The 72,089-nt window shown below is 43.5% G+C and overlaps 4 protein-coding genes and 1 non-coding gene across 5 annotated transcripts; 4 read left to right on the top strand and 1 right to left on the bottom strand.

Annotated features, from left to right (window-relative positions):
- The first annotated feature begins 23,949 nt into the window (after window positions 1–23,949).
- LOC124689526 (altered inheritance rate of mitochondria protein 25-like) lies at window positions 23,950–31,854 on the top strand. The gene is made up of 13 exons (XM_047223045.1): window positions 23,950–24,093; window positions 27,321–27,686; window positions 27,932–27,940; window positions 28,081–28,167; window positions 28,322–28,363; window positions 28,484–28,528; window positions 29,608–29,673; window positions 29,782–29,838; window positions 29,940–30,001; window positions 30,251–30,371; window positions 30,769–30,846; window positions 30,946–31,052; window positions 31,182–31,854. Exons 1-13 carry the CDS (start codon window positions 23,965–23,967, stop codon window positions 31,210–31,212), a joined length of 1,200 nt encoding a protein of 399 aa, XP_047079001.1. The 5' UTR covers window positions 23,950–23,964; the 3' UTR covers window positions 31,213–31,854.
- A 514-nt stretch (window positions 31,855–32,368) lies between these two features.
- On the bottom strand, window positions 32,369–32,440 carry TRNAT-CGU. Its single transcript has one exon. It is a non-coding gene; the product is annotated as a tRNA-Thr (tRNA).
- A 1,232-nt stretch (window positions 32,441–33,672) lies between these two features.
- Window positions 33,673–35,854, top strand: LOC124691586 (heterogeneous nuclear ribonucleoprotein F-like). Its single transcript, XM_047224876.1, has 2 exons — window positions 33,673–33,765; window positions 34,652–35,854. Exons 1-2 carry the CDS (start codon window positions 33,749–33,751, stop codon window positions 35,538–35,540), a joined length of 906 nt encoding a protein of 301 aa, XP_047080832.1. The 5' UTR covers window positions 33,673–33,748; the 3' UTR covers window positions 35,541–35,854.
- A 20,658-nt stretch (window positions 35,855–56,512) lies between these two features.
- On the top strand, window positions 56,513–57,490 carry LOC124689525. Its single transcript, XM_047223044.1, has 2 exons — window positions 56,513–56,799; window positions 57,321–57,490. Exons 1-2 carry the CDS (start codon window positions 56,513–56,515, stop codon window positions 57,433–57,435), a joined length of 402 nt encoding a protein of 133 aa, XP_047079000.1. The 3' UTR covers window positions 57,436–57,490.
- A 168-nt stretch (window positions 57,491–57,658) lies between these two features.
- Window positions 57,659–58,855, top strand: LOC124689524. The gene has a single exon (XM_047223043.1). It carries the CDS (start codon window positions 57,659–57,661, stop codon window positions 58,853–58,855), a length of 1,197 nt encoding a protein of 398 aa, XP_047078999.1.
- Window positions 58,856–72,089: the final 13,234 nt, after the last annotated feature.

The raw sequence follows: 72,089 nt of genomic DNA, 5'->3' as shown, positions 1-72,089 counted from the left end.
AGCAAATGGTTCTTGAAAAACTCAAAGTAAACAAGCACAAGCCATATAAAATCCAAATAAGGCAACTCCCATGGCTTGTGGCACTCAAAGAACCCCGTGGTCCTAGACTCTACTCTCTTCTCCCCTTTGGCATCGGAACACCAAAAAGGCGAAGAAAAGGAGAGATGCTATCGCACCCATCAGTAGTGACCAAACCCAAGCGAGGAGGAGCTCTCGCGTGCATCATCATCAGCCGCATCATCATCATCACCCGCATCATCATCAGCATCCTCAGCAGCATCATCAGCAGTAGGAGTGGGAGCACGAGCAGACCTAGTAGGAAGAGCACCATGAGCGTACACGGAGTAGTCGAAGTTCTGAAGCATCTCATCGGTAAGAAGAGGCATCTCCCACTGAGGAGCTACCACAGGCTCCATCTCAGGTCCAGGAGGAGGAACAGGGTGGTTCCTTGAGGCCATGAATTCATTCCGGCGCCTCCGTGTCTCCTGAGTCATAGAAAGAGTCCGATGTGCAACATCATTGCTGTTCTTGCACATTTGGAACATGCATGTGAAGAAACGAGCAGCCCCATGCTCGGGAGCGCCGAGAGTGACTCGGAGCTAGCATCATGATCATGGTGTGCCTTGGAGCGGCGCTCAGAGGTGGGCATCATGGAGGGAATGTCTGGACGAGTGGCCTCCTGAATGGGAAACCTGAAAAGGTCCATGATGACCCTTTCACCACGAGCGTTCCGAGGAGCAGGAACAATGTAGTTGATGAGCCGCTGAACATACTGGGCGTAGTTAGGAGTCATGCGGTCCATAATGGCTCTCTTCAGTTCACAGTAGATTAGATCACAGCCATCAATCTTCCTTACCCTGTCAGGATGACAATAGTACATCAAGTTGAGGTGATAGTTCCGGACTTCACTGTGGTCGCCAGACTTGCTGATGAGGTTCTCACGAAACAGCTTGGCAAGTACCAGATAGGAGTAGTACATCCCAGAGATAGTGGGAGGTCCAGGTGTAGGGTTCGCAGGATAGCGAAAAGAGATGTCACCCTTTGTAAGCCCGGACCGTGAATGAATCTCGTATCCGGGATTACTCGTCATCACCACAACCCATGGCTGCACGGAACCGAGAGTAGGAGCATGAGTACTTCGTCTTGCCGGTCATCCAGGTGAGGGTGCGGTCCTCATCATCATGAAAGAAGACGGTGCAGTGAAACTGGCGGACAAGGAGGGGACAAAAGGTGGGATCATCTTGGGTATCATCCGGCTTGAGGCACACGAGGTCATACAATCCCAGACTCTTCAAGGTTTGAACCACAAAACGGTACTTTGTGGCTTCATGCAGGGCAAGCTCGTCAGGATTGATGGCCTTGGGTGAGACAATATTACCATGCTTCATAAACTCATGAGAATCATAGAAACCCTCTGATGTCTACGTTCCCCCTCCTTTCCTGTAGACAGTGTTGGGCCTCCAAGAGCAGAGGTTTGTAGAACAGCAGCAAGTTTTCCCTTAAGTGGATCACCCAAGGTTTATCGAACTCAGGGAGGAAGAGGTCAAAGATATCCCTCTCATGCAACCCCGCAACCACAAAGCAAGAAGTCTCTTGTGTCCCCAACACACCTAATAGGTGCACTAGTTCGGCGAAGAGATAGTGAAATACGGGTGGTATGAATAAGTAGTGGCAACGGCACCGGAAAAGTGCTTTGCCCGGAACAGTAAACAAGCGGTAGTAACGCAGACAGTAGTAACGCAATGAAACGAGTAAACAAGCAGCGATAGCGATATTTAGGAACAAGGCCTAGGGATTAGACTTTCACTAGTGGACACTCTCAACATTGATCACATAACAGAATAGATAAATGCATACTCTACACTTTTGTTGGATGATGAACACATTGCGTAGGATTACACGAACCCTCAATGCCGGAGTTAACAAGCTCCACAATAATGCTCATATTTTAGTAACCTTTAGTGTAAGATAGATCAAAAGACTAAACCAAGTACTAGCATAGCATGCACACTCGTCACCTTCATGCATATGTAGGAGGAATAGATCACATCAATATTATCATAGCAATAGTTAACTTCGCAATCTACAAGAGATCATGATCATAGCATAAACCAAGTACTAACACGGTGCACACACTCGTCACCTTTACACACGTGCGGGAGGTATAGAACTACTTTAATAACTTTGCTAGAGTAGCACATAGATAAATTGTGATACAAACACATTGCAATCATAAAGAGATATAAATAAGCACCTCACTATGCCATTCATCGGTGAATAAGTATTCTGTGAAATATAGCCTAAGAGACCCACACGGTGCACACACTCGTCACCTTTACACACGTGGGACAAGGAGTCTCCGGAGATCACATAGGTAAAACTCACTTGACTAGCATAATGACATCTAGATTACAAGCATCATCATATGAATCTCAATCATGTAAGACAGCTCATGAGATTATTGTATTGAAGTACATAGGAGAGAGATGAACCACATAGCTACCGGTACAGCCCCGAGCCTCGATGGAGAACTACTCCCTCCTCATGGGAGCAGCAGCGGTGATGAAGATGGCGGTGGAGATGGCAGCGGTGTCGATGGAGAAGCCTTCCGGGGCACTTCCCCGCTCCGGCGAGGTGCCGGAACAGAGACTCCTGTCCCCGGATCTTAGCTTCGCGATGGCGGCGGCTCCGGAAGGTTTTCCGTATCGTGGTTTTTCGCATCGGGGTTTTCGCGACGGAGGCTTTATATAGGCGAAGAGGCGGCGCAGGAGGGTCGAAGGGGTGGCCACACCATAGGCCGGCGCGGCCGGGGCCCGAGCCGCGCCACCCTATCATCGCGGGCCCACGGGGCCCCCTCCGGCGGCTCTCGGGTGTTCCGGATGCTTCCGGTGAAAATAGGAACCCGGGTCTTGATTTCGTCCGATTCCGAGAATATTTCGTTACTAGGATTTCTGAAACCAAAAACAGCAGAAAACGACGAACCGGCACTTCGGCATCTTGTTAATAGGTTAGTTCCGGAAAATGCACGAATATGACATAAAGTGTGCATAAAACATGTAGGTATCATCAATAATATGGCATAGAACATAAGAAATTATCGATACGTCGGAGACGTATCAAGCATCCCCAAGCTTAGTTCTGCTCGTCCCGAGCAGGTAAAACGATAACAAAGATAATTTCTGAAGTGATATACCATCATAACCTTGATCATACTATTTGTAAACATATGTAGTGAATGCAGCGATCAAAACAATGGTAATGACATGAGTAAACAAGTGAATCATAAAGCAAAGACTTTTCATGAATAGTACTTCAAGACAAGCATCAATAAGTCTTGCATAAGAGTTAACTCATAAAGCAATAAATCAAAGTAAAGGCATTGAAGCAACACAAAGGAAGATTAAGTTTCAGCGGTTGCTTTCAACTTGTAACATGTATATCTCATGGATAATTGTCAACATAGAGTAATATAACAAGTACAATATGCAAGTATGTAGGAATCAATGCACAGTTCACACAAGTGTTTGCTTCTTGAGGTGGAGAGAGATAGGTGAACTGACTCAACATAAAAGTAAAGAGAATGGTCCTTCAAAGAGGAAAGCATCGATTGCTATATTTGTGCTAGAGCTTTTATTTTGAAAACATGAAACAATTTTGTCAACGGTAGTAATAAAGCATATGAGTTATGTACATTATATCTTACAAGTTGCAAGTCTCATGCATAGTATACTAATAGTGCCCGCACCTTGTCCTAATTAGCTTGGACTACCGGATCATCACAATACACATGTTTTAACCAAGTGTCACAATGGGGTACCTCCATGCCGCTTGTACAAAGGTCTAAGGTGAAAGCTCGCATTTCGGATTTCTCGCTTTTGATTATTCTCAACTTAGACATCCATACCGGGACAACATGGACAACAGATAATGGAATCCTCTTTAATGCATAAGCATGTGGCAACAATTATTATTCTCATATGAGATTGAGGATATATGTCCAAACTGAAACTTCCACCATGAATCATGGCTTTAGTTAGCGGCCCAAAGTTCTTCTCTAACAATATGCATGCTCCAACCATGAAGGTGGTAGATCTCTCTTGCTTCGGACAAGACGGACATGCATAGCAACTCACATGATATTCAACAAAGAATAGTTGATGGCGTCCCCGAAACATGGTTATCGCACAACAAGCAACTTAATAAGAGATAAAGTGCATAAGTACATATTCAATACCACAATAGTTTTTAAGCTATTTGTCCCATGAGCTATATATTGCAAAGGTGAATGATGGAATTTTAAAGGTAGCACTCAAGCAATTTACTTTGGAATGGCGGATAAATACCATGTAGTAGGTAGGTATGGTGGACACAAATGGCATAGTGGTTGGCTCAAGTATTTTGGATGCATGAGAAGTATTCCCTCTCGATACAAGGTTTAGGCTAGCAAGGTTATTTGAAACAAACACAAGGATGAACGGTGCAGCAAAACTCACATAAAACACATATGGTAAACATTATAAGACTCCATACCGTCTTCCTTGTTGTTCAAAACTCAATACTAGATGTTATCTAGACTCTAGAGAAACCAAATATGCAAACCAAATTAGCAAGCTCTAAGTATTTCTTCATTAATGGGTGCAAAGTATATGATGCAAGAGCTTAAACATGAGCACAACAATTGCCAAGTATCAAATTATCCAAGACATTATAGCAATTTACTACATGTATCATTTTCCAATTCCAACCATATAACAAATTAACGAAGAAGAAACTTCGCCATGAAAATTAAAAGCTAAGAACACATGTGTTCATATGAACCAGCGGAGCGTGTCTCTCTCCCACACAAGCATTTATTCAAACAAAAACAAAAACAAAAGCACACAGACGCTCCAAGTAAAGTACATAAGATGTGGCCGAATAAAAATATAGTTTCAAGAGAAGGAACTTGATAATTTGTCGATGAAGAAGGGGATGCCTTGGGCATCCCCAAGCTTAGACGCTTGAGTCTTCTTAGAATATGCAGGGGTGAACCACCGGGGCATCCCCAAGCTTAGAGTTTTCACTCTCCTTGATCATAGTATATCATCCTCCTCTCTTGACCCTTGAAAACTTCCTCCACACCAAACTCGAAACAAACTCATTAGAGGGTTAGTGCATAATCAAAAACTCACATGTTCAGAGGTGACACAATCATTCTTAACACTTCTGGACATTGCTCAAAGCTACTGGAAGGTAATGGAACAAAGAAATCCACCCAACACAGCGAAAGAAGCAATGCGAAATAAAAGGCAGAATCTGTCAAAACAGAACAGTCCGTAAAGACGAATTTTAAAAGGGCACCAGACTTGCTCAAATGAAAATGCCCAAATTGAATGAAAGTTGCGTACATATCTGAGGATCACTCACGTAAATTGGCATAATTTTCTGAGTTACCTACAGAGAATTAGACCCAGATTCGTGACAGCAAAGAAATCTGGAACTGCGCAGTAATCCAAATCTAATACTTACTTTTCTATCAAAGACTTTACTTGGCACAACAAAACATAAAACTAAGATAAGAAGAGGTTGCTACAGTAGTAAACAACTTCCAAGACACAAATATAAAATAAAGTACTGTAGCAAAATAACACATGGGTTATCTCCCAAGAAGTTCTTTCTTTTTAGCCATTAAGGTGGGCTCAGCAGTTTTAATGTTGCGCTCGCAGGAAATAGTATCTGGAGCAAAAAGAGAGCATCAAGAAGCAAATCCAAAACACATTTAAGTCGAACATGCTTCCTATGCAGAGGCAGCTTGTACACAAATGAATTCATGAAGAACAAAGTGACAAGCATAAGAGGATAAAACAAAAGTAACTTCAAGATTCTCGACATAAAGAGGGGAAACTTAATATTATTGAAGTGCATATAACCATATTTCCCTCTCTCATAATAACTTTCAGTAGCATCATTGATGAAATCCACAATATACCCATCACTTAAAACATTCTTATCATGGTTCATATGCATAGAAGTATCATTAAATTTGGCATAAGAAAAGTTATTCTCATTAATAGTAATTGGAGCAAGATTATTATCAAGAATTTGAACATGGTAAACAAATTGCATATTAAGGGAATTGTTTTTGGTAATCCAATCATGACTATGACAAGTTTCATAAGGATAGTTAGAACCTATATCATAGCATTCTTTATAATAATCATCGAGAGATCGGGGGCACGAGTGTCATTATAGGAAATAGAATAGTTATCTTTCACAGATCGGTTTATCCGTGTCCACACCATCATTGTTATTAGAAGGAGATGTATCAAGAACATCATGACCAGTAGCTAAAGGATTTTCAAACTCCTCTTCCCCAAGCTTAGAGCTTTCTATATCATTATGGGAGGAAGCATGGATAGTATCGACACTATGGCAATTATTATCATCACTTTCAGAATTAGTTTCCCAGAGATTTGTAATATCAAAAGTAGTGTGCTCATTCAAATCATGATCGCTAATGTATGTAAAGGGCATAGGAAGATCATCGTATTCGGATTCATTGTCACAATAATCATTAGGAGCAACATACTTACGGTTACCTAGCGTTATCTCATTCACGCGGGGATACGCCGTTACCTCTTTCTTTTTATTCTCCTTCTTCTTCTTCTTATCTTCTTTCTCCTCGTTCCCTTTTTTAGGAGGAAGAGGCTTGAAGGGTGGCTTGTCCGCATAACCTGATTTACTTTCAGAAACAATAGAAGAAACTTGGGAGGATCCCTCCTTTTCATTAATTAGTTGAAAACACACAGTGGTCCTATCATATTTGGGCAAGGTGTCATCTTCTAAAATATTTTGTATGTAATTATTTGTATGGCTATTATCAATGCAATAAGAAAAACACCCATGCGAGGACATCATCAATATCAAGATCACTCATATGTAACAAAGAGATTTTTCTCGACAAGTTCTTTACACCCCAAAAATAAAGTAAGTTCATCATGCTGATTAGGAGTAATTTCATCATCACAATACAAATTTGCAGCACTTATTGGGTTCAAATTATCATTGGAGGAGCATTGAAAATTAAAATGACCCACTTCATGGCAAACTTCACAAATAAAAGGATAGAGGGCACAAACTTTTTTAGCAAGATCATCTAGAGCCCTAAACCACTTTCTAGTTTTTTCATTAGCATGATGGATACAATATTCATCTTTGATTTGATTAATTCCACAAGGTCTATGTATTCCACAAAAATTAACATGCTTATAGGAAATAACATTCTTAGGAGTTTGAGCATGCTCATTACAATAATTAACAACAATTTCATTCTTCATGCAAGCCTCTTTAAAAGGTTCATGATACTTATCAAAATTCTTTTTAGGCAATTCTAAATGAGATGCAAAGGCTTTATAAAGATTTGCAGCAACTTGAGAGTCAAGACCATAAGTAGCACTCATATTTCGAAATTTATCGGTATCCATAAAAGTTTCAATGCATTCATAATCATAATTTATACCGACTCTTTACCTTTGTCGTTCTCCCAATCTTCGAGCGTTCTCCTTAATCCGATCAAGAAGATCCCTTTTAAACTCTTCTTTGTTGCGCGTGAATGATCCGAGAACAAGTAGCATCCAGCAAGGTCTTATCTTGAAAAGAAAGTCTTGCATAGAAATTATCAATAATGATATTACCCGGAAGCTCATGATTGGGGCATTTGAGCATTAAAGACTTCAATCTCTCCCATGCTTGGGCAATACTCTCTCCATCATGAGGCCAGAAATTATATATTCGGTTTCGGTCTTTGTGAATTTCACTTGGAGGATAGAATTTAGAATAAAATAGAGACACAATATCCTTCCAATCAAGAGAATGCTCATCTTTTAGCAGTTTATGCCAATGCGCCGCTTTACCGGTACAACGACATAGAGAATAATTTCTTCTTCACTTCATCCATAGAGATACCGCACACTTGAATAACCCGCATAATTCATGCAAAAACAGTAAATGATCTCCAGGATGCACAGTTCCATCCCCTTCATAGCGGTTATCCATAACACGTTCAATAATTTGCATAGGTATTTTATATGGGATACTTTTAGTAGGTGCGTTTAAAATATCACAAGCATCGTTAGAGTTATCGCATATGGGAGATAAAGTGTTATCAGAGCAAATTTTCTCACCTGAAGATGGGAAGCTAAAAAGATCACAAAAACTAGCTTCCCCAAGCTTAGACTTCTCCATAGTATTAGCAGTAATTGCATTCATACTAATAACATCGCTACTAGCATGCAAATGAGGTTCCATTGGTTTTTTAATGTTTGCACCAAACAATTCATGTCTAAATCAGGAAAAAGATTAAAAAGCTCACTAAATTTTTTGTTGTTTTCCATTATGCCTAACTAGTGTAAACAAGAAACAAAAAGATGCAATTGCAGGATCTAAAGGAAATAGCTTCGAGCACAAACACAATGGCGCCAGAAAAGTACTTTACCTGGAACCGGAGTATGAGTGCCTTTTTACCTTTCCTCCCCGGCAACGGCGCCGGAAAAGTAGCTTGATGTCTACGTTCCCCTCCTTTCTTGTAGACGGTGTTGGGCCTCCAAGAGCGAGATGTTTGTAGAACGGCAGCAAGTTTTCCCTTAAGTGGATCACCCAAGGTTTATCGAACTCGGGGAGGAAGAGGTCAAAGATATCCCTCTCATGCAACCCTGCAACCACAAAGCAAGAAGTCTCTTGTGTCCCCAACACACCTAATAGGTGCACTAGTTCGGCGAAGAGATAGTGAAATACAGGTGGTATGAATAAGTAGTGGCAACGGCACCAGAAAAGTGCTTTGCCCAGAACAGTAAACAAGCGAGTAGTAACGCAGCGGTAGTAACGCAGCAGTAGTAACGCGATAAAACGAGTAAACAAGCAGCGATAGCGATATTTAGGAACAAGGCCTAGGGATTAGACTTTCACTAGTGGACACTCTCAACATTGATCACATAACAGAATAGATAAATGCATACTCTACACTTTTGTTGGATGATGAACACATTGCGTAGGATTACACGAACCCTCAATGCCGGAGTTAACAAGCTCCACAATAATGCTCAGATTTTAGTAACCTTTAGTGTAAGATAGATCAAAAGACTAAACCAAGTACTAGCATAGCATGCACACTGTCACCTTCATGCATATGTAGGAGGAATAGATCACATCAATATTATCATAGCAATAGTTAACTTCGCAATCTACAAGAGATCATGATCATAGCATAAACCAAGTACTAACACGGTGCACACACTCGTCACCTTTACACACGTGCGGGAGGAATAGAACTACTTTAATAACTTTGCTAGAGTAGCACATAGATAAATTGTGATACAAACACTTTGCAATCATATAGAGATATAAATAAGCACCTCACTATGCCATTCATCGGTGAATAAGTATTCGTGAAATATAGCCTAAGAGACCCACACGGTGCACACACTTGTCACCTTTACACACGTGGGACAAGGAGTCTCCGGAGATCACATAGGTAAAACTCACTTGACTAGCATAATGACATCTAGATTACAAGCATCATCATATGAATCTCAATCATGTAAGGCAGCTCATGAGATTATTGTATTGAAGTACATAGGAGAGAGATGAACCACATAGCTACCGGTACAGCCCCGAGCCTCGATGGAGAACTACTCCCTCCTCATGGGAGCAGCAGCGGTGATGAAGATGGCGGTGGAGATGGCAGCGGTGTCGATGGAGAAGCCTTCCGGGGGCACTTCCCCGCTCCGGCAGGGTGCCGGAACAGAGACTCCTGTCCCCTAGATCTTGGCTTCGCGATGGCGGCGGCTCTGGAAGGTTTTCCGTATCGTGGTTTTTCGCATCAGGGTTTTCGCGACGGAGGCTTTATATAGGCGAAGAGGCGGCGCAGGAGGGTCGAAGGGGTGGCCACACCATAGGCGGCGCGGCCGGGGCCCGGGCCGCGCCACCCTATCATGCTGGGGCCCACGTGGCCCCCCTCCGCGGCTCTTCGGGTGTTCGGATGCTTCCGGTGAAAATAGGAACCCGGGTCTTGATTTCGTCCGATTCCGAGAATATTTCGTTACTAGGATTTCGAAACCAAAAACAGCGAGAAAACGAAGCGGCACTTCGGCATCTTGTTAATAGGTTAGTTCCAGAAAATGCACGAATATGACATAAAGTGTGCATAAAACATGTAGGTATCATCAATAATATGGCATAGAACATAAGAAATTATCGATACGTCGGAGACGTATCACCCTCCCAGAGGGCTGCTTGTGTGTTGGTCCAGAAGGCCATGTCCGAACGAGTGTAAGTTGGCTCCTTGAAGCGATACGGATTCACTGTCCTCCATTCCTGCCACTCAAGACGGTTTGCAAGCCCAACATTCATGGTTGGCACTACCTCATCATCCTCGTGGGCAACTTGCTTATCCTTGTGCTTGGTAGCAACAGACTTGGTTCGACCCCGAGCTGAGCTGCCAATGTCAGTATCCTGCTGAGCTTGAGGAGGAACGCGGCTACTAGAACGACGAGGAGGATCAGTCCTTCCTCTCTTGGAAGCACTGCCACGTGGTGGCTCACCACTCCAACTATCTGTGAATGAGAAAAATAGAGCAAGGATAGCAGTGGGGTAAGTGTACATGTCATCAATAAGAGAGAAACCAAGAGAGCATAGCATATATTCAAGTGTAGTGATGAAATTGTGCGAAAACTGGGCAGCTCGGCGCAGAGGCCGGTCAAACCGGACAGCAGACCGGACTGGCCGGTTTCCGACCGGTTGGCCGGGCCAAGCACCGGGCCGGCCGGTTGAGCGGCCGGTCGACCGAGCGAGTGACCGGGTATGTCGAGTTGTGATGATGTGCCCAGATTTTCTACCACAAAACCATGCAAAAGCTCATAAACTTGAATATAGACTATAGCAATGTAGTGGAGAAGTGCATTGTGGTGTGAGACACTCTAAAGGCATGAGGACTTTACAAACCCTAACCCTAACTTTTCTCAACTTTCCTCAACATGTGACAATGGGAGAGGGAAATCAAGAAGGAGAGGGAATGGAAGGGAAATTTACCCGATGACATTGTCCTTGTTGCCCAAGAGAGCAAGAAGAACACGTGGAGAGGGCTTGAGGACCAAATCCCCAAGATCTTCCAAGCAAACTCGAGAAAGACCAAATCCCTTGGTGAAGAAGCTTGAGAGACCCCGATCTACGGTTGGGTGAAGTTTGGGGAGGAACTAGTGGTGGGAAGGACCTAGGTTGTGGTGGAGATGGTCAGGGCGCCGGCCATGGAGGTTGGAGATTGGGGAACAATGGGGAAGAAGACCCCAAGGGGTATCCCTTCCCCAATATATAGGTGGCGGCGCGACCGGTCGAGAGTCCGGTCAGACCGGGCTGGTGACCGGCTGACCCGGCCCGGACTCCGGTTTCCGACCGGTCAACCGGACCATCCGGTCGGGGACCCGGTCCAACCGGACCGGGGACCGGCCAGCCCAGAATTTCCTAATTTTGCCTCGTTTTTGCCCCTATGCTTTGTGTAATGTGTGTGAGTGCTCAAATGATGACATGTACATATAGATAGATAGATGATGATGAGATGAGCATAGACATGGGGTTGGAAACACAAAGTTCTCTAGGCATACCCATTGGAGAGAAAATCCAAACAAGATGTGAATAGCAACAATGGGCATGATTCGAAGTGTATATCAAGAATCATAAGTCATTTTGGAATGATTTTTGCAATAAGATCATTTGGCCTTATATAGTCAAATCAATTTGTAATGAAGGCTCAATGAGGGGCGGGGGATTACTCCCCCTATGTGAAAGCGCAAATGTCATGTGACCGCGAAGAGACATGCTTGGGTCCATATAATGACATTGGGTCTATTTATGTTGCACACATAGGTATGCATCATACCAAGACATGGTAAGATGACTATCCCCATATGTGCTATGCCTCTAAGCTAGATAGCAAGATAAATGCAAGAATATAGTGCAAGAAGTTAATCAATCCAAGTTTTTAGGATCAAGAATACCAAGTTCTCCTCTCAAGTTAACAAAGCGGGCTTCATCCAAAGGCTTAGTGAAAATATCCGCCAATTGGTAGGTTGTTCCCACATGAGTGAGATCAATATCCTTATTGGCAACATGATCACGTAGGAAGTGATGGCGAATGTCAATATGTTTGGTGCGACAATGTTGAACCGGGTTGTTGGCGATCTTTATTGCACTTTCATTGTCACAAAGAAGAGGCACCGTACCAAGAGACACACCATAGTCTTTCAAGGTTTGCTTCATCCATAACAATTGAGTGCAACAAGATGCCGCGGATATGTATTCGGCTTCGGCGGTGGATAGGGCGGTGGAGTTTTGTTTCTTGGATGACCAACTCACCAATGACCGGCCAATAAATTGGCAAGCCCCGGAGGTAGACTTCCGATCAACCTTATCACCGGCCCAATCGGAATCCGAATAGCCAATGAGTTCAAAGGTTGACCCCTTTGGATACCATAGCCGAGAGTAGGAGTGAGAACAAGGTATCTTAGTATCCGTTTGACCGCCACTAAATGGCTCTCCTTGGGAGCGGATTGAAAACGAGCACACATCCCTACACTTAGCATGATATCCGGCCTAGAGGCACAAAGGTAGAGCAAGGATCCTATCATGGAGCGGTATACCTTTATGTCCACATCCTTCTCACCGTCACATGAACCAAGTTGCCCCTTTACGGGCATGGGTGTCTTCATTGGACTCGCATTGGTCATGTTGAATTTCTTGAGCATGTCCTTCACATATTTTTCTTGAGAGATGAAGGTGCCTTTTGCAAGTTGCCTCACTTGGAAGCCTAGAAAGAACTTCAACTCTCCCATCATGGACATCTCAAATTTCCTAGTCATCAATAGCTCAAAAGCTTTGTTATGATTGGGGTTAGTTCCACCAAAGATAATATCATCAACATATATTTGACATATAAAGAGGCCACCCCCTTTAACCCGCTTGGTGAAAAGGGTGGAATCGACCGTACCCATGCAAAACCCATCATGTAGTAAGAAATCCCTAAGGAACTCATACCAAGCACGTGGAGCTTGCTTGAGACCGTAGAGTGCCTTATGGAGTAAATACACGTGGTTGGGTCGGCATGGGTCTTGAGCTCCGGGGTTGAGCCACATATGCGGTTTCTTTTAGGGGACCATTCAAAAATGCACTTTTCACATCCATTTGATATAATTTGAAATTGTGGAAAGATGCAAATGCAAGCAAAAGACGAATAGCTTCAAGACGGGCTACCGGCGCAAAGGTATCCTCAAAATCCATACCTTCTATTTGGGCAAACCCTTGCGCCACTAACCTTGCTTTGTTTCGTATAACAATGCCATTCTCATCTTGCTTGTTCTTGAATACCCATTTGGTCCCAATGACATTGATGCGATGATCCTTGGGTCTCTCAACTAGAGACCATACTTCATTGCGAGTGAAACACTCCAATTCTTCTTGCATGGCAATTACCCAATCCGGATCGACCAAGGCTTCATGTACCTTGAGTGGTTCAAAACTAGACACAAAAGCATGATGTTGACAATAAGTGATAAGTAATGCATGGTGTCTACGAGTTACCACTCCTCTTGAGATGCTACCAAGGACTTGATCCACTTTCATGTCGCTTGCCCTTGTAGCGGCCTTGATCTTCCGAACGGTTCCTTCATGATCAATGAATTCATCTCTTGCTAGTACTTGATCATGAGGGACCATTTGAGCTTGATCATGAGTTGAGGATGTTTCTTGATCGTCATCATGATCTTGCTCCATGGAATGAGGATCTTCTTCTTGTTCTTCGGATTGTGACTCATCTTGAGTAGAGGATGGTTCTTGAGTTGCACTTGATGGTTCGGCTTGAGTTGAGCTAGGCTCCACTTGTGGCGTGCTTGAAACATCTACTCCATCATCTTGATCATCATTATGAACCTCCATGGGCCGGATGTGTCCAATGCCCATATGCTTGATGGCACTAGATGGATCATCATCATTACCGCAACACATGGAACAACTTGCTCCACTTGGGAGCCATTATCCTCCAAGAACACCACATCACAAGATACTTCAATGGTCCCGGAGGATCGGTTGTAGTATCTATAGGCGTGAGAGTTCTCCGCATATCCAACAAATATACCCTCTATGGTTCTAGTTTCAAATTTACCGAGCTTTCCTTTGTTGTTCTTAACAAGGCATTTGCATCCAAAGACACGAATATATGTGACATTAGGCTTGTTACCGGTAAGGAGCTCGTATGGGGTTTTGTTGTGGAGGGGACGGAGGAAGAGCCGGTTGGAGTAGTGGACGGCCGTAGAGATGGCTTCTCCCCAAAAGTTGTGGGGTGAGTTGAATTCACTCAACATGGTTCTTGCCATCTCAATGATAGTCCGGTTCTTCCTTTCAACAACACCGTTTTGTTGAGGGGTGTATGGCGCCGAAAACTCATGCTTGATGCCCTCATCATCAACAAACTCTTGCATAGTGTAGTTCTTGAACTCGGTGCCATTGTCGGTCCTAATTGCCTTGATCTCGGATTCATACATACGTTGAGCTTTCTTGGCGAAGGTGATGAACTCTCTATGGGTCTCGTCCTTAGTCTTGAGGAGAAAGACCCAAGAGTATCTTGAGTAATCATCAACAATGACAAGTCCATACTTGCTCCCACCAAGAGTATCATAATGTGATGGCCCAAAGAGATCCAAATGAAGGAGCTCCAAAGGCCTAGATGTGGAAACAATACTCTTGATGGGATGCTTCTTCTTGAGTTGCTTTCCGGCTACACATGCACTACAAACACGATCTTTCTCAAAAGAAACGCCGGTTAGTCCCACAATATGCTCACCCTTTAGGAGTTGTTTAAGATTCCTCATGTTAACATGACCAAGGCGGCGATGCCACAACCAACCTTCGTCATGCTTGGCCGCCATTAGACATGTGGAGAAGGAGGGGCTCTCTTTCGAGAGGTCAACCACGTAAAGGTTGTTCTCCACATATCCAACAAGGACCAATTTGAGATTGTCGCTCCTAAAGACTTGCACATAATATTTAGTGAAATATGAATTGTAACCGGCATCGGCAAGATGATATATAGAAAGTAAGTTATAGCCAAGGTGTTCAACAAGCATAACCGTCTCAAGACACAAGTCCTTAGAGATTGCTACCTTGCCATACCCAAGTACCTTTCCCTTTGAGTTGTCACCAAAGGTAATGCTTGACTTCTTGTTGATATCTTCAATGAATTGATCAAGCACACCTTTTCCTCCGGTCATATGATTGGTGCATCCACTATCAAACACCCATTTTGGACCACCGGAGGAATACCCCTACAAAATCAAGTAGAGGATTTAGGAACCCATCGATTAATGGGTTCCTTTGCAATGGCAACAATATCTTTTGGTACCCAAATTGAGTACCCTCTATAAGCATAGCCATTAGGAGGGCCAACATAGTTAGCATAGACATCACCATAATAATCAACAAATAATGCATAGTGATCGTTTGGCCCCGTGCGGTCACCACTAGTGGCTTTGCCCTTTGAGGCTTTGCCATTGTTAGTGACCTTCTTGTTCTTATCTTGAGCGGGTTTCTCCTTCTTGTAGTTGTTCTTCTTGTGAGACTTGGGAACATATCCAAGTCCATACTTTTGATTGTTTGACCTTTGCTTACTCAAGAGGTCATCCAATCCCATCTTGTTCTTGGCGGTGGTGAACTTTGCAAGTTCCTTTGTTAACCTAACATTTTCCTCAAGAATAGATGCATGCTCACAAGAGGATTCATTAGGATGATAGTCGAGACCATATTTAGTCACCAAGGATTCAAGATATGCATTGGTCTCAACATGCAAAGAGAGTTCCTCTTGTAAACGAACATGTTCCTCAACAAGCTTAGCATGCTCACTAGTAAAAGATGTAGGGGGACTAGCATGCTTTTCAACAACAATGGGATCCTTCATTGATTCAAGTGCTTTCATGTAGGTTTCTTGGAGTAGGTCATGGTTCTCTCCAAGTTTCTTGAGCTCATCCTTTACAAGCTTGTTAGCTCTTTCAAGGTGGTCAAGATCCCTAGTGAGAGAAGCATGAGCAACTTCAAGTTCCTCTTTTGAGGTATGGAGCACTTGAGTCAAAGATTGAGCCCTATCAATAGTTTCTAGGTCCTTAACTTTATCAAGTTCATAGGTTTCAATTTGTTGCTTAAGGCCTTGAGATATGCACCTTTCGGTTTTTAGCTCTTGTCTTAGGAGATTGAATCTCCGTTCCTTTTCATCCAATTGATATTCTAATTCCTCAATGGACTCATCCTTTTCTTTGAGAGAGTCCATCAAGAAATCAAACTTGACAAGAGCATCACCACGAAGGGTGCATCTAACATTGTAAAGTTCCTTAAGCACAATTAGTTCATCTTGATTTTCATTTTCATCATCAAGAACACTAGATAGGGAAGGTGGAGATTCCATTACCTTGGTTTCCCTTGCCATAAGACAAGAGCCAACGAGTGTAGAGGGGAAGAGTCATCGGAGTCATCATCTTGAGTGATTCTTGCCATGAAGGAGGAACCAACATCATTCTCCGTGGAGTAGTCCTTGGAGTAGTCATATGTGAAGAGTGACCCGGGCTTGGAGAAAGCCAAACCGGCCACCCCGGCCTCCTTCTCCTCATCTTCATCTTCATCATCGGACAAGTACTCGGCTCCAACAAAAGCTCTTCCCTTGTTCTTCTTGAATCGATCGTTGATTGGGTTTGGCTTCAATCTTGGCTTGACCCCTTTGATGAATCTTGGCTTGTCTACCCTTTTCTCATAAGGGCACTCATTTGCAAAGTGGCTATCTTCATCACAATTGTAGCAAGTTCTCTTCTTCTTCTTGTCATTGAGGAGCATTGGAAACTTTGCCTTGTATTTCTTGGCAAAGAAAGCAAAGTCGGTAGCCATGTCACTAGTTGAAGTCATCTCTTCTTCTTCTTCAATTTCATAGTCTTCTTTGCTTTCATGGTCGGCTCTAGCTTTGAGAGCAAGGTTGTGTGACGCTTCATGGTTGTGTGAGGCTTCATCAACACGGTTCATTGCCTTGAGCCTCTTTCCGGCTTTGGCCATGCTTTCATTGGCGGCCACATAGGAGACTAGATCATCGGAGTTGAGATCGGCACTCTTGGTCATGATTTGCAAGTTGAGTCCAAGGTTGGTGTCTTCTTGTTTGACGGCAATCATAGCAATGACCTTGGATTTTATGAAGGCTTCGTTCATCTCGAATCCGTCATTGTACTTCTCAGCACCAAGTCCCTTGACCCTTACTTTCGAGCACCAAGCCTAGCATAGGCATCGAATACGGTTTCTCCATCTCGAATCATGAGCTGGTAGGCTTCTTGCTTTGCGGTCTCATAGAGAGCTGATTGGATCAAATCGGTTCCCTCTTGGAGTACTACGATCCGATCCCACAACTCTTTAGCGGAGACAATGTCATCGACTTGATCAAGAAGCTTGCGGTTGATGCCACTTCTAATCTTGTCACGTGCGGATGCATTGAGTTGACGGTTGTAGAACTCGGTGGAGGTCAACCGAGTAGGATCTTGTGGCTCCCGATGTCCATGAACAATGAGCTCCCATAGCTCCACACTTGCAGCTGCGAATATGAGATTCCATAGCAGATTTCCAATGTGGAAAGTGAGTTCCATCGTAATGGGGAACGGTCCCACTATGGTTTATATGAGGCATGGGTGAAGTGTTTACGGGATAGTCATGGTTAACATCATGGTAGGATTCCTTAGAGGCCGAAGCCCCACTAGGAGCTCCACCCGCGAGTTAGGTTCTTAAGCATGGCGGTCATTTACGTCATTTGGTTTTGTAGCTCATCCTCCTTTTTCTTCTTCTCGGCATCATATGCCAAGAGTCTAGATTTCATCTCTTTAACCGAAAGGTTAGAGTCGTCATCTAGACCCTCGAAGAGTTTATCCATCTCACTCTTAAGGCGGTGAAGCCCTTAATAAGAGTCCAGGCTATGATACCAATTGAAAGTATAGAGATGGTAAACCTAGAGGGGGGTGAATAGGTTTCTACAAATTTTAATTCTTTCTTTGCAATATTAGGCTTTGCGGAATATAAAGATGAGCCTAATGCAAACTAGGTGAAGCAACCTATATGAGGATACAACTAACTCAAGCACGAAGGCTCTCACGAGCGGTTAAATCACAAGTAAGGAGTTCGGTTAGAGATAACCGATAGCACGCGGAGACGAGGATGTATTCCCGTGTTCCCTTGCTTTGCAACAAGGTACGTCACGTTTGGAGGAGTGGAGGTCCCACGAAGGATTCCCCGCGCCACGAAGGCTCACCCTATTCTCCGGAGCCTATCCCACGAAGGAATAGCTCACTCACTTGTGGTAGACTTTGAGGTAGCCTCCAAACCTTCACAATCTTGCCGGAGCAAATCCACGGCCCGGATGCTTCCGGACTCCTCTTGCCCACCTAGGGTTTCCAAGGAACCCTAGGAAGCAAGCTTCTCAATGAATACAAGGGGGAATGAGATTTGGCTTGGTAGAACGGTAGATCGGGTCCTCCTCTAATGATTCCCGGAGGGATTTGAGTTTGGGTGGAGGAGGAGGGAGATGCGAGGCTTTTGGTGTTTCTAGCAATGGAGTAGAGAGAGAGAGCTCAAGAACAGCTTATAGTATGTTGCCTAACCCTTCCAAGGTAGAAGAAGGGGTATTTATAGTGTTCTTCAAAATCTGGCCGTTGCCACTTGCCACCTCGGCATTCTTCCCGACAAACCCGGTCGGACCGGACCACGGACCGGACAGCCCGGTCGTGAGGCCGGTCGGACCGGACCGAGTGGCCGGAGCACCTTTGCGTCGTCTGGCGCTTCTCCGGTTGGTGCCGGTTGCTGCCCGGTTTCCGACCGGTCGGCCGGACGGAGCGCCGGACCCGCCGGTCGAGAGCCGGTCGGCCGGGCCACGAGCCGGACCTGCTGGTTCCTCCTTTGGAGTCCGGTTTCCGACCGGTCGACCGGCCAGCACGCCGGACTGGCCGGTTGCTGGCCCGGTTGGACCGGGCTGGTGACCGGATTTCTCCTGTAACCCCTTTTTGATTGTTGTTGAAATGGGGGGTCTCCTTTAGCCTTCTTGTTCCTTTGATACACCATTTACGCCTCATTGCCTAATACCTGAGATTATCCTTATAAACATATTAGGCCAAATACTTTAGCACGGTGTCATCGTTACCAAAATAATGGATAAGGGTGAAATACCCTTACAAGATTTGACAATATGTTGGAGGTTTATGACTTATGAATGGGGCATATACACCTTTTTCTAATTTGTTTCCATTACTTTCGTAAGATCATGAAATATACATTTTTTGTAGTTAACAGCTGCAAAGGATGATTTGACCACCTGCTTTCTATATGACATACATATACAACACGCTTTTGAAACTAATTGACTTCAGATGCTCATAGTCTATTTTATATGCATTGATCAAGATGGTAAAGCTAGACCTATATTTCAGCGAAGTGAACTGTGGCCACCCTTATTTCCCAAATTGTCAACAGTTTAAGCATTTTTCACATACAACAAGCTATAGGAACTGTGCTTGCATTTGAATAATTAACATATAGCTCTTGAATGGAATGGAGTACTTGTCTCTTCTGTATATGGTTTGATAGAGATGCATATACATAGTTGTAAAGTAGTGTGAATTTGATCTAAATGCTCACAATCCATTTGACCAAACTCAATAAATACTTTTTACATCCATAAGAATTTTGTTGATCTCGAGGTGTTCAAAGTTTTAAAATGTTCACCTTGTTTGGTCCAGTCGAGGACCATACTATATTTTTGATCATACTACCATAATTGAAGCTTAAACAAAAACCACGGATTACGAACATCACGTATTGCCTTATTTTTGCACAGTACTGGTGGTTGGTAGAGAAAGAAAATGAAGGGCCTCCAGGTGGCCGTTGGTGAGAGAGAAGAGGGAGAAAGAGGTCACATTCGTCCAGATGAGGTTGAAAACGAGCTTTGTTCTCGAGCTATAGATCAATAAAATAATGTGTATATTTATCGTTTATTTCATAGAAATGCACCGACACTTAGCTTGAGAATGAGACAATTACATGTATTTCTTACTTTCTATGCATATAAAATTGAAGGATAACTTTTTATGGTATCACATCTTTAAAAAGTATGATTTCATTGTTTCTAAAATATTAGATTGCTCTATGTTTCTATGTACGTGAATTTTCAAGTATATTATGTTTACATGTTCACAAATAAATGAAACTCTAGGAACCGTAGCAACGCACGGGCATTCAACTAGTAGATCTGTAAATACCAACGAAGGTTCTCCCATAATTTTAATTTGAGCCGCAATGCCAAGGCCGCGTGCACGCGCGCAGCCATTAAAGTAGTCAATCATCATCGGCAAGGGTACCAACATCAGTATGTCAGGGAATAAAAACCGATCAGCCTTGTCGACGTTGATGGCGAGCCGAGAGTACGAATCACCATTGTTGAGGGCGTAGCAACCGGGACAAAAACTGCGAGGATAATCCTCCTCGCGGCAACCATAAGAAGAGATCCAAGATCGATCTGGCGAAGCAACATCTGAACACCCATACCTAGATAATTGTAATCTTTCAACACCACCACTAACGTTGGAAAGAAGATCTTGTCATCGAACGAAAGATCGAAGATCACTTATTGCAGACGATGTCATCTCTATTGAGGGAAAACCAACAGGAAAACGGCGATTGTAAGAATCTTATCTATACCTAATAATAAAGGAGCTAAGGTTTCTGCCAAAAAGTTTCGTCAACGCTTTTTTTGGGACCGTTTTACCCTTCCACCAAAATCCATAATACAGCTAGATGACATCGTACCGGTTCGTCATATGGGTTCGTCCTCTTTTCTACTCACACGCCTGACGCTGCCATGATTTTTTCTCAATTGGTCCGCACCCCGTCGCCTGTCGATGTAGCTGCGGCTCTAGGTTACGCCTCACGTACCCTGCTCCGCCCAGGCCACGCGCGACCCCGCCACCATGCTCCACCAGCCGCACCGCCACTGCCATTCGGACTGATGCTGACCTCCGCCGGATCCAGGAGAGGAGCAGATAAGAGTGGACGGGGATTGAAATTCGTTTGTTCCTTGTCTAAAGCAATTGCGAACCAGCTCAGTACGCGCGAGCAGGTAAGAGCGGAGCGGCACCGCTCAGAACGGCAGGCCGCGGCCGGCGCTTGCCGTGGAGCGAAGCGCGCTTCCGCCGCCGGCAGGGATCGGGGGGAGAGATGAACGAGAGAAGGTAGAGGAGAGGGAGCTTGGGCGCTCCGCCGGAGCTGAGCAAGGAGACAGCGCTAGGGGAGATGAAGAGATGTGAGGGCTCGCGGGAGAGAGCAGAGGCGTTGGGGGATGCTCGCATCGACGGAGAGAGAGGATAGAGAACGACGTGGTCTGGCAACCCGAGCAGCTTGCTGCGCGAGCCGGCCTAGACGTTCGTGGAATCAATTGAATTAAGCCTGGTCCACCAACATCAATTAAATTAGGCCCCTTCAACCATCACGTCGCGTGGAATCTTTTTTTTTTTGCGTGGAATCAATTACTGGTCCAACTCATCTTTTAGTCCCACACTGCTCCCTTAAGTCCAGGACTACCGATTTATATGCGCTTCCAAATTTGCTAGAGCATCAGCAAGCCGACCCGTGAATCACCAAGCAGCTGCAGCATTGTTTGAGTTGGAAATAATATATGGTTGCCACCTCTATGTATGGTTGAGTGCAAGATTAAATGAAGGAAAGGAGGGGTTGCCTGATGAGCATTGTGCAAGATTGAAAGGAATGGACATGGAAAAAATGCTACAAAGGGAACCGTGAGCCACCTGGACACATACATATATTCTTAAAAATCTATATATCGATGGATTACCGGCTGGCTGGGCAATGTGCATATTTAGAAGGATAGCTGAAGATGGCTCGTCAATGTAAGGTGACAAAGTAGAAACTTATTTTATGTGGATATTCTCTTTATATTTATATGCATGTGAAATATGTTTACATGTGGGCTAAAATACTTAAATTTATTTATTTTATGTAAGGTGGCCGTAGCAACGCACGGGTTTCGTCCTAGTGCCTAATTAATAAAGCTCACGTTTCCTGAAGTCTAAATAACCCCCTAACTATTGAGTTAGGGACGGTAAACCCCCCTAAGTTTGAAATGGGGCACTTAACCCCCCTAACTATACAATACCAGTTAACTAACCCCCTTGAGATGATTAGAGCAGTTTTGCTCGGTGGTATGGCTGACGTGGACGGCGGTATCGCCAAGAAGGTGCGCATCGAGGCCAAGGAGTCTATCTCGGCTTGCCAACGCCCATGGTGTCTCCGCTGCTGCGTAGCAGCGTTAGGATTCAGGAACCTGCACCTCCACCCTATGTCTATGGCCTGGACCCTGGGATACTTTCCAGAGGCGTTATCACGAACATGCACTGCATCACCGTACGCATCATCATAGAGACGCCGGCGCTTGGGCCGGGCATCGTCTTCGTCTCGCAGATGCGTGATGCCGTGGTAGTCGGGCCGCGGCATCATGGAGCAGATGTGGCGGTACGCGCGCACCGCGCACGCGTTCTTGCAAGTCCGGGAGCGCGCCGGGCGCAGGATCCTTGGATGACGGGGCCGGTGTCACACTGTGCATTCTGGTGGCCGCCGTCGCGGCTGAGGTGGGCACACACCGCAACGACGGACTGCAGCTGCAGGGCATGCGGGAAAGGACGTGGAGGCGTTTCGGGATGCATGAGTACGTGACCGTCCTGAGTCTGCTCGGCACCAGATGGGTAGCTGTTCATAATTAAATTATTAGGCCATGTTCTGTCAATCTGTCACTGGATGAAATAAGAGCGATCGATCTTCTTGGCCGAGCAGTGGATAGCCAGGGAGTCAGCCAGTGACGGCAGTATGCCATGGCCGACGTGCGCATTGACCTCGCCGCGCCGCTGCTATCCCTGAGGCGCCACGCCTAGACACAACCTGGCGAACGCAACGATGATGCCATGCTCGGACCTCGGAGTTGGAGGCATGCTGTTCGGATGGAAGCGCTAGCCGGGCTGCCCCAAAAGCGTCCGCACGATCATCCGACGCACGCCGCTGCTCCTTCCTGAGCCGGATGGGGCCGCGCGGTCCTCGGGCGTGCTCTCCCGGGTCGACAGCTGCTACACAATGAACTGCAGCGTCGCCGGTCTCAGCGACGAAGCCGGCGCGACGGTTTCTCCGGGCACCGCGGCGGCTGCCTCATGATGAACCGCTTCTTGCTGTAAGGAAAAGACCGGGGCAGCCAACACGCGCGCCCGCGACGCTTACAGCTTGCCGACGCGGTCTCCCGTCGAACACCCTCCGGCGAACCACCAATGCGTGCAGCAAACCTGCAGAATGAAGACGGCGGAGCGCAGCCAACCTATGCAAGGGACACGGACGAAGACGGCGGTGGCGAGGACAAGGTGGAGGCGCACAGCACGGCAGGTTTCACGTCAACGAGGAAGTGCGGGCTGTTTCCAACGCGGTGCCAAGATCGTCAAGCCTTCCTGTCTGATCTCGGCAGATCACCATGCCAGCGTGAGACGAGCCCGCTCCTATCAGAGCGCTGGCCTGGACACTCGCACGCGTTGTGCGTCTTGCTGGTGATACCGCTGTCCACAGCAATACCGCATAGCAAAACTGCTCTAATCATGTGGAGGGGGTCAACTGACCGGTATTGCATAGTTAGGGGGGTTAAGTGCCCCATTTCAAACTTAGGGGGGTTTACCGTCCCTAACTCAATAGTTAGGGGGGTTATTTGGACTTCTTTCCCCAATAAGACGACGACACGTCACCACAATACATTTCACTCCTCTTTCTAGAGAGAGAGGAAACGAGACAGAGAGAGCCAAGCCACCGTCTCCTAGGCTGGGTGTCCGTCCGGCGGCGATGGCCATGGCGGCGGCGAGGGCGGCGCTGTCCAGGACACCGGCGAGGTTCGTGCAGAGCAGGCTCCGCTCCTCCGGCGGCAAGCTGCTCAGTGAGGAGGAGAAGGCCGCCGAGAACGCCTACATCAAGGTATAACCCCCGCCTCCCGCGCCTCCCCCTTCCTCACCCCTCTAGGGTTTCGAGGTGATGGTTCCTGCGAGAGCCGCGGATGCGGTGTTCGGGGCACTCGATTAGGCCCGCTGGTTCCGCGAATCCCCCACTCACTCTAGGGTTCTACGATCGGCGCGCCCGTGGTGATCCAGGGAGTAGATGGACTGCTTCTACCGGCTGTTTGATGGTGTCCGCCCGCCCGCGTGCCCATTGGTGGAATAGTACCTACCTAAATGCTGGGAAATTGCTGTCTAGTTACAGGAAGAGGGAAGTATTTTGCTCTCTGGTGGTGTGTAGAAAGTGTGCAAACCTGCAACTGAACTGATTTTAGTTGTTCATGCTTTTCACTATTCAAGATTCAGTTAAATGGTTGTGGGAATGTGCGATCCCAGGTGGTTTGGAATTTGGTTATAGATACAGATGGAACTGCAAATAGTATAGTTGGCACTGGCAACTATGTGTTGCTGTCAGGTTTCTGTGATTATGCAAATCTTTTGTTCGTGTTCAGGGTGTAGGATTTTGCCACTATGTGACCTTTGGCCTGAACCTTTGGTTTCTTCATTTTCCGCTCCAGCTCGACTGTATTTTTTCTTGGCTGTGCTGTTGCTGGATGAGGATCAGCTATTTATGGTGTATAAACATTGTAGTAGCTAGTGATTCAGAGTAACTTGCTGCTCGCCTAGTTGGATAATAGATTATATATTTTGCAGCTGCTGTGTTGATTGCTGCACCTGCCATGCCGCCGAACTTGGGCTGAGCAGCTAATGCTTGCTTTAGTTAGCGACAGCACATTACTGATGTATGGTTGGTTGCTCAGTTTATCCTCGTTGATGTGATAGCTGCTCCAGTGGCGTTGTAGGGGAATTGAGGATGTCTGCAAATCTGCCACTGAACACTGGATTCTTAGCTATGATTTTTGTTGTTAGTCATGTTCATCATGACCTGGTCCATCAATCTTTTTTTTTCCTTTTCATTTTGTGGTCCAGTTAGACTATGATCTTAGCTATCACTCTTGTGAACTCATCAATTATCTTGATCATTTTTATTGTTCAGTACGGGAATGTATAATTAGATGACTAAATCGTAGCTACGTTCGTGGTGAGTAGAAAAATAGCAGCCATGGCAGTTTTTATTTTCTGCTTTATATATTTTGTTTGGTCTCCTTAAATCCAGAAAAACATCGACATTTCGTTTGTTCAACAACGATAGCTATGTGTTAACACATATATGTTTCATTCTTTCTTAAGAACATCAATATGAGCTTAGATACAACAAGCTGTTGCTCCACATAGGCATGTCTTAACATATAAGATCATTGAATTGGATCTGATCCTTTGTTTTCACTTGAAAGTCTTGAACCATAACATGTTTTTGCTCAACAACGATATTGCTTGGACACTATTATGTTCATCTTATGTAGTTATTAAGTATACCACTTAAATTATGGTTTTATGGTCTGTTATCCTCAATTCAGTTGAGATATGCAATTGTTATTGTAATTGTGCCAGAGTGTACCATGTTTCCCACTATGTAACTTTTTTTGTTCATTGTTTGGTCTAGTTGGAACATAATTTTTGCTATGGTTAATGTAAGCTCAGCAGCTTGTCATCTTGATCATTTTCATTGTTCAGTTGTAGAAAAAATCTACTACTAGGGTCCAGTTAGTTAGACTATGATCTTAGCTATGACTCTTGTGAACTCATCAATTATCTTGATCATTTTTATATTGTTCAGTACGGGATTGTGTAATTAGATGACTAAATTGTAGCTAAGTTCGTGGTGAGTAGAAAAATAGCAGCCATGCCAGTTTTTATTTTGTTTAGTCTCATAAAATCTCCCTCCCTGAAAATATTTATGTTTCATTCTTTCTTCAGAACATCAACAGGTGCTTAGATAAAACATGCTGCTGCTACACATTGGCATGTCTGAACGATAGGATCATTGAGCTGGATCTGATACCTTGCTTTTACTTGGAAGTATTGAACCATAAAATGTTTTTGCTCAACAGCGATACTTGCTTGGACAGTACTATGTTCATCTTATATAACTATTCATACCACTTAATTTATGGTGTCATGGTATGTTATCCTCGATTCAGGATAGATATGCTATGGTTATTGCAATGCTTTCAGAGTGTAGCATTGTTTCCCATTATGTAACCTTTTTCCTTCATTTCTGGTCCAGTTGGACTATAATTTTTGCTATGGTTTGTGTTAACTCGGCAGTTAGTTATCTTGACCATTTTCTAGTTGTTTTATGCTTTATATGTTTTGTTTGGTCTCCTCAAATCTCAAAAACATCGACATTTTATTAGTTATGCAGAACATTAATAGGAAACATGTGCTTAGATACAACACACTATTGCTTCACATAATCCCTGTTAACACCTATATGTTTCATTCTTTCTTAAGAACATCAATATGAGCTTAGATACAACAAGCTGTTGCTCCACATAGGCATGTCTTAACATATAAGATCATTGAATTGGATCTGATCCTTTGTTTTCACTTGAAAGTCTTGAACCATAACATGTTTTTGCTCAACAGCGATATTGCTTGGACACTGTTATGTTCATCTTATGTAGTTATTAAGTATACCACTTAAATTATGGTTTAATGGTCTGTTATCCTCAATTCAGTTGAGATATGCAATTGTTATTGTAATTGTGCCAGAGTGTACCATGTTTCCCACTATGTAATTTTTTTTGTTCATTGTTTGGTCTAGTAGGAATTTAATTTTTGCTATGGTTCATGTAAACTCAGCAGCTTGTCATCTTGATCATTTTCATTGTTCAGTTGTAGAAAAAATTCTGCTCCTATGCTAGTTATTTTCTGCTTTATATGTTTTGTTTGGTCTCCTCAAATCCCGAAAAACATCGACATTTCATTTGTTCTGCAGAACATCAATAGAAAACCTTTGCTTAGATGCAACACACCATTGCTCAGTATATCACAGTATGTGTGGTTTTCAGAGGCTCGTGAAAGTAGAAAATCTACTATGAATGCTTTGAAATTAGTCGGACATCCAGTTGTTACAATTATACAGATAGATGTTTTTTTATCTGGTGGGCTTTACAAGCTCTCCCAGAGTCACCAGTTTTCCTGTTTCTTACTCTTTTATAAGCTATACTATTGGCGTGAGTGATCTTTGTGTGTTTATGCCTTGCTAAATACTTAACAATAACATGCCTGATGACCTTTCTGCAGAAAATGGAACAAGAGAAGCGGGCGGTGGCAAGCACTAACAACAGCCATGTTAGAGGATCCAACGAGTCCGCAAGCGGCACCGGTAGAGGTGACAGGTCGCCGCTTCCCCGTGAGTGGCTGCGGAGTCTGTGGGTCGAGGAACTGAAAAAGCAGAAGGAGGCGCCTGTGAGGGGATGGGGAAAACGCGTCGAGGTTGCCAAGGCTGAAGGTGGCGGTGGGGAGGATCCGCTCGGCTATTTCGCTAACGCTGCGCGCGCGCTTGTGAGTGCCGGGTCGGACGCTGCGGGGCTTGGGAGGGTGAAGGCTGGGGGAGCCGGCAGTGGCGAGGTGGCGCAGTATGACATTCGGGACATCGGGCACCTAGAGGCAAGTGGATTCTGTAATCTCTAATCGCGTATTGATATGTGTAGTGCCATTCAATTTTGTTCTGTGCCATGTTAGAACAATAGCGTACGATGAAGTTATTTTTTTAGATAATTGAAGAGTAAAACCCCCAGCGGGTGCATGATGTAGTGTTTCCACTTTTGAAACTGATGACTTTGCTTGGAATTACTATATGATCTGTGTTGTAGGATATTTCTATAGGTCTGAGAGTGGGATATAGATAAATAATTCTGGGGGTAAAGTTTGTTCCCTACCGCTAACATTCTACTTGATGGTTGATGTATTATCCAACTCTAATAATGTCAACATGTTCAAACTTTGATGTATGTGTAGGTACTTGAATAACCGAGCTAACCTGTATATATTTGTTTTATAGGCCAAACTGAAGCCTCTCCTCTCAAGAGCCAACCTCCTTATTGCCAGGGATGTGGAGTGGGCTAATCTCATGTTTGCTTTCGAGCAGGTCATGTATCTGAAGCCACTATATAGACATTTAAGCTGGCTACTCTAGGATGCTTCTCCAACAATTTGTAGAATGAAATAGTAGCTTATGTTAACTATATTGATAATTTGGCCATGCTAGATGATTTTACTTACTATTATCGTTTGAAATGCAGGAGAGTAGGTATATCATAATGGATCCACTGTTTCCTCAATCTGTAAGTGTGTCTCCATCCAGATTGTAGCTGGTTCCATCATTGTATAATTTTCATCATCGTTGTATAATTGTAGCTGGTTTCTAATCCTACCCATTGATTTGTTTTTTCTTCTAATTCCAGCCTGTTGGATATATTCGAGAGAAAAGCAATGTCATCTTTAGGCAGGTATATCTTTGTGATTAGTTGATCCTAAATAAATTAGTATTAGTTGTTCTGATACTTTATAGAGTAGTAATTTAGTGAAACTGATTTTACTGACCAAAGTTTTCGTTATCCTCCCTGTGTATCTTTGGTAGCATGTCACTTTTCGTCATGATTATTGGTTCGACAGATTACTCAAGTCTCCCAGTATGCCATGTTTTATTTTATTTTAGGATTTTTCGGCTGCTTTTTGGCTTTTTGCTGGACAAGGGTTCTTTAGCATTGGTTCTTATATTTTTTTTCTTTTTGAAATGACTGATGTTACATATTTGTAATTAGAACTGGCCATGATCTTTATGTAGTGCATGCATTGTGAACATGCCAATAACTTCTTTCCGACGCAAAAATAGGGTCAATATATAGCTTTTAGGGATGGGGAAAATGGTCATACAGGAAAATTGGATGGGTTGGAGAGAGGTGTTAGTGGTGAGTGTTGAATGTCGTGGTCAGTTGGTTGCTGTCCCATTTCTAATCGTCCACTATGTAATGTTATCATACTGAGTAGTTCTTGGGATGCTGTGGAAGGACTGTATTACGTGTTGGGCTTCTTTTTCAACTTAGTGGAAACAGTATGGTAACCTTGCCTGAGAAAAAAAAAAGCAGTTACCATCAGGAATTTGATATGTATAATGTGTTTTATCATCTGGTAACCGAGGTATGGCATAAAAGTTAGAGAACCTTACCCAGCTGGAAATATATCTCTTACAGCGTAGAAGAAGTGTTATGTTCTGTATGTTCATGTTATTATCTCTTAAGGTCTGTTCCATGTTCTATGCCAGTTGCAGATTGAATCTGGCATATATTTATCTTACATCATTTCAAAATTTCGATTGTGCCATGACTTTCAGATATGATGCTAAAAGTTATTTATTTGTTGTTTCTTATAACTGCAATTCTGGGAAATGGCCCCATTGTTATTATCTTTTAGAAAGAAAGCATCTTATTGCATTTCCTTTTTTATCTGCTTTTCATTTATGTTTGTTTCTCTTGATGGTGACTACTACCTTCTAAGTTATAACAGTTCCTTTTTGCTGATATTTCAGTTACTTAGGTCGAGACGTCCATTTGTTGCAGAATTTACTGATGCAATGGGTAATGAGATATTTACGGTGAGATTTCAAATGATTGATGTATTTTGTTGTAATTACATTGAGTACATAATTAGAAAAAAAAAACCCTGCAAAGATCTATACTGGCGCTATTGATATTGGGTTCAGGTCCGCCGGCCATTTTGGTTCATCAACAGCTCCATTTATACAGAAGTGGATGGCAAGGTACACACTAATTGTGTTAAATCATTCACATGTGAGTGCTATCCTCATATGAACGCACAAGCATACTACTGATGATGTTTCATGAATTTCTCTTTGATCAGGAGGTAGGTGTAGTCCACAGGCGTTGGCATCTGTGGCGTAGAATTTATGACCTGTACTTGGGGTAACCTGGCCTTTTGATCACCCATTCCTTGCTTCTTGACCAATTCAAATACTCCCTCCAATTCATATTAATTGACACAACTTTGTCTTGATTCGTATGTATCTAGTTAAGTTTCTGGACTAGATGCATGCGAATATACATAAAGTGGAGTCAATTAACTTGGATCAGAGGGAGTAGCTCGGTTCTTTATGTCGTCTTCTGTCTTGGTATACTACTTCACAGGTTGAGTTCAACCTTTTTGTTCTTCAGGAACAAGCAATTTGCTGTGGTCGAGAATCCTGGATTTTGGAACTGGACCTTTACCCTGATTGATGAGGATGAAAAAGTGTTAGCCCAGATTGATCGTAATTGGAGGGGAATTGGCTTTGAGGTAATGTTCTTTTAGGTGGAAAGTTATCAAATGATGTGTATTTCTTACATTTAGAGGACATTCATGTTGGAAATTGTTCCATTGATATCTCCAACAATACAGTCAGTAACATACGAGCTGAGAATTTACACATTGATCGCTATACTGTTGTAAATTGCTGTGATGCTATTGTTTCTGCGCAAGGAAAATGTTCTAGATAAAGTTATACATGACATATCTATTGCATAATTCTATGATTCTGCTACGGTGAGTCCGCTTGGGCTTGATATTGTTTGATATAATTATAGCATGATTTTACACCCCATTTCTTTTCAGTGTGCATTTTGTGTTTGTTGTACTACCATAGCCTGTAGAGAGAATGTTGGCTGATCATGATATCTTTGGTTCTTCATTGCAGCTCTTCACGGATGCTGGCCAATATGCAATTCGGTTTGGTGATTCTGGACAAAGCCGTAAATTTGGTCTTGCTTCCGATGTAAGTCTTCTCACTTGGCAGTAAAAAACATCTTCCTTAATGAATCTATTGGCCTCTCTTTACACTGACTGCAATCTCACATCTCAACGATGCTTCCAGATCGAAGAACTAGAAGTTGTTCGCCCGCTGACTTTACCTGAAAGGGCCGTAGCTCTTGCTCTGGCGGTATCTCTGGACAGTGATTACTTCTCTAGGAGAGGGGGCTGGTATGCATATGTTGCTTCAGTTTTCCAGTTGACTTATCCATATGGTTTAATGGAATACTAATATGCGGCCTTGGGCTTATCATCGCCTACATGTGCTCTGAAACTAACTGAAGTGTTTGTTTCTTTCAGGGGTCTTCCGTTTCTTATCGCCACAGAGTAGACAAGCATACAAATTGCCATCACTCAGTTCACTGTGAAGCTTAAATTGCCAGTTGTTGCACTGTTGATTTCTGAACTCTGGTGGTCTTCTCTATTGCCACGCCATTGAGATCATCACAGGAGTGTAACGTGTTTTTTTTTGGTTCTGTAACCGTACCTGGGCACTCACTCACTCCACTTGTGCTTCATATGAAATTTGGAGCACGAGTGACCTGAGAAGCTCGGCAGTTTGCATTGCATCCAACTAGCTGCTTTTTTGCGACTGGCGTGACAGTTCGAGGAGCATTGAGGTTAACTAACTATGAGCTACCACAACAACAACCAACAAGTGTGCTACATGCTCGACGAAGGAGACTAGTAAATGATGACCTCAAGTGATGTGAGCTACATACGCCTGCACCGACAAGTGTCACGCAATCCTCCTCATCTTCTCAGAAGAAGTGGCCTGATTCCCTGGGTGCCACCGTGGCTGCACGATACTCCCTTGGTACCATTTGCAGATTGTGCTTATCCAAGGATCTCTGTTGGTCCCATCTAGCATGGGATCCCTCGCTGGAGGCGAATGTGCTGCCATTGTTTCTCCGTTATAAACTGGATGTTAAGCGACCAGAGATGGATGAACCTCCCTTTCCACGCTCCGACCGCTTTGTGTGCTCGCTTGTTACATTCTCACCTGCGAATTTTTTTGTCACTGTGTCAGTTCTATCATACCGATTCAAAGTTCACGCAACCATTGAAAAACTCAGGAATTTGAACCACGTGGGTACCCATTTACCCTACCAATAAAAATTATACCCATCAATGGGTATGAGTATGGCTGACGGATGAGATTGAAGGAGATGGGTATGGGCATGGGCCGGCTCCACCCGCACCCATACCCCGCGGGTGCCAGTCTAGACCCTGCTTGCCCCCCTCCGCCTCTGCCCCTGGTGTTATGTTATTCAAGAGAGAGAGAAATAAATGGGATAAAATTAAGATAGATCAATATGCTGTGACATGAATGAAAGTAGCAATGGAACATGGATTGAAGAAAGCAGAAGCATACGATTTGGTTGCAAATGAAATGTGGGGGATGAACGCGAAATACTGAGAAACAAAACATATCAGCAAAAATAAACTGAAGAGCCCCCAAAACATATCAGCAAAAATAAACGAAGAGCCCCCGGTGAGGATCGAACTCACGACCTTTCCCTTACGAAGGGAACGCACTACCACTATGCTACGGAGGCTTTGGTGCTCTCACTCACTATAGAAACTATATGTTAGTAGTACAAAGTTGGACGATTAGTAGTTGCAATCACCAAATTTCGAATTCTATAGGTAAAGTAAAAGGAGAGAATAGATAAATTAGTCATCCTGCTGAATGGCTCACCGGTGCGCAGCTTAGTGATACATACTTGCCAAGCAGCAAGATGCGTTCATGTGGGGAAGTGACACACAGGATAAGTGGGATCTCCTTCTACATCATCTCACTTATTTCACTTTTAATACATTCGAATGTTATTATCTCACTTATTCAATAAAAACAAGAGTTTATAGTAGAAGTAGTTAAGTAGAGATGTGAAACTGGAATCCCACTTGTCTCGCTTACACATCATGTCTCCGCCATCGAACGATGCATAACATAAAATCGGGTATTGTAATATTCGAGAACTGTAATGCTCGGTTTCTTCGGAGGATAGAGTAGAGGAGATCATATCTATGTCGATTTCGTCAATGTTTTGAGTTCTACGGCTAAAGCATTTAATTGTGCGCCTCCAAAAATATATTTGTCGCCTTTTTGGTTCGTTGTACCTAGCGTACCTAAATAAAGAAAATACTTACTCTTTCCTAAAATAATTTTCTCAATTTTTTCTAGATACAGATGTATCTATATGCCTAAAATGTATGTTATGTACACACTTAATACTATGAACCACAGTATGCGAACTCTCAGTAATTTGAAGGTACAAACAAATTCCGGGAGAGATCGGAGCCGTGGGAGGAAGAAGGAAGGAAGCAACTAGATAGGAAAAATAGAGTTCAGTTACAACAAGGCCCATACCAGAAGCAACTAGATAGGAAAAATAGAGTTCAGTTACAACTTTGTATTGAGTAGTATTCTCTCAACGTCCAATTAAATGTAAATGTTGCTCTCCGTCCTATGGCCCCATCTTCTTCCTTCCTCCGTGAGGATACTTTCTTCCGGATATTGTCGTCTATGCAACGGTTATGTACTTGTGCAGTTATACTGTATTTGATTTCTCTTTCTTCTACTACTCTAGATTTGATCTTCGCGAAGATTCCAAAACGTGCACCGACCAAGACCAGAACTCGCGAGTCGGTAAGTCTATCCCGATTTTGCCCCTGAACCTTCCAACTATTTATCTATCTCTGCCATCGACGCCATAACAACAGCAAACAACGCCCGATCCAACCCGCTATCCCTAGCCTCCTCCCGCTGACCTCTCGCGATTAGGGTTTCCGCCGCCGCCGCCGCGCTCGTCTCGCCCGCCGGCTACCCCTACCTCCCTCGCGGACCACCGGTTGCCGCCGCCATGTACGGACACCGCGGGTAAGCGCCTCTCGGAACCCTGCTTGATTATTCCCCTCGGCATGGGGATTTTTTTTGTTTTGTAAATCGGCCCGTGGGTTGACGATTCGCGGCCACCTGTTAGATTTACCTGTCGATTTCGAACATAGCGATTCCTCTCCCTACTTCGGCGCGGAATATGTGTGGCCTGTTTGGTTCTAGGGTGCGAAACCTGTTGCCTATTTCGAACGCTAATGTTATGCTAGTTATCTGCAAGGAATTTGCCATGCTAGGTTCAGTGCTGAGAAGAATTAGTATGTAGGCTATCCACCTTGTTTTGAATCGAGTTAAAATAGGGCGCAGGATCTGTAGTGTTCATCAGTTGACCAACTGAAAGGACACGATAGTGTGCAGGACCCGATGATAGGTTAGGCGTTTACATAGTAATGGACTGGATAAACTTGATTGCCATGAAAATTTAGCACTGATAGTAATGGATTTACTATATAATTTAGCTGCTAGTTAGTTGGCATGGCTAATTGTCGTACTCTGACAAGATTATCCATCTCATTAACCTGCATGGTCTACAATCTGTCGTGTTCTATAGCAATACTATTTGTAGTTACCTGAATTCAATACATTTTATTTAGCTTTTTGCCCATTTAGATTAGCTATAGTATAAATTATGTTGCTGCTTCAGTCGTTAGTACAAAATAAAGGCCGTATACCGCCAATCGTTAACAGCATTAAATGCATTCAATGTAAATAATGTCCTCGTTCTTTAATTCTGTTTATCTTCCAAGTCTGTAGATTCTTTATCTTGTGCGCAATTACCTTCATTTATTTGGGTTATTTTTTATGAAAATGGGATTGAGAGATGGGGGGATCTTCTCCTTTTTCTTTTTTTTTGGGACTGGATTATTTGAAGGGCAATGATGGGAAGCGGGGGGGTTTCGGATGGGTACGAGGGATCAAAGAGGCCACGAATGATGGAATCGAATCCATACTTCGCAGTGAACGCAGGGAGTCCGTTGGATGTTTCGAAGAGGGCCAGGATGATGGAGCCTGGCGCTCCCTATTTTGGAGCCATGGGCAGCAACGCTGGTGGCAGCGGCGCCGGCTTCTACCCTCCCTACAGTGCCAACTTGGCTGGTGCAGGGGTTAACACTAGCCTACAGAGCTTTCCAGGGGTTCGTCTGCGAGGGCTCCCTTTTGACTGTGAGGACCTTGATGTCGTCAAGTTCTTCACTGGGCTGGACATAGTGGACATCCTCCTGGTTCACAAGAATGGCCGCTTCTCTGGCGAGGCATTTGTTGTCTTCCCTTCGAACCTGCAAGCCGAGTTTGCACTGCACCGCAACAGGCAGAACATGGGCAGGAGATACGTGGAGGTGTTCAGATGCAAGAAGCAGGAGTACTATGTTGCAATAGCTTCTGAGGTGAGCCAGGGTGGTGGTTTCGTCGACTCAGAGTACCGACACTCCCCACCTCCTCCGGTACGCCCCAGGAAGCCGGCTGAGGACAAAAGCAGCATGGAGTACACCGAGGTGCTGAAGCTGCGTGGGCTCCCCTACTCTGCTACCACTGAGGACATCATCAAGTTCTTTGTGGAGTACGAGCTGACAGATGAGAACGTGCACATTGGGTACCGCTCTGATGGCAAGGCTACTGGTGAGGCCTTTGTGGAGTTCCCAACAGCTGAGGTTGCGAAGACGGCCATGTGCAAGGATAAGATGACGATCGGGACGAGGTACGTGGAGCTGTTCCCGTCCACCCCGGAGGAGGCGAGCAGGGCAAAGTCGCGAGGCAGGCAGTGAAAATGCTTGCTACTACTAGATGCTGAATCCTGGGCGGTGTGAAGAGCTGTATTGCATTCGAGTTTAGCTTTTTTCCATGCTTAAATCTATCACTGTTTGATGGTGTCAATTTGTGCTCATGCTACTAGCTTGCTATGGTGACTTTATGATAACTCTATATAAGATGCTTTGCTGGGCATGTAACTGCTACTCAATCCTTGTCGAAAGCACTTGTACGTACAACATTTTGTTCTTATTTTTCATGTCCTCCTGAGATTGTCTGTAACCTTTTTCCGTGGGATATCTATTGTTATGAAGTGACACGACTTTGTTGAGGTGGCGTTTGGTTGTTCATGTGAAATCCTTGATTATTTTGTTTGTTAATTTTTATTACAATGTTTGGCAATTAGATGGGTATAGTCCTGCTGTTTTAGCTGCATCTGCAACTTTGTTGGCCTTGCAATTTCGTTGTAACTTACAATTTGAACTGCTGATGACGAAATCTACTTATATGTGTGTCGTTTTGATCTAAGAGATGTGCCAATTCATCTCTGGCAATTCTTGTGTGATTCTCCTGACACCGGAAAAAGGAAGTAATCTCTCCTGCGGCTTTACATAACGTGTTTGTTCTGACCCAATCAGACATGTACCAGGATTTTCATTTCACTTAAAATACTCATGGAAATCCGATTGCATTGGTATCTCGTTTGATCAATGGCTCCCCTCTCTAAGAAGACTTTGATATAGGAAATCATGGCTCGGCGGAACTTCTTCGATTAGCCAAGTTTGCCAGAGGTAAGGCAAACAGGCTCATCTTACCAGAGTAAATGCGGGCTCTGAAATTTCAATTGTTTAACTTGAACATTATTGGCGTTGGGAAGCTTAGCCACCAGTACTTGTAAATTGTAATCCTCTGTATTTTTCTCAAGACAGAAGAAATATTATTTGCAGTCTTGCAACACACAAGTCTGTACGTCTCTGTCTCACTGACACTAACACTAGAAGAAGCAAAGCAACTGTACACCCGGAAAGTGTCCCACATGAGCACCAGTGCTCCTGAATTTTGAAAATCGTATTTTTTGGGTTCCAAAAAATTTGGAAGTGAATGCATACATACATATAAACATTCCGAGGTACGGTAGAAACTTTGGAGAAAAATATGTTGTAGGTTGAGCTACACAAAAAAGACAAATTTCTGACACTATACACAACTACAAATTTGTTTTTTTCCTACAGCTGAAAATACGACACAATTTCTACCGAAACTTCGCTCGAGTATTCAGTACATGTGTATGTATTCATGGAATAAATTTAACGGTTTTTTTGGAACACATAAATATATTTTTCAAATATTTTGAAAACCGGGAGTACTGGTGCTCATGTGCGCACCAAATTTGCTTCCCTGTACACCCTGATATCTATTGTTAGTTTCAGGTCAAATGAATAAACAGCTTTACCCAGCCTGCATGTATTCTTGATGAGAAAAGCCTATCTGGCAGACTCCGGGACATGATACGCTGCTAGTACTTACTAGACAAACTGATAACCCTGACTTGATGTTTCGGTCCCTGTAGTTAGTTCCCACACTGTTTGCATACCGAAACAGAATTGTACAATCAGTTTTAATACGAGTAAGCATAAAAGGAAACAAGAGAAAAAAGAATCGTACAATTGTTTGGGAATGAAATGGATAGTCCTGCTGTTTGAGTTGTAACCTGACGATGAGCACTGCTAATGAGGCAATCCTTAAAGAGCACTAAGCTCCCAGGGTTGGGAGCAATTCTGGTTGATTTGCATGTCCCTGTCGCGGGTCCCACCTGGTGGGATATTTGCGCTGCCCTTTCTCCGTTCGGTGATGGGCTGTCATTTGGGCCAGCGCGCATGTCGGCGTGATGCCGTGTCTGCACTCGGATGCTATCGACGTGTCAGCAAGGCCAAGGTGCTGCGCGTCGGTTCAGAATTATTTTGACCGCGTGTTCCTTCTTCTTTTGCTTGAGGCGGCAGTTCCCGTGTCCTCTTCGTTCGCTTTTGCGGCGGTGGGTGCCGTTCTTCGGCGGCGGCGCTGTGGCGCTGGTCCTCCCGTCACGTTTGCCTCTCTGATCTGGTCCGTTTCCCTTCTCTTCTTCTTTGAATTTTTGTGTGGATACTTTCCTGGTGTGTGTGCTGCGTGCCCTGGGTTTGTGATGGGGGCGTGTTCAGCCGCCGTTTAGGAATTGCACCTGATCTGCGTTTGTTGAGGGTGCATTGCTCCGGATTCGTTGATTTGGGGCACATTTTGCTGCCACCCCTTCGGCCGTCCGTCTTTCTGTATCGAATCTAGAGGATTCAGATTTGTTTCACAGATAGATAGATGTGATATGCTGGCCGTGGTCTGTTTGGACGGTGCACGTCTTGGCTGTATCGAATCTAGGACGGTTTAGGGTTTAGGGGGTTGGGGCCGGATTTGGTTCTGGCTTGTGTTCTCTTTCAGCGGGAGGCGGGTTTCTGGGTCTGATGACTCTGCACTTGGGGCAGATATAAAGTGGGTTTGTGGTTAGCTGATGTATTTTCCCTGTGATTCGGCGGTTTCCTACGAATATTGGTAAGCCTGGAGTTAGATCACTACTTCCTATCATGCGTACTTCCTATTGTGTGTAAAGCTGCTCCTCTTATACTTTTTCCCAACAAGTAAATGGATCTGTTATGTATGATTTGGTCCTCAACATCAAATGTAGTTTCTTCCTTCAACAAAATTGATTTATGATCTGAAAACAGAACAAATAAATCATGAGTGAATATTAGCATTATTAAGAAGAATATAAATTCCTACTATAATGGTAGCTTACATCAAGTAGCTAGCATAGATTCCAGGTATAACATTCTCAATATCAAGTATGAGAGGATGAACATGGCCAGTTCACAATGTTCATGGTGCAGAAATAGGAAAGGATTATAAGATACACTGATTCACAAGACCATCCATCTAAAGAGAAACAACGTGCTGTGTGAAATTTTCTATTTGAAATCTGAGTGACCACCTCAAATTTTCCAGCCACAACAAACTTGATGTCAGAATATGTCCACTTCTGTAATAGCAAACGACACCGAAGAACAACGGCAAGCCACAGTTGACAAAGAAGATTGCATGTGGCCTGTGTTTTTTCTTACTATCATACTTGAGATATGTTGATGTTTGCGTCTGATTGCATGTCCTGTATTACACACGTCAAATCTGGCACTGCAACTTCAGACCACACTTTTTTGCTTCTGTTATATCTGTCCACGGTTTTCCTTGTTTGGAAGTTGGATTACAGTCAAAACCTTTGTTCAGTATAGATACTCTCTCCGCCTAAAAAAGATGTCTCACTTTTGTCTAGATATGGATGTATCTAGATAAAGTTGAGACAACTATTTTTTAACTGAGGGAGTACTATTTATTACCTTTTTTTGCGAGGATTTTTTTACCTTTTTCTGGAACTTACATATTCAAATCTGAATTAACTGAGCCAAGGCACTGACTTCTCAAATGCATATATGTGTGCCCCAGATGTCAGATAATCGCACCGGGGAGTAAATTCATCTCATCCTCGATGTCTTCTCTTATCTACCAAGAGGTGACTAATGCTCTGCTTCCTCAATTTGATGAAGGCCCTTGATGAAGGCATTTGACCATGAGCTTTGGACCGAGGTTGGTTGGAGAAGAAGAGAACATCTCTTTGTGCCTAGAACTAACTCTTATTGCAGTTGTTTGTATAGCGAGTTCATGAGATGAATGTTGAGGTCAGCTCTCAACCACACAATTGTTCTTTTCAACGGCACGAGCGCCCAGTAGATAGTTAAGTTGATGGTTTTGTTCTTTTTGTTCTTCAGGTTGGTGACCATTGATTTATTATGATTAGTTCTCATCTGAGCATAGGGAGAGGCATGTTTTTGCAACAATCTGCAGTTCAGATATAGGGTCCTAATTAATTGGCTCATTCCTATACCGCAATTGTCACTGTGGTATAGGCATCTAAAAGATTAGGGTCCTAATTAATTGGCTCATTCCTATACCGCAATTGTCACTACATATCTCATGAACACTTATGCTCTATACCACTTTAACACATGTTTTTTGAATATTCTTTCCAACTCCATTGAGTTATTACTTATATTTTCCTTTTTTCGAAAAGACTTAACTATTATATAATATTTTGGCCTTCAATCCATTAAGTGTTGCTATTTATATAATGATAATTACAAAAAACGGCGCAACAAAGTGCGCTAGGTCCATCTAGTCTATATGTATGTGTCGTTTTGATCTGGCAAAGAAAGAAGCTTCAGTTCATCTCAGGCAATTCTTCTGTGATTCCACTGATATGGGGAAAGAAAATGACCTCCCTTGCAAATTGAATACCATGTGTGTTCTGATCCTTAGGATTTCCACAGGTAAATATTGTTTACAAATGCAAAATATTTCCCAGTACAGTGTCATGACATCGAGCCTCACGGCCATGACGTGACACAATGTCTAGTAAGCGATGCTTTCCCGGGATCAACAATGACAATATAGATCACGAGCAGCGATAAATTACAGCAATTATGATCAATCTTGGCGTAGTTTATAATGATTGTAAATGTCCACATTGTTTTTTGGAGCTTTAGTAGGTAATTACAAGTTAACTACATGGGCATGTTGTCCAAATTTCTGCAAATAATTGTTTCACGTAGCTCAGTAATCAGAGTGAATCAGTAGGTCTAAAATTTAGAGCAGAAAGTACATGAGAACTTTATATCCTTATACTTCATCACAGTTAAGATCGAGTACGTTACCTTGCCCATACAGAGAAAAGACTGACTATAAAATGCTCTATTTGGAACCCCGCAGATGCAAAACGCTAAAAAAAGAGAAGGTTGGCGTTACGGGTGCAAATAATGTCCAATAGCAGTACTTGGTGCCATTTGATCATGCTGGTTCTGAGTTCTGCTTCTTGAAAGTAGCTAGCTTGTTAAATGGTGAGAGATCAATACGGTCTATTAGGAACATTTTGGGGATGGTAGGTTTCAGGATAGCGAACGCATACACCTTTATACATGGTCTTTGCTCTCAGCGATCACAGAGATTAGGCAAGCTACACGATGCCAGCAATCAGAATCATTCTTGTACGACCTTTGCGACCCCTGGGATCACTGCATACACTTCTCAGTGCAACATATTGATTTGCACTTCCCAGTGCAACATATTCCTTTAGGCCTCGTTCGGCAGCCGTGTGTTAGAGAGTTTTGCGCAAAGCGTTTTGGGTGATTGTGGAGTGGATTATCGTGTATTGAGGTGTTTTCAGGTACGTATCGATGGGGCCAGCAGAAAAGAAATAGCAACTCCAAACAACAATCCCTGTCTTCCCCGGAGATTGGGGCGGAATCGTGTAACCGAATAGGCTTTAATCAGCTGCTGTCCAACGAGATTTATAGAAGGAAAAAAACGCGAGGTGGGTGCCGCGTTTTTTATTTCCGTCGACCCGACGAGATTTCAGCCTACAAGACCGGGATTGACTGGGTTCGGTTTGTTTAAAACCTGAGTACCGAACGGTGAATCTAGTGTTTCAACGTGTTATGTAGGTCTGTTCCGGGAATTTACACCACAAAACTCTGCAAACCCCTCCTGCCAAACGAGGCCTTAGTTTTTTTTGGGTGATCCCTCTGTGCAACGTGACACAACGTCTACCAAGCGATGCTTCCCGGGATCAACAGTGACAATATAGATCACGAGCAACAATAAATTACAGCAATTATGATCAATGTTGGCGTAGTTTATAATGATTGTAGAGGTTACATTGTTTTTTGGAGCTTTAGTAGGTAATTACAAGTTAACTACTTGGCCATGTTATCAAGATTTCTGCAAATAATTGTTTCACGTGGCGAACATAGCTCATTAATCAGAGTGAAGCGGTAGGTCTAAAATTTAGAGCATAAAGTACATGAGAACTTTATATCTTTATACTTCATCACAGTTAAGATCGACCATACGTTACCTTGCCCATACAGAGGAAAGACTGGCTATAAAATGGTCTATTTGGAACCCTGCAGATGCAAGGCGCTAAAAAGATAGAAGGTTGGCGTTACAGGTGCAAATAATGTGCAATAGCTAGTACATCGTGCTATTTGATCATGCTGGTTCTGAGTTTTCGCTTCTTGAAAATAGCCAGATTGTTGAATGGTGAGAGAGCAATACAGTTTCTTAAGGATCATTTGGGGGTGGTAGGTTTCAGGATACCAAACGCATACGCCTTTGTACATGATCTTTGCTCGCAGCGATCACAGAGAATAGGCAAACTACAAGATGCCATCAATCAGAATTATTGCATGACAATTTGGGGGAATGTTTCTACGATCTGTACACTGCCTAGTACTGAAGTGGAACACATTAGTACAAACATTGTAGAAACTAGATGATACCCAGCGCGGTGCTGCGGGATTGTGTTGATATTTCTTTGGAGAAGAAGTAGAAGTGACTGTGCATTTGATAAATGAAGGATATCAGTCTAGCTAAGTATGTTATGTTGCTAAATACCTTGCAAAAAACTGCAACAAATTACCATATATATTATGAATTTGAGAGTTTGAAATAGCACAGGAACAGAACATATATATTATGACAAATCTGACACAGATTTACTTTTTTTCAAAATTCTATTCAATCATTTTCAGATATACGACAATGAGTTTGAATAAAAGAAGCCCCGGTCTTCACAAATGCACGCTTTTAGGATTCACATGATTCAAGGAGATCAAACCAGCAAGCTCACGATTAGAGACATATGAGTGCAATATAGTGTATGTGCTTACAGGGAAACCAGGGGTTCAACAAAAGAGAAAAAAATTAATAAGGAAAGGGGAATTTGGACATGCCGTCTGTTAGCCTCTTCCTCAAATTAAGGTGCATTGGGACTTGGGAGAAATGGTGGAGAGAAGGGTCTCTGACTTTTAGCAATAATCATTGTAGTTTAGGTAAGTGTTTCAATCAGGATACTTTTTATGAAGCTTAAGTATTTTTTTCTCACATGATAAGCACCAGCAATATAAAGAATGACTAATGCGCAACATACCTCTGACATAAAATGGACATTCAAATTTACCATCCAGAATAGTCATAGTAGGAGAATCAAAGTGAACTGGACAATAAACTGTTAAAAAGAAATTTATCGGTGACTACATAAGTACATAACCATGGAAATATGTAATCCAAGCTGCAGTTCTGAAACCACATTGAGCACTTGGACTATACACATATTATTATTGGTTGAAGATGTAACTCTCACGCGACAAATAAGTTAATTCAGAGCTACACATGTTCTTGAATCTGATTTATGGTGTGGATAAGGAGAAGAGCAGTAGATCATCCATCTATCCATCGTCATCGGCAATCTGCTAATACATGAAACAAATACGAAAAATGATACCATAGGTAGAATATTAAATATTCACTACAGTGTAAAATATTATGGAGAAAAACAAAAATTGCCATACAATATACCCAAGATAGGACTTATCTTTTTTGAGAAGGGAAATACACACAGGTATGATCTTTGTTGCCACCTCATCTATTGATAAGAATTACACTGCATCTGCAATATTAGGCATAACACTTTATTACAGCAACATCTCTAACATCAATTTAATGAAAGGTGCACTGGAACATAGGCAATTGAAGATTTAAAGGAACATATTTAAGAAGCAGAATGGTTTGGTTCCTGGGCGATGAAAGGTTGTGATCGATGGTATGGGCGTCCACGGCTGCGTGAGACTGAATGCCTTATGCCTACGATGATTGCTCATAGGATTTTCAGAACTTTCAGGGTTATCCATGTTTGTAAACCGCATACACACACACACAAAGGAAGATTCCAGTGGAGCTAATTCCATGTAACAAATAAATTTCAGGGTAGATTCGAAGGGAACATGTAACAAACAAAATTTAGTGAAAATTCGAAGGTACAAATACATGCGACTAAGAAGAGTAAGAAAAACAGAAGATGCATGTGCTGCTTCAGTGTAAGCAATAATTTAAGAGTAAGAGATGAAAGTTTGTGTACCAGTGGAAGTAGGTGGTGTTGTCCAGCGTCTGTAGGCCATAAACATGGTGATAGCTTCTTCCGTTGCTTGAGCGGCCAGTACACGATATCCCGTTGAAATCCAATTGGTTCCGGGTAGGCTTGAAGGGAAGGTAGAATTCAACAAAAATATAACCAAATCGTCGATCGGGAGGCAAAGCGTCCAGCAGATTTGAGCCGTGGCGCAAAAGGGGCAAGGAAAATCTGCTGCTGCCAGAGATGGAGCCGCAAGAGAACCAACCTGAGGTTGGGTGGTTAGGAGGATGGTTGTATCCTCAGCCCACCAGATTCAAACCCCAGGTTTGATATCTGTGTGTCTCATAAAGGCGGAATATTCATTCAGTGGGAGGCGACGTTCCCGTCGACAGCGAGGCGCCTGTGGTGACTTCGTTAATTTCAAGATCCAATTCGCCGGCTCAGTTTTCCGTAGGTGCTCATAGGGGTAGGGTGTGCGTGTGTGCGTTCATAGGGGTGAGTGTATACGCGTGTATGTGAGCGTCTGCGTTTGTACTGTGTTTCTCAAAAAAAAAAAAGAGATGGAGCCGCAAGCAGGCGGGCGCTGATTGTCGACGGCAACACGACAACTCTTTAAAACATGGAGGCGGCAGTGGCGGCTCAGTTCATCCGAGCAGTTTTTTTGTGTAATTGCAGGGCAATGATGATGAGTGGTGGACTGCAACGAGCGGTTTAACTTCAGAAGCCCAGCCCATGTCAAGAAAGATGCCCAGCCCATGTTGAGTAAAGTCTATATTAAACCTGGGATTCGTAAAGCATGTTGAGATTAAACCCTGAACTCTTAATCCCTGAAATCGGCACCCGTGCTAATCAATTCTGATCGATCTAAACCTTGGACCTATTGCACTCCTCGTCCTCCTCCAGCTCCGCAGGCGGTCACGACAACAACGACCTCGTAGCAGTCAACCCCGCTTCTCTGATCCAGCAGCGCCCAGTCCTCACTCCACTGCCTGCACAATGTCATCGACTTCCAGCGACCGCGCTCCGAGATGGTGGCGCTCAATATTGTGTGCATAATCTATTTGCCTACTTCATTCATATCTCCAATAATGTGGGATGATCACGTAAAATAATGAGACTAAGGTTCTTACTTATAGTAGTATTAGGATTTCTAAATTATGATATAACTCTTGAACTAATAATTGATCATAGATGTGGTCACTAATTACTTTGAAATAAATTTAATGATGGTATTAGCATTTTATTAATTTTAAGTGATTTAATAATTAAAATAAATACTACTTAGGGTTTAATTTAGGAATTAGAGTTTTATAGTTATGATTAGGTTTTAGAATAATAACTTGCTAAAAAAAGTTTGAGTAAACAACTTTTGAACTAACAAAATAATATTAGCTTTTAACATTTTCTTGCTTTATTATTAACTAAAATAAATAGTAAATGATAAATTGCAAATTAGGGTTTATGAAATACCACTAATATTTTAATTGATGAAAATATGATAAAGAAAACTAATCTTAATATTTTATTTACTTACTGGTTGGTTATGATTTATTTTTGAAACTAAACTAATTAATAAGTTTTATTTGAATTAAGGATAAAAGAAAAGGCATAAACAATAATGGTTAAAAATAATTAAATTTTTATTTTGACACACATTTTTATTTTATATTTTTGTTGAATAGAGTTTATTTTTGTGATCATTTTGATATATTATTTCATATATTTCTGAGCTAAAATGAATTTCGTTTATTTCTGCAAAGTTACAGTTATTTTCTGGTTTTTAAATTAAATCAAAAATACTAAACATACGGGTCTGGATCTAGCCACTGCTACTGACATGTGGGTCCATTTACTGGGTCAATTGCCACGCGGCAAAGACCAGTCAATGACGACCAATGGCCCCACACGCCATGTCGGCTGAGACGACGGCTTGACGCCGACGACCAGTAGACGATGGCGTCGCCGAGTTAGGACCTCCCCGGATGCGTGGCTTACACTAATCGATTCCCCTTGACCTACTGAGCACGACGGTGGTGGAGGATTACCGAAAGACTCACCGGAGCATCACCGGAAACCATGTGCTGCGGCGGTGCACTCCGGCGAATGATCAATCTCGAGCTACAGAGCACGCGGGGATGTGCTAGGGGGCTTAGATGCGCATGCTCACCCTCGACGCCAGTGAAGACGGTGCACGGCAACCAGCTCCACCTCGCCGATACCTCCGCCGTACACCGAAAGGGACGTTTAAAATTAGCTCGATTCTGAGCTCCCCTTGAACGATTGGCTCCACCTCAATGATCCTTGAGTCCATGCGCTTCTCCTGGACTACCTAATCGAGCTTGGGGTGACCTCCTCCGTCGAGTTCTTACTCAACCCCGACGAGGTGTTGTGGAAGATAGCGAGAGCTAGAGAGGGATAGAGAAGAAATGAATGGGCGGCGAAGGTCTAGGGTTTCCAGGGGATGCTCCAGACACATTTATAGAGCTGGACGGTGGATAATTCGTCATCCCACCGCCAACAACGGCAGAGATACTGCGGCGGTTTGGACACAGAAAACATGCACGAATCGAGACGCTTTTAGGATCAGACGGACGTGAGGAGGATTGGACGCAGTTCTAGAGGGTTTGGCGACGTCCGGACCGAGGTTATCCACGACGAGGACGTGGCCAGGTTTCTCCTCTACGCTGTCATCTCCGGAGACGAAGACGAAGACGCTGGCCTCCGTTTAATCACGAAACGGTATGGACCATTTCCAATTGGGCTGGCTTCGACGTGGGCTGCTGCTGGATGGCTTCGTGGGCTACGACGGCTATGGTGGCCCGACAGGTAAGGTTCCTCTCCTTTTTATATTTTATGTTTTTATTTACTGATTTGAATTTGCTATTTGAATTCAAATTTGAATTCTGTTTATTCTTGCAGGTTCTTAAATATTTGAATCTTAATAGAACTTGATAGTAATGCTTACTGCATGATTATTTATTCAAAAAAATATTTAATATTTGGTTAACTTGGTGTTCTTGTGAGGTATAATTAAAATAGGTATGGATTTAGGTGTTTATCTCAATTCTTTTTATTTGAGAACCAAATCTATTTAAGTGATTTGAAATTTATAATATTTACAAGATGAACATATTATTAGATTTGTCTAATGTGCTTAACAATATTGATTGTTCATATATATTTTAAATATGGCTAGAATTTAAAATAGGGTATTAATGAAGATGGTGTTAGGGTTATGATTTTATGTGTCCCATTATTTCTAAGGGCATGAAAATTTAGTTAGGTTTATTTTAAAATCCTAGCTATTGATTGTTCAACTAATTATGTACTAGTGCTTGAGTTTAGGGTATGGTCTTAGGGTTTACTTGTGATACACAAGTTAGGGTTTAAGCATAAATTTATCTTATCATCTGAATCTACAAGGCACTGGCGGAGCTTCTCAAGGGAAAAACCGAGCCATGGCCCGCCCTTCCCCGGTGAGAAAAAGAAATTTATACCTAGGTCTCTGTGTGGCGCGCTCTAAACTAGGCCCTAGCATACACGAGAACAGATCATTAATTTGGTTCCCATTCAATCATTGACTCGTTGCTTCCTTGTTCCTGTTCGTCACGGCCGCATCCATGGCGCTAGCTAAGCTGAGTGGCGGAGGTAGCAGCCGGACTGCCGGCGAGGGGCGACCGTCCAGCAGCGAGTAGTAGCGGACGGCGAGGGCGCCCGCTGCCTATGCCCCATCCCCAAATTCCCAAGTCCCAGCAAACACACACAAGAAGCTGGCGACAAGGCGGCCAGATAATTAGCACCGGCGACCCGGCGGCTCAATTCACATCATTTCATCTCCTCTAGTCCTCTCTATTCTCCGATTTCTTTTTCCGCAATTGCAAGGCCAAAGCTTGGCAGCTCTTCCAGTTCTCCCTACTCCCTATGCGCTGCATTACACACCTGCAGCTGCTGCATTTCTCTCCCGGCGCAGGGCACAGTTGCAATTTTTTGTACTTTGATTTAGTTTGGCCCGTCCAGGATTTTATTTTAAGCTCCGCCACTGCTACAAGGCATGGTCATGCATTAGATATGATCAACTTACTGCTCACTAATCTCTATTTATTATTCCTCTCATCACACTCATCCTAGATTCTTTGGGTTTATGATCAATACCAAGTTGTGATGATTATGGAATTAGTCTCCTAAGGTATTGCTATTGGAATAGGGTTCTCACCTCCAAGATCAAATGTTGACTTGAACAACTAGGATTAGTACTTCTCTAGTATTCTTGCATGGAAATGGCTATGGTTAATATTATCACCTCTCTAACTTCTCAATACTTTGACACATCCTAGGGCTCTGCTCCAAATATGATAATATAATTTTTTAAATATATGGTCTGCCTAGGAATTCTACCTTGCAATCTTCTGTAATTTGTTCTTCAGGAAATCTGATAAACCTGCATCTTGTGGTATGTCTCCACCTCCTAGCTTCTTCATCTTGATCCTAGCTAATGTATGGAGTGGATCTATGTGTTTGTTTCCTTGTATCTTGCTACAAGATGATCAAATGTATGAAGGGTGTGGCTCCTTTTATAGGCTTGGGCAAACTCTAGTATCATGACGCATAGGTGGGTGACTCTTGTTTTGGTTGGATGAGTAAGGTGCTTGATTGTCATGCTCTCATCCATAGCAATCCTTTGAGCATGAGGTGGCAAAGCTTGGGATGCAAGTCATGTAGATATTTTCATCCTATGTGGCATGATCATTATCCTCTCATATGATTTATCTTTGGATAGCCAAGTGGCATTTGTTACTAAATATCTTGTGGAAGTTTTATTATTGTGGATGAGACACTATATATCATATTTGATTGGGTTTATATTATAATATTGGTCAAAAGGTCAAGGTTGAAGGTTATTCCTCAATTTTGGATGGTTGGTGTTTGATTTCACCAAGACATGATCATATGAGTTTCAAAATACTCACAATTAATTTTATTCAAATAGCTTGAACTATAATTCGTAATGTAAACGAATTTAGTTTTGTGATATTCCATATATTTAATAAGTTATTATTTAAATAAGAATGTGTGGCTTTTATGCACTTTAGACCTTTTGATTTACCTTATTTGGTTAGAAGTGAATTAAATTACACACAAAGGTAGTTGCTAACTTTTAAGTGTTAATAAGTTGGGGTTTGATTCTTAAAGAATGTGTTTGGTAAGGAATACCATGTTATGATCATCTGGTATTTAGTCCTCACTTAAGGTGTTGTGATAGTAAAGCTAATCCCATTTGAGCTAACCCATAGATCAAATTATCTCTACCCAAAACAAGGTTTTAGTAAAGACACAGTGAAGTTTATAGCGCTTGACTTGATGATCTACTTGAATTCCAGCAAGTCAAGTGAAACTTCAGTTACTGTGGTAAGTTTTATTTGAAAGCGCGAACATTCCCCGGATTTTCTATGCATGAATGCAATGCACACTTTGGTGTTCTCTCATTTTGTAGCCTCTAAACCTGAGATATTACACACAACAAGAGTACCTCACCTTCCTGGAAGAGGAGCTCCTGGAAGATCAGGCCATCGATGATGCAGTGCCATTAGCATAGCTGCCGCCGGAGGAAGTACATGGTCTACAAGGAGCACCGCCGGAGGTACGTCCCAACCGGGTTAAAGATTACATCATCACCTTCATCATCGTGGTGATCGCGAGGATCGTGTTCTTCTGAGTCGTCTATGATCGTATGTAATATGCCATGGCATGGTAATCTCACCTTATTTGAATTGTGGTAAGGATATGGAACTGTGATTTGAGCAACCAAACAACCGATTCATATTTTCCTGCGTGCAAGATGGGCCGAAAACGGGCAACCAAACGATGGGGCATGGGTTCCTTCTCCAGCGCGCAAAAGGCCGCACAGGCTACCAAACGACCCTCCAAAACTGGCCCATGGACCGTTCGCGACGCACAAGGGCTGCCATCTCGTTGGCGCAGCCATGCAGGAATTTAGCCCAGGCAATCAAACGCGCCCCATGTGTCACACACGGGATGGCTTCTCCGGACCGGACTGACCTTCACGAAAGGTTTCTCTTCAAGTAGTGGTACCCAACTTGTACTGTGCAACTCATTGCACGGTATTGATTCTCGAGTAAGGGTAGCATTCGTTCAAGCCCATTTCACTAGGATGGGGAAGAAAAAACATAGGCTGGGCTTAAAAAAAAAAATCTTATTAGCTAAGCCAAATGTTATGGTGCAATATGCCTACTTCAAACATACTGGCTTCGCCACTGGTGGGCATGATCCAACAACACAAAAAAAAAAACACAAAAAACTAAGAACTAGCTAAATTAATCATATTTGCTTGATGTTGCCAGAGGTGGGTAGCGGCCACTCGGCAGGCGATGCATCGCTTTAACGTGGTGCGGACCGCCGAAGCGATGCCTCATCGTTAGTACTGACGCGCACGAGAAGACGCATCGACCTAGGTCGCTGCCAGCTGTGAGAGAAGCGAGCTGTCACGCCACGCGACCCCGTATCGTCCACCCAGAGGCATCCGAGGCGTATATTTGAACTGTGTTTGCGTCTAGTGGCTGGACCTGGATGCAACACATTTTTCTACCAGAGAGAACCAACCTGTGGTTGGATGATTAGGAGGACAGTGGTGCCCCCAGCCCGCGGGAGTTCAAATTCCAGATTTGACACTTTGGTGTCTCATAAAGGCGGAATATTCTTTAGTGGGAGGCGACGTTCCCGTCGACAGCGAGGCGCCTGTGGTGATTTCGTCAATCTTAAGACCCGCCGGATCAGTTCTTCAACATAGTCTTTTGGAGGTACTCATAGGGGTAGGATGAGCGTCTGTATGTTTATAGGGTGAGTGTGTACGCGTATGAGGGTCTTTGATTGTAATGTGTTTCGCAGAAAAAAAAGCACATTTTTCTGGCAGCAACATTACTATCATGCAGTGGAGATATCACTTGCAATGGCACAGGCTGAAGGTCTGAATTTTCGATGCCTACAAGTTCATCTCCATCTCTGTTTCCTGTTGGTTTTGCAGGGCTGATAACAGGTGGCAACTCAATCACTGGAAAATGGACCACATCATCCCAATTCCTAGCCAGAAGACTGTCATCATGATCAAGGTAAAGACTGAAGAAATGTTGCCCCATGCCCAAGAAAGAGAGCATGGCCTGACAATCCTCATCACCCCTAATTTTTCTCAGTCCATCAGTGCTAACAGAGAGAAAGGGATCACAAAAATGCACTGTTATCCTCCCTGACATCTCATACCCCATTTCTTCAATCAAATTCTCAAGCATTAGTGCTGACCAGGTCACACTATCCACATGGTCAATCCATTGAGACACACCACTGACATAACTTCTATTCTTGCCTTCACCAAGAAAGTACCCGCCATGATTAACTTCAACAGAAAAATAACTGCTTCGAGGACCTGTCATAATCATCCAAATAAAAGCATGAACCTTTGGATCTTATAAACCCTACACTAACCCCCTAAACAACCGCATGAACTCCATAATCAGAAAAAAAGAAGTGCTTTTCGAATCCTCTGTTCTGTGCAACCACCGCATGAACCCCAAAATCAAACACCAAATCCGCAACCCTAATACATAATGAATGCAAAATTACTCGAATAGACAGTAGATTGACAAGGGCGGTACCGTATACGGGCGGTGGAGCACCATCTGACCGCCGGCGCGGCGTCATCGCCGGAGCTGCGCCGCCTCCCTCGCGACGACAATACCGCCGCCTCCGTCGCCACGACGAGAACACCGCCTCCTCTCTATCTCTCTGTCTCTACACCAGCGCGTTGATGGCGGACGTGATCGACGACAAACTAGGCGGAGGTGGCGCGGGGCTGAAGTGGAGGAGGTGGAGGGGCTGATCTATGCGCGGCGTTTCGAATTGCAGGGTGTTTTCTGCAATATTCCCGCGGAGTGCTAGAGGACAGACACAAACCTTCTGTCAACTGGGCCCCTATCAACGTCAGCTCAGCTCGTACACGCGCTCTACATTCAGGAGTGACCGTAGAAAACATTTTCTGCGTATCCAATTACCGCCACAGCGTATTTCCGATGTACAGTGAATAATCCGGTCCGACGTGACAAGTTTATGTACTAATGATGTATTTAACTCTTTTTCATTTAACTATAGCTAGAAACATTACACAAACTAAACTACTACATAGTTTGAAACATGGTTGAAAATTGAAAATAAGGAAACCTAGCTAGGGGTAGGATGTGCGTGTGTACCTTTATAGGGTGAGTGTGTACGTATGAGCGTCTTTGATTGTAATGTGTTTCGCAGAAGCACACCATGCATGCAATGGCAAATGTTTGTTTAGCTCGGGCCGTTTGAGATGCGATGATAGCGGGCAAGGAATCGCAAACTCAGCAGATTCGATACAATTTGCAGGCGTCAGTAAACGACCGTCGCCGCCGGCGCCGTCTCCTCCGCAAGCCATGCTCCGCCTCCGTAGCTCCGTCCTCATCCAGGTCCTCTCTGTTAGAATTTATTAGCCTTTAGCTAATTAACATAAGGATCTAATCTCTATTTAGAACACCAACTTCAGATTAGACATTAGACTTTGTGTACCTGAGATGGCCAGCGATAACCCTCTCTCCTGTTCGTTGCGGGCTTGCTGAAAAGCTCGGAGAAGATGATCATGGGGCGCAGCTTGGTGAGGTGGAGATGTCCCGGACGCCGCAGGCACAGCCCTCCCGGTGGCCGGTGGTGGAGACGGTCTTCCGATCCCCTTAGCCCTCATTTTAGGATCGGGTTGTTAGGAGTTTTCAAGGTCCTTGACCTGTACCGAAAAATCTCTCACACCCAAAAGGGCATGACCTCCTCTTTATATGTCAGGGCTAGGGGACAGGGACCGAAACCAAAAATTGCATTGGATGCCCCCGATCAGGGCATGCACGTGAGGGGATGAGACTTTGTCTCCCCTAATTTTCTCACGGTTTGTTAGCCTATGAGATCAATTCCAACATTCTCCCCCTTGATCGTAAGGTTAACAAACATCATAAGACCATTCTCAATAGAAATGACATACCAAAATAAAGTGTTACGATGACCAATGAAATGTCATAGAACCTCTTTACCTATAGTACATCATTCTATATCAAAATGGAAAACATACTACTTTACGGGAGTTGGTTTATTTAGCGGTCCTCCAGGATCAAAAAGCTCCTCATCAACCCATGCCGGCAATATAATCGTAAAATGGGTGATAGGCCTTTGACAAAACGGATCCATACAAATCATATCTATATGTTTAACATCAATGGCTTGATCCTGGATTCTATCTTTCACAACATGAAACATTATTGTCAATATGGTTTTGGCAACACCATTTGACTTGTTGTTACTCGCATAGAAAACTGCGTGTTCATAATGCAGAAGGCGGTTTAGAAATGTTGTCTACCACCTCAAATTCGGGAATACAATTTCTTTGACATACAACCTGCCCAATAGCCTCTTAACATGCCACTTAATAGTTTGCATCATTACTGATGCCATCAATACTAAATTTGGAGCTTTTCCACGATACAGCTCCACATGCGAAGGTGAGGATTTAACATGACGTGGAAACTTTAATATCCACACACCTCGCAAAAATAATGTCTAAATAACCCACAACTTCTAGGTTACCAAACATCATATTAATAAGCATGCAAACTTTATTGTCTTACATGTACTGCAAGATCTTTTGGCGGCTTTTCCAGCGGTGTATTGCTGGACTTATTGTACATTTGCCAATTATCCTGATCATAAATAGGACGTGTTCATTCTTGAATGCACATGTTGCTTATGACAACTAAAACATAAGGAATCGACATTATCTGATCAGTTTAAATGGTTCCTTGGACATATAAATGTGCACCTTTATCGCCCTTAACTTTAGTAGCAGGTGAGATAAAGTACTAGCGCATAATATTTTTCGTTCGTACTCCATCAACGTGTATGTCATCATAATAGAACTTATACTCCTTTTGGATTGGACTTATATGTTGGCATACCTCAATACAATCAAGGTATGAGGCATTACCAAGACCCTTCATATCATAATAGAGAAGACTGAAATCTCTTGGATAGCCAGGAAGATTCAATCTATATAAAATAGTGAAGCTTACTCCCCCTCATCTTGAGGTACTATTGTAATAAGATTTTCTTAGAGTCACATTTAGTTTTGTAGAACCATATAACTCATTTAGGAAACTCTATTAAGTTTCATACATCAGTAAAGCTCATAATCTTCATCATACATGGCAAATGTCACCAAGATAAAATGTTCACACACATTATTTATCACAGGAAATTTTGTTAAGGCTCAACACCAAGTGTTGCATTAGGGACTGCATAACTCTGAACATAACTGATGCGTATGAACAAAGATATAATGGAATTCTCCTTAAGATTCACGTTCATAAGCTCAAGGTCCATGTGATCACTTTATTTTTGAGAACATGGCTCCAAAACTTGATAATGCTTCATTTCAGTTTTAAACCACAACACCGTTGGGCAGAAGGTGGAAAAAACTTGATGAAATTAATGTGGCACATGATTATAAACGATGTTGGTCAGAATTACAATCATGAGCCACATGGTGCTGACAAAACTTGCCACTTTATTGGAGCAAGACAAATGATCATAAACGACGTTGGTCAGAAATATAACCATAAGCCACATGCTACACCATAAACAACATTAGAATGGAAAACTTGCCACTTTATCATTCACGTGTGTTTCATAGTGTTCATAAGGGAGTAATATGACATTAACATGAAAAGGAGTTAAAACATTAGTGTGATTTTTCATTCATTCACTCTCCAAATAGGACTTCTCGTTGGTTCCATCATACTCGGAGAATTAATACAGTATCATTCTGGCGTAAGAAAAATGAGTACGATGACCCATATTAAATGAGACATTCCCTTTCCCCCTTCGAAATGTGGTAAACTTACCACAATTTCGAAGAGGTCTCATTTCTCACATCTCTTACATCATAATTGTGTCATAGCACACATAATCATTACAAAAGATACATGCACCATGGACACAAAAATTCTCACCATGCGGCGAGACTTACATAAAATGATTGCATTCCAAAGAACAAAATGTTCATATAAAGAAACAAGTTGTCTTACAGATGCTTTATTCGTCATTGTCCTCATAGAAAAATCCTTGTCCATTACCGAAAATGGGTATCATCTTTATGCACATCATTATAAAACATTACACATTAGGAAAACTTGTACCAAAACAAGTTCATTTGTTGTTCTACTCCGTATCGCCGTTGGGCTGAAAACGGATGAAAGAACTTAATTATTTAAAACTGACACATGACAATAATCAACGTTGGTCAGAATATTGCCATATACCATGATAACATTTTCTCATAAATAAATCTCTAACCAAAACTTCTCGTTGGTTCCATTTTGACTAGAGAAATTTTAGAATCACATATTGACCGGTGAAAAACATTTGTTAAGTTAATACCCAACATTAACATAATGTAATCCACTATGTTATTAGACACATGGATTCATAGTCCATCCCCGATCATTTTGTCCTCAAACTTTGACACCATAATTTCAACAACATCAAGAAAATGTGTCGAAGTTTGATATTAAAACCTTGAAAAAAATGGTACAAAATACCATTCATTCTGAACATTAACAGTAAAAAATGACATTTCCCTGAGTAACCATCATAGTGACATTCACAGCGAAAAAACTTTAACATTAACCATAAGTATTCTCCAAATGAAATCTGGACATTAAATTACATCATGGTTCACCAAATAATTAGTAAACAATAATAATCAAATAAGCTACAATGCAACCTATTGATTGAAAACCTTCTTTCACGATATAAAGTATCACATGAGAATTCTCTAAACAAAGAGAAAAAAAACTTCTTGAGAGAATTATCATCATTATGAGCCTTCATTACTTCAGTGCATGTCAAAAGATATAAAATGCACATACACCAACATAATGGCTCAACGTTATTAGGACACATAGTGCAGTGCGGAAAACTGAACCATGTGGACATTATCAGTTTTCTTAAGGTGGCCTCAGCCCGTTAGTGATGATCACAACATTAATAAACTCCATAATCATGACATATATTAATAACTCATAAAAAAAATTGACATTGACAAAAACTTAGGAGAGCTACACATGGCTGTTCTCAATATTAATATCCTTTTAATAACACTTATACTTCAACTTCAAAGGATATTAATAGGAGTTCATTATAACATGTCACGAAAATGGCATCATCATTAAAAACCACATTAAAAGTTTGGGAAACAAGATCTCTAATTTATTCCTAATAAAAACTGATTATTTATCCTCTGATAACTTCTTGCATTCTCTGATTTTAAACAAAACATTTGATGTCATCATAAAACCTTTGAATAGCACAGAAAAATGCACTGGAAATCAGAAAACGAGACATTCATTTTTGGCCCAAAAAGACTACTGTAGCAGCCCATAACAACATTCTGCACAGGCGGGCGTTTAAAAACAACAAGGAAAAAAAAAGGGCCAACTTAGACTGAGCCTAGCGCCATTGTTAGATGTGGCCCGTCAGGCTTACTGGCCCGTTAACATCTCCGCTCGATCCTGTGCCGTTCGATCTGATCGACGGTCTGGACCCTTCCTGGCCAGAACAAAATCATCAGGGTCAAACCCTAATCCCCATTTTCCCCTCCTCTCTCCGCTTTCCCCGCAGCAGACCAGTGAGGCGACGGCGCGCGCGACACTGAGCTCTTGGAGGTCATGGAGATGCGGCGGCCGGAGGCGCGCCCATCAACCGCAGCGAGAGAACCCGCGTCCCCATGCCGTCTCGGTAGCCCGCGTTCGCCGGCGGGGCGTGCCTTGGCCTGAGGCCGCGCGCTCCCCCGTCGAACGGCGGTTGCCGTGTCGTGCGGACATGCGTGAGGCGGTGGTGCGTGCCGGCAAGCCAGCAGCGACGGCGAGGCGGGGAGGCCCGGCGTCGTCTTTCTTCTTTCCGCGCATCGAGCGCGTCCTTCCGTACGTCCCCTCCGACGGGAGCGGACGGCGTCGCGGATATTTCCAGGGAGTTCCGGGCCGTGCTAGTTCATTTGGTGGTGATGACGACGAGCTGGACTCAAAGGTCCAGGCGTCCGTCCATGAGCACGGCGGCGGCTTTTCACGCGTCTTCTGCGACAGGAGAAAGACGGCGTTGCAGCATCCTTCGTGAGTTCCCAATCTCTCTATCTTTTTTTTTTGCTCAGTTTCTTTATTCGGATATAGTGAAACGTCCGAATTGGGGAAAAACCAGGGTTAGGGTTCTTGATAAATTGATGATTTTCCTTCATTGCAGACACATAATCACCTCCTTCTAATTGGTTATGTACCGGAACAGTGCTAAAACATCATCAACAGGACTTTAACAGTCCATAACCGGGAGCATGTGAACACTATCATGGGAACAGTTTAATAATCATGTTCATTACTACTGATCCATGGCAATTAGATGTAAAACCAGATCATCAACAGGGAAAAAGGCCAACGACAAAAGCAATTGACATAAGAAGGACCTGATTAGGGTTCTAACAGAGATTAAACTAGCTCTGATACCATTGTTAGAATTTATTAGCCTTTAGCTAATTAACATAAGGATCTAATCTCTATTTAGAACACCAACTTCAGATTAGACATTAGACTTTGTGTACCTGAGATGGCCAGCGATAACCCTCTCTGCCTGTTCGTTGCAGGCTTGCTGAAAAGCTCGGAGAAGATGATCATGGGGCGCAGCTTGGTGAGGTGGAGATGTCCTGGACGCCGCAGGCACAGCCCTCCCGGTGGCCGGTGGTGGAGACGGTCTTCTGATCCCCTTAGCCCTCATTTTAGGATCGGGTTGTTAGGAGTTTTCAAGGTCCTTGACCTGTACCGAAAAATCTCTCACACCCAAAAGGGCATGACCTCCTCTTTATATGTCAGGGCTAGGGGACAGGGACCGAAACCAAAAATTGCATTGGATGCCCCCGATCAGGGCATGCACGTGAGGGGATGAGACTTTGTCTCCCCTAATTTTCTCACGGTTTGTTAGCCTATGAGATCAATTCCAACACTCTCCTCTTCCTCCTTTGCCTTCCCCAACATCTCCTCTCTGCACCGACTCCTCTCCGCCGCCGCCGCGCCCCGCATTTCCCCAAACCCTAGCTTCGCCGTCGGGGACTACCTCGTCGACACATGCGGCCTCACCCAAACCCAGGCCCTCAAGGCCTCCGCGAAGCTCTCCCACCTCAAGTGCCCCTCCAAGCCCGACGCCGTTCGCGCCTTCCTCGCCGGCCTCGGCCTTTCCAGTGCCGACATCGCTGCCGCCGTCGTCAAGGATCCACTCCTACTCTGCGCCGGCGTGGAGAAGACCGTTTCCCCCGTCGTCGCGGAGCTCACCGGCCTGGGGCTGTCGCTTCCAGACATCGCACGCCTCCTGTCGCTCGCCCGCGACCGCTTCCGCTCTAGATCCATCGTCCCCAAGGTACAGCACTACCTGCCCCTCTTCGGCTCCCCTGAGAACCTCTTCCGGGCTCTCAAGAACAGCCCCTACCTTCTCAGACGCAGCATGGATAGGGTGGTCAAGCCCAACGTCGCGCTCCTGCGGGAGTGTGGGCTAAGTGATTCTGATATTACCAAGATCTGCGTTCGTCTGAGCAGGATACTCACAACCAACCCGAAGCGTGTCCGGACGATGGTGGCATGCGCCCAAGGTCTAGGTGTGCCCCGTGGCTCTGGGATGTTCAGGCACGCGCTCCAGGCCGTCGGATTTCTCAGGGAGGAGAAGCTCGCCGCCAAAGTGGAATACTTGAAGAACACGTTCGGGTGGTCGGATGTTGAGGTGAGCGTTGCTGTATGTAAGGCTCCAATGGTGCTCATAAGCTCAAAGGAATCACTGCGGCTGAAGTCAGATTTCCTCCTCTCCGAGGTGGGGTTGGAGCCAGCATACGTTGCTCGTATTCCAGCAATGCTCCTTTACAGCCTGGAAGGCCGGACCAAACCCAGGCACTACGTTGTAAAGTTTCTCAAGGAAAATGGATTGCTACATCGCAACTGGAGCCACAATTCAATTGTTGCGGTCAGCGACAAGGTATTTGTGGAGACGTTCATACGCCCTCACAAGGAAGCTGCACCGCACCTCGCTCAAGACTATGCTTCTGCTTGCAGAGGGGAAGTGCCCGCTAGATTGATATTTGCATCAACAAAGACCCTTGCCTGCACTGGACAATGTGGTAGGCTAGTCGACGCATAAGTTCTTGCATTTTACTTATTGCTATGATAAGTGCAATACTGTTAGCTACGTTTTGGGCCAACTTATCTTCATTGTATCTGTAGGTAGTCGTCGAAATATTATTGAATGGTATTCTGAGGGGCACTTCTTTTGGGCTTCTAGAGCTGCTTCTAGGTACCAAATGGGTGAAGCCCAAAAGAAGTCTCCTGCTTAACTCAGGCTTATTTCCACCGAGAAGCCCACGTATAGTGCAATTTCAGAAACTGGAAGAGAGGAGTTTCCCGAGCTTCTGCGTCTGAAACCGAATCGGTATGTGAACGCACCCCTCTAGAGCAGTTCTATTTACGGCAGCATGCCACTCCACCAGTCCGGTAACGTTTCAGCCAAAGAAAAAGGGACACCAGGAGGCCCCAATCTCCGCCCGCCCGTCCGATCTCAACATCCAGGAGATTGAGCCATCGTCTGTGCTTGCCGTTTGACTGATGACATCGAGCTCCGCCTCTACAACCGTTCTGAGATGTACGTACTGCTCCATCAACATCAATTTTGTTCTGTGAGCATCACAAGGATACCCTGATTCACATTTTCTTTCTTATATATGTGTAAAACAAGCAACAATACAATATTATGTACTGACAAAGGCACAATTGAATTTTAGGGGCTTTCCAGTCTTTACACAACACAACACAAGGAGTAGCTCAATTTTCATAAGCCGAAAAGAAGGGTCCAAAATAGTTTCTTAGAGCTTCTCCTCACCGGAGTTTCTCCCCACCGAAATCCATAAGCCGGCTTCTCTATAAGCATAAGCCCAAAAGAAGTGGCCCTGAGCAACCTTGGATGCTTGCTTCAGTTTCTTGAAGTGGAATAAAGTAGATGTTAAAAAATTAGAGGATAGAAAGATGCAGATCCTGCAATTTCACTGGAAGTTGCCCCCCTGTGGTGAGGTGGAGGATGACAGGAATGAGGACCCAGATGTGAGGTGGGCTCCAGAGATCAGGCCAAGCTGCTCCAAGATTTCTTTTACCTTGGCACTGAATTGTCAGGTACAAATTCTTTGTACTACTGTTTTAGAGTTGATTCAGTTGCATGTGGTTTGACGAGAATATGAGTGGTCTAAACCTCGTTGTTCTGTTCATGGTGTGGGAATTACCTAAGACCTACAAGATATGCTTACAGTGGTTTAAGTACTCGCTGAATATCATGTGAATTAATCCAGCAAATTTTACCCTCAAAAAAAAAAAATCCAGCAAAAGAACATAAGAATCTGGAACTTTGCAGTTAGGAGTTGACGAATACATAGAACTGGACTTAGCATTTTGACATTTTATTTGTATTCTGTAGAACTGAAATGGACGTTGTGCTCAAAGAATTCCACGACAGACTTTTTAAATGGTGATCATGATATCTGTTTGTCTATGTTCTCAAGAGACCAGTACTGCACGCGTGATTTGTGCACAATTAAAACCTTTAAGGCAATCGCAATTAGACCTGAAAACTTAAGTGAGAAATAAGAGATGGCCTTAGGCCTTAGCATAAAGGCAGAATATATGGTTGTCTGTCTGCAATTGGGTTTTGACTATTTTTAGGTCTCATAACAGCAAGGCAATACATGAGAGCCACCATCTCATCTGTCCTGCTCATTAATTTGTTCTTGTTGTAATTCATATAGGATTGTTCTTCTCGTTAACCTTTCATTATTATATAGATCTGTGCTTTCTTTCTGTAACTTAGTTCATCTTTCGATGTTACTTAGGTGCAACTGTACTTACTATTGTATTTCAGTAGAGCTAGGCACTGTATCCTCTTGAAACACTTTGAGCATATGCCTGGTTCCATGCTTAAATTACAGATTATTTCATGTTTTTACCGCGAGTGATCCAACTCCTCTTTGCCAACATTGTGTGTGCCAACCTTTTGCCCGGTTGCATCTCAGACCACCACCCTAGCTGGTGATGCAGGGGAAGCTACCATTTTTGGTGCTCTCAAGCATTCTCATGTTACATTTTAACCATAACCTTGAATCCCACCACACCACATCAATTACACCCTCACAGCCAATTTGTGGATAGCAACCAGAAACATCATCAACATGTTCTTCTAAATGATAAAGGAAGAAGCAATAAGACCTAAGTTTGACTCAAAAAAAATAAAAAGAAGAAGAAATGAGGGAAAGCAACGAAAGGTGGTGAAACGCACACAAAAACTAAGTTGACCATCAACGAGAGCACTAGCAGTTGCTGGCAGCAAGGGTCTTGTCGGCGGCCCGACAGACGATCTTGTCGTGCGTGAGCAATGCCCAAAGGAGCGTTACATGATCATTTCCGACCAAAAGCCTGTGAGGATCGTCCACGCTGCTGCCACTTCTCTTTGGGCAATCTCTTCCCGAGCTCGGTGCCATCCTTGAGCACTTGATGCTTTGATCTTGTGCCCAGCAGCTCAACCTACCGTTAACACTCCTCCTGTGGCACAGTCGGTGCCACCACACTAATATCTCTGAGGACGGTCAGTGTCTTTCTTGAGACGGAACAAAAAAGCTGTTAAACAAAATATAGAAGATGTCGAGAACATCGATGTGTTTTTAACTTTCAGAACATAGAAGACGGAATGATGCGGAACTTATATTTCACTAGAAGCTGCCCCTGAGAAGATTTGGAAGATGGTAGGGATGAGGACCCGAATGTGAGACGGGCTCGGAAAGGAGGCCGATGCAGACCTAGGTATTCCCAGATATACCTCAACACTGAATTGTCAGATATAAGTTATTAAGTTCTCTGTACTGGCATTTTAGAGGTGAGAATTGGAGTGTCCCAAATCTGGATGTTCTGCTCCCGACGTGAGGATTACCTCAGGTCTACAAGATGTGGTTAAAGTGGTTTATGTACTCCCTGAATTACAATGCGACTTTATTCAGCAGAAGAACATGTAGATCTGGAACTTAGCATTTAAGAGCTGAAGAACATGTAGAACTAGACTTAGTATTTACACATTTAGTCTGTATGCTGTAGAACTCAAATGGACGTAGTGCTCAAATAATTGTAAGACAAAAATTTCAAATTGCGATCATGATACGTGTTTATCTGAGTTTTTAAGAAACTATATTCAGCCCACTGCTTCCAAATCCGGAACACTAATCCTCTGAAAAGTTCATATGCTTTTTTCATTTTTATTTATAAAAAAAATTGTTGGCTGGCTCCACGAGCAGTTAGTTATTCTAAATTTTTCCCTTGGTTTAACCTACGAGCAATGAAAACTGTGAATAGTTTTTTTTTTGGTAAATATGTCGTTATAATCTAAAACCTCTCGACAGATCACTAACTCGCCCTACAGAGCATGTTATTGTGCTAGAATCCCTAGCATGGTATGATATGTCTTGCGGTTGATAATGTTAAATCACTCATGTGCTCTGTTAGTTGCACATATATGTTAGATGCTTTCTTATTGGCAAAATTAGTTAAACTAGCCATTCTGCATACTGTCGTGGTGCTTGATGCCTGGTACTACATTTTTTCTGCATTGTAGGTCGTTGAATTTTGAAATTGAAAAGTTGTGCTCGATCAGCCTATCAAATCTGAGTGTGTATGCATGCCAAGTTTGTGGAGTGTGGACAGTATTCACTAGTAGGACAATTCAAATCACACACATAACACCATGTGTTCATTGACCTTCAAACTGAGAAAGTTTATTGTTTTCATGATCGATTGTCACCTTTGCTGACTGGTATTCACTTTTTCTTTACTTACTGGAATGATGTTGCAGGATCACAAGAGAGCTGGTTCGAAATCTTGACACCCTTGTTGAATGTTGCAGGTTAACAAAAGAGCTGGTTCTAAATCTTGGCAAGAAGATTATCGGGTCAAGAGATCTATTGCCCCAATTATTACCAGGAATTTGTTTTTGCATGATATCTACCTACAAGTAATTGACTAATGCATTCCTGAAAGGAGTCTGGTGGCTTCAGCATGTACAGGCGAATGTGATCCCGTTGAACTTGTCAGATAAGTACTAAGTGTAGCACCACTAGAAGTAATTGTAGCCTGAAGGTAACACCGATGTAACTCAGAAGTAATTGTAGCATTAGAAGTAATAGTTGCTTTTAGATGTTCTACAGATCTCCAGATTGAGATTAGCGAAATAGTTTTGCTAGTTCTTTAATAGGTTTCATCTACTGACAAAATCAAAAGGAATTTGTACAGTCATGCAAATGTGCAGAGTATTACGTTTGTTTTACAATGTTTTCTAGAGAAAAGTCCGAAGCCCTGCTTTTTAGAAAGCAAACACGTGTTGCAAGAGTTTCTGATGGGGGTTACCAGCGTTCAAGATAAAGACAACCGACCCCTAGAACCAGAACAAAGCTACCCAACCATTCCCTAGAGAAACAAGCCAATACACCAACGAAATCAGAGATGTCACAGTGGCTAAACACCTCCACCATAAGTACAGATGAGGAGAACTAACATCCAGCAGACCAGAACAACCGATCTGACAGATAAACAACAGGAGCCAACTAAGAACAAGAACTTAAGCAGTCTTTAAAGGACACTCCCTAGTCAAGCACCATTGGAATTCATTCTTGGTAAATGATGCAACTTGCTGCACTTCGTGCAGCGAGGGATCACCCAAATACCCAATCAAACACCTTGGATAGCTTCGGCTTCCTGAGTGGGCGTCGAACCTAAAGCAATATGTTGCACTGGGAAGTGCAAATCAATATGTTGCACTGGGAAGTATATGCAGCGATCCCAGGGTCGCACAGGTCGTACATGCATGCCCCAACAATATAGTCGTCCAATAATTCTGATTGCTGGCATCGTGTAGCTTACTAGCTTGCCTATTCTCTGTGATCCTAGATCCATCCCACTTGAAATTTTAGGCGCTACGTCCCTCTTTTGAGAGAGAAAAAGAAAATCTTTACGGAACCAACGTTGTGTAAGTTGTGACCATCTCGCAAGTTGACTTTCATCATGATCGACCCAACGGTGCAAAATAGCAAGATTAGTGCAATGAGAACGTGGTCTACACTGTTTTAATCTGGCCATGCTATCCAAGCAAGTGTTAACCTAAGAGCTAAATACTACCCATCTAGGAATTTACTGAATGCTGAACTTAAAAAGGATGCATTGTTTACTTGGCAAAGTTTGATGGCAGGTACGAATACTTTCAAAAAAGGTTATATATGGAGAGTAGGGAATGGATCCAGTATTAATGTTTGGCATGACCCATGGCTGCCAAATAGTCTGAGTAGGAGGGTCTTTACTACACAGAATGGTGTCATGATCGGGAGGGTGGAAGAGCTAATAGACCCAGCCACGGGCAGCTGGGACGTCCAACTCTTGCAAGACAACTTCTGCCCAACGGATGTGAGGATGATCACGGCAATTCCCCTATCGCCTTGGGCGGAAGAGGATTCTATCGCATGGCACGGTAATAGGAACGGTATATTTTCAGTCTGATCGGCGTATCACATGGAATGACAACACCAGTATGGAAGCCGATCTAGAAGAAGAGAGGTGGCGGGAAGTTCAGTGATAAACCCCGTATGGGAAGCTTGTTGGAAATTATCGGTCCCGGCCAAGGTGAAAATATTTACCTGGAGGGCGCTTCATGGCATAATCCCATGCATGTGTATCCTTGCAAATAAACATATTGGTAACTCTGGACAATGCCCGGTATGTGAGTGGGGTTCTGAAGATATAGCTCATATGTTTTTCAAATGTGATCGAGCAAAGGAAGTCTGGGAGGCCCTAGGTATATACCCGATCATCGAGAAGGCAGCGGATGAGGATCGGTCTGGCAGCGTTGTTCTGGAAATTCTGCTCAGGTCGAAGCATCCGGGGATAGCATGTTTTAGGGGGCCTTGATATTAAGGAGCTCATTGCAACGTCGGGTTGGTTTATCTGGTGGCGACGCAGAGAACTAAAGCACAAAGGAACTGCTCCTATCCCAAGCAGCTTGGCGCTGTCGATCAAAGCAATGGTAGCCAACAACAATCGGGTGAAGAAGAATAGAAGTGGACTAATCAAGAAAGGATGGACAAAACCTCCGAACGGCATGGTAAAAATTAACACGGATGCGGCGGTTGATCTGGCGGCTAGGACGGCGTCGACGGGATGCATCATTAGAGATTCCCAAGGCCAATACCTAGCCGCGTGCAGAGTAGAGATCGGCGAAGTTATAGACGTCACAACTGCAGAGGCTCAGGCGGTGAGAGATGGCCTCTGTCTTGCGGAGTGCATTGGCTGTAATAATGTCGAGGTGGAGTCGGATTGCCTCAAGGTGGTTATGGCCTTCCAATACCCTCTGGAGAACAGAATTGTGGGCACGGCATTCCTGGATGAATGCAGAACGATGATGGCGGGTTTCAACTCGGCTGTTCTTAGACACTGTCCAAGAGAAGCAAACAAGGCGGCAGACCTCATAGCTAGTTCAGTAGAGGATAGAAATTGTAATATTTGGCTCGAGAATCCACCTGTATTTCTCTACCCACAACTTGTGGACGATGTAACTCTTATATGATGGGGGGCAGCAAGTTCTTGACGCACTATTTTCCTCTCGAGGTACCTAAGGGGGTCGGGAGGTTTTTAATGAGGCGGCTTGCTTGCCCGTAATATATAAAGTTTCAAAAAAAAGTACGTGGTCTACGCACGCAGTATTCCTTTTATAGCATATCCACTTGTTTTTATTTAGGATAATCATCTCTTCCCGGTATCTAGTTGTAGTGGGAAACCGGGTGTGTAGGATAGTTGGCCGCTCTATCAAGAGGCCGGGTTCTCGAATGCTTCACTTGGTCGTATGGTTCGGAGAGATCTCAAACCCTTGCATGCTTTGCATCGTGTTTTTTGGTTGTTCTTGGTTCTTATCGATGTGATGTTTTATAGCTTGTGCTTATTGTTATGACAAGCTATAACTCATCGGAAATGAATTCTGATGTACAACTTGTTGCGTTTTCTAGTTGGATGATTTTCTCGGTATCTCGTATTGAGAGGTTACACCTCTAAAATTCAATATCATCACCCCCACTTGTTTCCATATTTTTACTTTATGTGGGGTAGCTCTTGTCGTTCTCTTTGCAAAAAAATTGGTTTCGTCGCAATCGGAGTTTCCAATCTTGAGATATCCCAGCGTTTCTCGTATCGTGATTTTTATTAAAATAGGAAAAGAGAAATGGGGGCGGCACTACCGCTTGGGCTTCCGGCCCAGGTACCAGCTGGCATCCCCAACATCTGTATTCCAGCCGGTACTGGGCCAGTATCGGGCCCGGTAGTACCAGCCCAACTCCTTCTTCCTCAACTCCAGGTTGCTGCCCTCGCGCGTCCAATCTCCTGCTCGCCCTCAACCGCCAGCCCACCTCCGCGCGGGTGATGCTATATGCCACCCTGGTCGGCTCTTAACACACACCGCACACCCCAGGCGAGCGTGCTGGGCCAGGGCAATATTCTTTCCTTTTGTTTTTATTCTGCTGTTTCAATTATGTTTTTCCTAGAATATGAACAATTTGAACAATTTTCGGATTTTATAAAAATTTGAATATGAACTTTTTAAAAATTAGAACAAAATTCGAATCTATTTTTTTTCGAATTTCAATAATTTTCGAGATTGAATTTTTTTGAACGAATTTCGGCTCTGAACTTTTTCAAATTTGAACAAATTTGAAATCTGGACTTTTCTCAAAATTTGAACAAATTTCAAAATTGAAAAAATTTCCAATTTGAACAAATTTCGAAGTTGAAAAAATTTCGAGTTTGAAGAAATTTCGAATTTTAATATTTTGAACAATTTTCGAATTCCAACAAATTTTGATTTTGAACGATTTCAAATCTTAATATTTTTCGAGTTTCGATAATTTTTGAATCTGACTGGTTTCAAGTTTGAATATTTTCAAATTTGAATATTTTTTGAATCATAACAATTTTGAATCTGAAAGAGAAAGAAAACAGAAAAACCAACAGAAAAAAGAAAAAAGAAGATAATAGAAAACGAAAGGGGCAAAATACCCGAAAATGCGAATTGGGCCCGGCCCATATGGGGTGTGCGGTGCTGGGTATACACCGACCTGGTCGGTGTATAGGAATTGCCCCTCCGCGCTCCTAGGAGGTCGCACTTTGCGCTCGCCGCTCGATCCCGCTCGCCTCGCCGCTTCGCCCTTTGCACGCCGCTCGATCCACCATGCGTCCCACTCCTGCTCGCTAGCGCCACGCCCGCCCCGCTTTTCTTCGCTTGATGGGCGCCCAGCTCGCCTCAGCCGCTCTGCTCGGTTTCCCCTGCTCTTTTTGTTGCAGCCTTTTCTTGTGCGGTAGTACCACCCTAAAATCTGGGTACCGGGCGTGTTTTTCGCTAGTTTTCTATGTTGTTTTGTACACGAGAGGTAGTACCGCTTCGTCAAGCGGCAGTATCACTTGGGCGTGAATCTCTTTGTTTTTTACCCCAACAGTCATATTTTTAGAGGCTCTATTTATACCTTTCTTCCACCTCTTGTCACCCATCTCTTCTTCGTTCATTCTCTTTTTTCATTGTTGACCTTGAAGAGCTTCTTCCTCCTCTTAATTCTTCAATATTTCTTGCATATGTTTGAAGGAAAAAGAGTGAGGAAATCTAGATCAACTACTCCACCAATTAAATCCCTCTCTTTGTGAGGGGGACTTGTTAGATCTAAATCTTGGAGAAATTTAGTGTTGCTCCTACTTTTTATTCTTCCTCCCTTATTTCCCCAATAACTGAAAATTGAATTTATAGAAACAAAAAAATGGAAGAGGTGTAAAACCATGGGAAACCGAATGAAATAGCAGACCCCAACAAAATTACACCGTATGAAAGAAGAGCACATCAGTACATGAGCAAAGAAAATGATCCTGCTCGCAGAAGTACATTTAGAAAGGGAGGTGAATATGATCTTCTGCAAGTCGCTAAGAGCGACAAATAGGAGGAATGATGAAAGCCTCGACCATAACTACAAGACAACCTGTGGTGTGCGTGGATGTTCTTATCTGGACGCCTCGACCATAACTACAAGACAACCTGTGGTGTGCGTGGATGTTCTTATCTGGACATCTTGCTTTGCGCATATTCCATCCGTTCTGAAATACTCTGCATTTTAGGTATAAAATTTGTTCTGAAACACTGTATATTCTAGTTTTTAGTCAACAAAAATACGAAAAACGAAGTTGTCCTCCTTTATTTATTAGATGCCATTATTTTCAATGTAGTTTGGATTGGTTTGTTTACTAATTTAAGTAGTACTAATAAATACACTACTAATTTATCTGTTTTCTTTTCTAAAATGTAAACTAAAAGAGAACATAGGGAGTATGTTCTTATTTTCTCGCGTGAATATTAGCAGAAATTAATTTAAACTTTAGCATGGGCTAATGACCGCACATCTTTTGTTAATTTGTTTGAGAGATAAGCTCGTGGCTCTTTCCAATTATGCAAGCAAGATCCCCTCAATATCAAGCAAATTTGATTAATTTAGCTAGCTTCTAGTTTTTTGTGTTTTTTACTGTTGGATAATGCCTGCCAATGGCAAAGCCAGTAGGTTTACAGTAGGCAGACGGCACCATAACATTTGGCCCAGCCTATGTTTGTGCTTCCCCATCCTAGTGAAATGGGCTTGGAGCGTTGGACGAATGCAACCCTTACTCGAGAATCAATACCGTGCAATGAGTTGGCCCAGTCTATAGGTATATCTTGCACTATTGCACATTACAAGCTGCACTACATGAAAGCGTACGTAGTCCTGCCTCACTAGTACGTGTGTACTCCCTCTGTATTAAAATAAATTGCCCAACTTTTTCTAGATACATATATACTTTCGTATCAAGATAGATTGGAACAAGTTATTTTAAAACATGGGGAGTATATGATATTGTAGAAAGGGATGCAACTCACAATGTATTGATTGGGTGCATATGGCGTTACATATATATGCCACGTCCTCGACTATACAAGGAAGGAGGCGGGCCCAATAATAAATACAAAGATATGTATCGCTATACATAACTACAGAAGATACACATCCGGATATACAAGGATATGTATCTCAACACCCCCCCCCGCAGTCGAAGCGTCGCCTGATCGAACGCATAGACTGGACCGGAACTCCTCAAAAGATGCCGTAGGGAGACCCTTGGTCATAATATCCGCAAATTGTTGCGAGGTGGGCACATGAAGTACTCGAATGTGTCCAAGGACCACCTGTTCCCGAACAAAGTGGATGTCCAGCTCAATATGCTTGGTGCAGCGATGGTGGACCGGGTTGGCGGAGAGGTAGACGGCGTAGACGTTGTCGCAATAGACCACGGTGGCTTTAGCAACAGGACATGAGAGCTCAACGAGGAGTTGCCGCAGCCAGGAGACCTCGGCAACTACGTTAGCAACAGCCCGGTACTCCGCTTCGGCGCTGGAGCGAGAGACCGTGGGTTGTCGCTTAGACGACCAGGAGATGAGCGAAGGTCCGAAGTAGACGCAAGTAGCCGGACGTGGAGCGACGCGTGTCAGGGCAGCCTGCCCAATCGGCGTCCGAGTAGGCGACGATGTCCGTGGCGGTTGAGGCATGGAGGGAGAGGCCGAAGTCCATGGTGTCACGAATGTAGCGGAGGATCCGCTTGACCGCAACCCAATGAGGATCCCGCGGAGCGTGCATGTGAAGGCACACCTGCTGGACATCATACTGTAGCTCGAGGCGGGTCAAGGTGAGGTACTGCAGGGCACCGACGATGGAGCGACAAAATGACGCGTCCGTGGCCAACGAACTATCCGTGGCGGAGAGCTTGGATTTCGTGTCGACAGGCGTGGCCACGGGTTTGCAATTAAGCATACCGGCGCGGTCCACGAGCTCGTGGGCGTACTTGCGCTGATGAAGGAAGAAGCCGTCGGTGCGACGTACGACCTCGATGCCGAGGAAGTAGTGCAGGGGCCCCAAGTCCTTGAGGGCAAACTCAGCGCGAAGACGCTCGGTGATCTGTCGCAGGAGGTCCGTGGAGCTGGCCGTTAAGATGATGTCGTCGACGTAGAGCAGCAGGTACGCGGTGGTGGCGCCATTGTTGTACACAAACGGCGAGGCATCAGAGCGGGTGGAGCGGAAGCCGAGTTGGTGAAGAAACGCTGCGATGCGCTGGTACCAGGCGCGTGGGGCCTGCTTGAGCCCGTATAACGAGCGCGAGAGCAGGCACACATGGTCGGGGTGGGCGCTGTCGATGAAGCCTGTGGGCTGCTGGCAGAAGACCTGCTCCTCGAGATGGCCGTGAAGGAAGGCGTTGAAGACGTCCATCTGGTGCACGGGCCACGCATGGGAGACCGCGAGCTGAAGAACTGTGCGGATCGTCCCGGGCTTGACAATCGGGGCGAAGGTGTCGGTGAAGTCGACGCCGGCACGCTGGCGAAAGCCACGAACCACCCACCTCGCCTTGTGACGGTCGAGAGTACCGTCCGGATGGAACTTGTGCTTGAAGACCCACTTCCCGGTGATGATGTTGGCGTGAGGGGGTCGGGGAATGTAACATCCCAAAAATTTAAAATAAAGAGAAAATGAATTTCCCTTTTTCCAAAAATGAGAACCAACAAAAACTTTTATTAAAATAAGTTTGGTACCTAGTGAGCATGCTTATATGTTGTGATATTGCCCTGATTGTTTAATTATTGCATTGAACCTAATTCCAAAACCCTAAACCCTAATCTTCTCAAAACAAAATAGTATCAAATAAGAAGGAACTAAAATAAAATAAAATATGTGGGCATATAGCCCTAGTATGCAAACCTTGACTAATACCCTTCTTACTTTTCTAAATAGTGGTGAACCATTGAGATACCTCACTAAACCCTAAACCTCACCCCTCCTCTCACCATCCTTTATACAAAAAATAAAAAGAAATGAAATTAAATAAGAAAAGGGCCTATGTGCCTATGACTATGTTTGGTGAAACTTCTACCTAAACCTTTCTACCTTGTTTAGATGCTTTGAAAACATCAACAAACCTAATCAAGTACTTCTCCAATCAAAACCAAGGTGAAACAAAAAGAAATAAAAAGAAATGCAACCTATGCATAGGAACATATGTGGCACATAGCCAATTTTCCAAAACTTGACCTAAGCACCTCTACCTTTCCTAAATAGGTTGAAAACTTTACCACACCCAATATAACACTAAATAAACCCTAAACCATGACCTTTCATCAGAAATAAAGAAAAGGAAATAAAAGTATGAAATGCACATATGTGCATATGGTCAAAAATACAAATTTGAGCAAAGGACCACCAAACTTGTCTCCATAGCTTGGATTGCTTTCTTATATCCTTTTAAACCTCAACCACATCAACGGGATCAAGAAAAACCAAATCAAATTGAAACTAAGAGGATTTTCCAATACACATATGTGGATATGGCCATTTTTACAAATCTTGAACCTAGACCCTTTTGTCTTGCACCATTAGTTGGAGATGGTTACTAAACACTTATAAACACTTTTGGAATCAAAGAAACTCAAATCAAATCAAATCTGAATTCAAATTGTGCTCACATAAGATAATGGTCAAAATGGACAATTTTAATATCATACCTAATTTGAGCCCTTCTATTTCGAAATTCTTAAATCAAACCCTAACAAATCTTTGCACCTCATCCAAGACCACATCAAGGTGCACAACTTTGGTAAAGAACACCCCTGCAAATTCTTGCTCAAATTAAAAATATGATCAAACCAAGTGGCAACATTGAAACAAATTCTAGATTCACTCCAAACATAGAATTTTCACCAATCAAGTCCAAAACCCAAACCAATGCCACCATTTGATGCCAAACCTTATTTAGAACCCAACCATGTAGAAAATTGGCCAAAAGTCAAACCCAATTGAAACCATTGCATGTGATCAAATAGTTACATAGAGTAAAATTTGGGTACAACCACTCTCAACCACTATGTACCACCCCTTTTTATTCACCTCTTGGCTCATCTATAGTGCAACATGTACCACAAAACCCCATCATGACCTCACATAGCTTGCCATGATCACCATCACACACAACCATGCCTAGTAACTTGGTTATGTCACACACACATTTGGCTTTAATCAAATGTGCATGCTTTAGACCTCTCCAACTTTGCCCAACATGTCAAATAGCCTGGACTCACACCACTAAACCTTGCCAAGCACCAGAGACCAAGAGAACGGCACAAACAATCCAAGGACATGACCATGCCGGCCACCTTGATCACCACCATGCCACACCTGCCCCCTCTCTTCCCCTCTCTCTCTGACTTTGCC

This window comes from Lolium rigidum, chromosome 2 (genome assembly GCF_022539505.1).
Source record: "Lolium rigidum isolate FL_2022 chromosome 2, APGP_CSIRO_Lrig_0.1, whole genome shotgun sequence".
NCBI classification, from domain to species: domain Eukaryota; kingdom Viridiplantae; phylum Streptophyta; class Magnoliopsida; order Poales; family Poaceae; genus Lolium; species Lolium rigidum.
The sequence above is the reverse complement of the archived record's forward strand: the minus strand, read 5'-3'. Positions and strand labels throughout refer to the sequence as shown.

Excerpts from the sequence above, each read along its gene's own strand:
- LOC124689526 (XM_047223045.1), top strand. The coding sequence starts at position 23,965 with ATGGCCATGGCGGCGGCGAGGGCGGCGCTGTCCAGGACACCGGCGAGG. Across the intron at positions 30,847-30,945 it reads AATTTGGTCTTGCTTCCGAT|ATCGAAGAACTAGAAGTTGT; the intron begins GTAAGTCTTCTC and ends CGATGCTTCCAG. Across the intron at positions 31,053-31,181 it reads TTCTCTAGGAGAGGGGGCTG|GGGTCTTCCGTTTCTTATCG; the intron begins GTATGCATATGT and ends TGTTTCTTTCAG.
- LOC124689525 (XM_047223044.1), top strand. The coding sequence starts at position 56,513 with ATGCGTGAGGCGGTGGTGCGTGCCGGCAAGCCAGCAGCGACGGCGAGG. Across the intron at positions 56,800-57,320 it reads ACGGCGTTGCAGCATCCTTC|GCTTGCTGAAAAGCTCGGAG; the intron begins GTGAGTTCCCAA and ends TGTTCGTTGCAG.
- LOC124689524 (XM_047223043.1), top strand. The coding sequence starts at position 57,659 with ATGAGATCAATTCCAACACTCTCCTCTTCCTCCTTTGCCTTCCCCAAC.